The 58960-nt window shown below is 37.4% G+C and overlaps 3 protein-coding genes and 1 pseudogene across 3 annotated transcripts; all 4 read left to right on the forward strand.

The window, feature by feature from the left end:
- Window positions 1–9617: 9617 nt before the first annotated feature.
- On the forward strand, window positions 9618–10556 carry LOC114034056 (olfactory receptor 480-like). Its single transcript, XM_027849672.1, has one exon. The coding sequence runs from the start codon at window positions 9618–9620 to the stop codon at window positions 10554–10556; it is 939 nt and encodes a 312-aa protein (XP_027705473.1).
- A 7183-nt stretch (window positions 10557–17739) lies between these two features.
- On the forward strand, window positions 17740–18678 carry LOC114034045 (annotated as a pseudogene).
- Window positions 18679–29631: 10953 nt separating this feature from the next.
- On the forward strand, window positions 29632–30560 carry LOC114034052 (olfactory receptor 508-like). The gene has a single exon (XM_027849667.1). The coding sequence runs from the start codon at window positions 29796–29798 to the stop codon at window positions 30558–30560; it is 765 nt and encodes a 254-aa protein (XP_027705468.1). The 5' UTR covers window positions 29632–29795.
- A 15533-nt stretch (window positions 30561–46093) lies between these two features.
- On the forward strand, window positions 46094–47062 carry LOC114034046 (olfactory receptor 480-like). The gene has a single exon (XM_027849664.1). It carries the CDS (start codon window positions 46100–46102, stop codon window positions 47060–47062), a length of 963 nt encoding a protein of 320 aa, XP_027705465.1. The 5' UTR covers window positions 46094–46099.
- Window positions 47063–58960: the final 11898 nt, after the last annotated feature.

Below are 58960 nucleotides of genomic sequence, written 5' to 3' on the forward strand. Positions count from 1 at the left end.
TATTTTCTTCCAGTTTTCATTTTTATTTTGCTTTATTATTTCTTAATGTCTAATGAAGTCATTAGCTTCCATTTGCCCAATTCTGATTTTTAAAGAATGATTTTCTTCAGGAAGCTTTTGTACCTCCTTTTTCATTTAGCCGGTTCTACTTTTTTAAGAGTTTTTCTCTTCATTGAATTTTTGTGCATCTTTTTCCATTTCTTCAATTGTACCTTTTAAGGAATTCTCTTCAGTGGATTTTTGTGCCTCTTTTTACCATTTCGCCTATTCTATTTTTAAAGTGTTACTTTCTTTGGTAATTTTTTTGTACTTACTTTTCCAAGCTGATGACTCTCTTTTTCATAATTTTCTTATATCACTCTCATTTCTTTTCCCTATTTTTCCTTTACTTCTCTTATTTGGTTTTTCAAATCCCTTTTGAGCTCTTCCAGTATAACTGGATCTGGCTTGGCCTGATATGGTGGAACAAGTGAGGCCCGTATTATTATATATTGAAAGGAAAACTTCCTAAGTAGCAGAAATATTATATTGAGTAGAGTTTAATGCAATCATTTTAACTGAAATATTGAGTTCAGTTGTCTTTGAAACCTTTGTAATCACATATGTTGCATGCTAAAAGTTCAACAACTTTTTCTCTTTATAACTTGTGATAAAAACCTGAATGAGCTATGTTCCTACCCCTGAACTCAAACTGTAACAAGTATAAGATAATAGAAACTTCTTCCCAGGTCACCCTCAAAACAATTTATTAGCAATTGCACTGGGGATGCTGCCCACCAGGAGATAACAGTTATATCCAATGGTCAGTAAATATATTTCATTTATATGTTAATTATGGGAAAATACTCATTGTAGATCTTCCCTCCAATTAATACTAAAATGTTTCCACTGATGCAGAGATAGATGAATGTATGTCATGACTCAGTTGTCAGTCTTGGTCAATACTGAATTCATACAGACTGTTCACAAACTCAGCCATACTCACATTTTACCTAAGGGAAAAACTAGATTCATGCTTTTGTCCCACTTTGGGAAGTTACAGAATAAAAATCAATATGATCCTCTTTAATTGAGTTCAGAGTTCCTAGGAAGAAGATCCTGCAATTTTTCTGAAATTTTTTTGTGTAACCTGCCACTGTCCCTCTCTTTCATCCAATTCCCAATAATGAAAAATATACAAACCAGAAATTTCTGATTAGTCTCACTTTTAGCTGATGTCATATTGCAATGTTAAGTGAATGTAAATGCAAACAAGGTGGATAAAACAAGAAAGCTTTGAGTTAATATAGATTTTCTATAGACTGGGAGAGAGAATTTTTTTTTCATTTTGTATTAAAGAGCTTATTAAAATAATTGCAAAAAGACCACTGTAAAATAATTACAGTTCATGTGTCAACATATATTATGAAGAAATGATTGGCATTTCTATATGCTATCAACAAAGTCTAGCAGGAAGAGATAGAAAGAGAAATTCCATAAAATAACTGCAGACAATATAAAATACTTTGAAGTCTACCTGCCAAGACAAACCTAGAAACTATATGAACACAATTACAAAACACTTTTCACACTAATTAAGTTAGATCTCAACAAGTGAAGAAATATTAATTGCCCATGGATAGGTTGAGGCAATATAGCAAAAATGATGATTCCACCTAAATTAATAGACTCATCCAGTGGAATACCTATAAAAATATCAAAAATGTTTAAAACTAGAAAAGAATAATAACAAAATTCATCTAGAAGAACAAAAGGTCAAGAATATTAAGGGAATCAATGAAAAAAATGTCAAAATAACTTAGCAGTACCATATCTCAAACTGTATTACTAGGTGGTAATCATCCAAAGAATATGGTACTGGCTAAGAAGTAGAGTGGTGGATCAGTAGAATAGATTAGGTACCCTATATATCATAGTAAATAACCATAGTAACTGAGTTTTTTGAAAAACCCAAAGATCCAAGATTTTGGGACCAAACCCAGTATTTGACAAAAAAATTGCTTGGAAAACTGGAAAGCAATTGGCTAATATGATAGAAGAGAAAAATGACAAATGTTGGAGGGGATGTGGAAAAATAGGGACAATAATGAACTATTGGTGATGCAACCATTCTGGAAAACAATTTGGAACTATGCCCAAGGGGCTATCAAATTGTGCATACCCTTTGACCCAGCAATGCAACTACTAGCTCTGTATCCCAAAAAGGTCAAAGGAAAAGGAAAAGGGTTTATATATACAAAAATATTTCTAGCAACTTTTTTATGATGGCCAAGATTGGAAACTGAAGGGATGCCCATTAATTGAGAAATGACTAAACAAGCTGGGGTATATAATTAAGATGTTATATTATTGTGCTCTAAGAAATAAAGAACAGGATGCTTTCAGGAAAACATGGGAAGACTTATATGAAGTGATCCAAAGTGAAATGAGCAGAACCAGGAGAACAGTGTACGCAGTAATAGCAATATTCTACAATGATCAATTTTGAATGACTTGCTATTCTCAGCAATACAATGATCCAAGACAATTCTGAAGGACTTATGATGAAAAAAAATGCTATACACCTCTAGAAAAAGAACGGATAAAATCTGAATGCAAATTAAAGTGTAGTTTTTTTTTGGTTTGCATTTTCTTTTGCAACATGGCTAATATGGAAATGTTCTGCAGGATTGCAAATGTATAATCTATAACAAATTGCTTGCATTCTCAATGAGATTGGAGGGAAAGGAGGGAGGGGGAAATGTGGAACTCAGAAGAAAAAAAAGTTAAAATTTTTGTTTACATGAAATTGAGAAAAAATTAAATCTAAAAAATCTTTTACAAAGAACTAGGCAGTAAAGAAATATAAATAACTCAAAAAGACCATCTAATTTAAAATTAGATTATTTCCATGTAAAAATGAGCATGGGTAAGAAGAATGAAAAATACGTTCTGAAGGCAGGTAGGTGGTGCAGCAGATAGAGTATCAGCTCTGGAGTCAGGAGGAACTGAGTTCAAATCTGGCCTCAAACCAGATGCTTCACATTTACTAGTTGTGTGATCCTGGGTAAGTCACTTAACCCCAATTGCCTTAAAAAAAGAAAGAAAGGTGACCCTGAGCACGTCACTTAACCCCAATTACCTTAAAAAAAAGGAAAGAAAGAAAGAAAAACATGTTCTGAAGTATGATTCAGGTGTAAGAAATGAAAAATTCCAAAGGCTTGTGATATAATTGCTCAGTTAATAGAACAGTGTTTCATATAACAGAAAAGTTGCCATATCTGGAGAATCGCTTTTGGATATTATATCTATGTAAGCCACTAGGTGACAATCTAAGCCTCAGATGCATTACATCAACAAACTGAACAAGAGTAAAAATTTCTGGAGATCTATAACCCAAGAATATACCTTATTTTCTCTGAAAATGTGCAGATTGTCCTCCCATCTCCTAGACCTTCCTGACCTTTGTATTTCCCTAGTGTCTTCCTGGATTCCTATCTGGTTTGGATAGTTCATATAACTTGCCTGGCTCATGAGTCTCCACCTATTGGATTCTCCTTCTTGATTTCCTCCTTAACTTGACCCTGCCTCCAAAACATCCATTTAACCAAATTCTATTTAATATACTAAAGAAATGTGTGTGTGTGTGTGTGTGTGTGTGTGTGTGTATCTGTATAACAGTGAGATCTAAAGTTGTTGATTAGAGAAGTTCCAATTGGTCCTATGGTGTTCTGTGACATGATTAGTTAACATACCTGAAGGTCTTTTTAAAGAAAGTCCTTTCGAGCTTCTCTGTTTCCAAGGCACAGGGGACAAGACCAAAGCATCTCACCAAGCTCCAGAATTTCTTTTCCCTTTGAATGACCAGGGAGTGAGGGATGCTTATCTCCTGGTCCTCAGCTTTCTCACAGCATCTGTCAAAAGTCCTGTGGAAAATCTCTGTGTCATATATTATAAATGCTTTTATATCCCAGGGAAAATTTTAATCAGGAGCCTTAAAAAGATTGTCAATGTTGCCTTCACCTATAGACAATTGGCTTCACTGTAAAGAGTACCTCTGTGCCAGAATCTACAGTTTCTACTAAGCTAAGTTTCATATACGGTCTTTTCAGCCTCAGTTGTATGTATGTGTAATCAGTATGGGTTGTGACCTAACCAGAATGGATCTGTTGAGATAATGAGGACCAATTTTCATAGCTAGTGAACATCATCACAATCACAATTGCTGCATATTGATCCCAGAACAATAATTAAGAGCTTCCAAGGCAGATAATACTTATTAGCTTGGCTATGTTGCTATCCAATCTTGTTTTTTACCTTTTAAAAATCCTGCATAAATGTAGACAAAGAAAAAAATGAATGAAAGCCCCTGAGAATTTAAAGAACTTCTCAGACAACATACCTCTATGTTAGTAATTTTCTCCATCCCAGTGGATTTCAAATGGCATTCTAATGATGTAGGTTCTATTTGTTGCTAGGGTGCTCAAGGGGATATATCCCAAATACTAAGTAAACCAACATAAATAAGATGCTGCCATGCAAAGATAATAACATGGAGTATATAGTTATCATCTTCTTGCAACAATAGGTATCATTGATGTTCTTGATTTTGATATAAAAATACTTAGATCTAATTTTTTATTTATCACTCAATAGCTATGTCTATTCCTTTTGTCGTGACAAGCTTTATGTTGATTTTGATTTTACATGCATCTCTCTCTCTCTCTCTCTCAATCAGTAAGATTTCATTCCTGATTTGGGATCTTCATGTTTCTGGTTCCTTGGGGTGCCTCATAAAGACAAAGTTTTGGAAGTGAGCTATATTTATGGGGCATTATTATACCACGTTAGTAAAGTCTGATCTACCATGGGTCACAGCAAATCCTGAAACATCACTACAAACAGTAAGTACCTGATAGTACATGGTTAGGTAAGGACACCTTAGGTAAAGATCCATGCATATACATTGGCATGTTTCTTTAATGTATTTTCTTTCCCACTTCTCAGATTGAGACTTTGAGGAGATGAATTTCAGTGATATATTTGTTGGTTGATGTAGTGGAAAGAAAAGCGGACTTGAAGTAAGGAGAGCTGGATTTAAATCCCAAATGTGACTTGCTAGCTCTATCTGTGATTGTAGGTAAGTGACTGAACTTTTGTGATCCTCACTTTCCTCATCTGTAAAATGAGAATAACATTACTTTCCTTTAAAAATTATTGGAGGAATGTAACCTATAGAATTTAAATTGCTGTAGTTATTAGTATTCTTGTTATATGATTACTATGATTTTATCACCAATATAAATAAATAGGACTTGAGGGTTTCAAAAATGAGCTAGTGCCTTCCATTCAACTAATATTTTTCTCTGCCCAGTATGCATGGAGCCTTGTCCAAGGCACTGGGGGTAGAAATAAAAAATGCAAAACTGTTATCAATCATAGGGAGCTTATGTTCTATTGGAGAGAAAGAGGTAAAATATGTACACAGATAAGTAAATTCAAGGTAAGTTGAGAAGGGACAGAGTTTTAGAAGCTAGTCTTCCTACAAGTGGTGACCCACTAGCTGAGCCACAAAGGAAGCTTGAGATTCTAAGAAGCAGAGATGAGGTAGGCCATTTGGAGCATGGAGGATGGCCTGAGCAGAGGAACATAGATGGGGATAGAATTCTGAGTTTAGGGGGCTAGTTTGGCTGGAATATAGAGTATATACCTGATAGTAAAGTGAAATAAATCTGAAGAGGGAGGCTGGATTCAAAATGAGCATGACTCTAAATATCAAGGTGAAAAATTGTTATTTTGTCTTCAAGTCTTGATTGGACAATTGACATGGTTATCTATGTGCTTTAGGAAGATAGTATTTATAGATTTTTTTAGAGGATAGTTTAGAGGAAGAAGAGACGGGACTTCTGATTAAGAGGCTTTTGTAATAATACAATTGAGAGGAGATGAGTTAGGGTGGTGGCTATGTGAGTGAGTATGAGATGTGATACATGTTCTGGATATAGAAGTGGCAATATTTGGCAGTTAACTGGTTGGGAAAGGGAAGATAGAGAGAAGAATAGAGATTTATTCCAGGATTGTAACCCAGGGTACCTAGAAAGATGGGCCCTGAACAGAAACAGGAAATTATGGAAATAAATGGTTTTAGGTTGAAGAATTGAGGATGAGTTCTCTTTTGGACTTGTTGAGTTTGAAATGCCTTTGGGACATCTAGATAAAAATGTTCAACTATTGGTGATGTGTAGATAGGAGTTCAGGGCTAGATATAAAAAATTTGGGATTTACATGACTGGAAAAAATTAATAGCAGGGGAAGTTAATGAGATCATTGAGAATGTATAGAAAAAGAGTAGAAGGACTAAGGCAGAGATTGGGTCACATTTACAATTAGGAGGATTTAAGGGATCCTGATCTGGCAAAGGAGTTTGAAAAGGAAAGGTTATACAGGTAGGAAGAATAACAGTACCAGGAGAGCCAGTGTCATGAAAATTCATGAGGATAAAGTATCCATGAAGAGTAGGTTTTCCATCTTGTCCTGTGCTGGGCAGAGGCCAAGAATCAATCAACTAACAAATATTTATTATGTACCTATTATTTTTCAGTCACTTTACTAGATGTTAATGTTATTCATTATTCATTTTCAAAGAGGACCAGTGAAATCACAGGGTGATGTCTTGACTAGTGAATTGGATTTAAGTGAGGTGGAGTTGCACAAAGTCATCAGCCTCACTCTGTCTTCCAGAGTCATCAAAGTTCAGTGGCAAGAAAAAAGTCAGGACAACTGTTGATGGTCCTGGATTCAGTGGATGACCTTGGCACCTTCAAAGTCTGACCAACTTGTAAGCACTTCACAGCACTTGCTTCAGCTGCCTACATAGCCATTGGAAGAAATTGTTCTCATCCACCCATTCTGCCAGGGCAAGTCTTCATATGCTTGGGTTAGACACCCCCCCAAACCCCTATACTTTTGAAATTTAAATGAATAATATGAAAATATTATGATTTGGAAATTAGGAAATTATTGATAACTTTGTAGAGAATAGGTACAGTGGAGTGATGGGCCCAGAAACCATATGATACAATAATAGATTAAAAAGTGAGTAGAAGCAGAAGTATACACAGCAAGGGTAGAGGTTTTTTCCCCCTGAGAGCTGATTGGGAAAGAGAAGAGATATAGTATGATAACTTAAAAGGAGGGCAGCATCAAATGAATGGTTTTAAAGGATTAGACAGATCTGAGCCCATTTGTAGGAAGAAGAGAAGAAGCCCACAGATAAAATTAAAGAGGTGTTTTTCAATGGGTAAAGCGTAGGTTTGAAATGTAATCAACGGAGAAAAGAAGGACTATTTCTTTTTCAGAGACTGTTGCAGAGACAGTGGAGATGATATTGAGGCATATTGAATTGTAAAAGAGGAAATAAAAGAAGTCCCACAGGGACCTTTTGTCATAAAAGTAGGATGCAAAGTCCTTTCATGAGAGGGAAGGGTGAAATGGGAGGCGTTGAAAAATTGACTCAGCACTCTACAATTTTTTTAGAGTAGGTATTCTTTTTTCTTGTGGTCACAAAAAGCTGGACCATAGACTCACAAATGAGTATTATAGTCAGGTATTTTCTCAGCTGAACAGCATCTCAACATTTTATATTTTTCTTATTGGACTTAGGAAAGAGGAAATATGAATTTTCTGTTGGGAGTAATAAGATAATTCCAGGAAAAAGTAATATTTAAGATAATTTCTTTTATTTAAAACTTAACAAGAATGCAAATATTATCAAGGTAGTTTGGCCTTTAAAAGCAATATTATGTGTGTGTGTACATATATATATATATATAAATATATGTATACACATATGTATATAAACTTTCCTTTGTGAGAGATATTTATAGTAAAGGAACACAAATCAATAGATCAGCCATATTTGAAAATGCTTGTCTCCTTCAATATTTCTAGTCTTTTGAATTTTAAATTGAACCAAAAAGTAAACTGAGGAAACTCTCTGAGCAAGACAACATTTATTAACCAAGGCTTGATTACCTCCACTAATGTCAAAGACCCCAAGCAAGAAGATAGATCTCCTTTTATAGATTTTGGGGAGTACAGAACAAAGAACAGAGCAAGTAGATGACAGCATGGGATTAAGAGCAACCTGGTTAGTTACAGAGTTGAGGTACAGGGAACAACATGATTGATTGGAAGAGTCATAATAGGGGCTAGCAATGACTCTCCTCTCATGAGAATAAGAAATGCTCATTATAAGAAATACAGGTGTGAGGTAGCGGCCCAGACTTATAGACAGGAAACCAGACATCCTTGAAGTATAGGTTGGTGATACAAAGCCATTATACCAGACTCCTTTGCTTTCCTACACATTCCCAAAGGGCAGTTAAATTCCTTGAGGCAAAAATAGATAAGGATTAGCTGGCTTTGTAAAATTAACCCATTACAGGCTAGTTGAATTCTGAAATAATTTCAGAGACAAAGACCCATGACTTAAGTAATTATGGGACAAAAGCAGTTACAGGGCAAAAATCAATTAATTATAAATAAGATCAATAAATAAATGATACAGGATGAATCTTAATCTTCTCAGGTCCATCAGCTCTCTGCCAATAGTGGCAGGTAATATTTCCTAATCATTCGTTTGAAGCCATGATTTGTCATGATTTTGGTCTAAGTTCTCAAGTCTTTCAAAGGTGTTTCCCCTCTCATGGTTATTGTGATCATCATATATATTGTTCTTTTGGTTCTACTGAGTTCACTCTGCATCAGTTAGTGAAAGTGTTTTCTTTTGAACTACTCCTAAACAGTCAAATTCATCACTGCTTATAGCACAATAATTTGCCACTACTTTTCTATACCAGAATTTGCTCAGTTATTCTGCAATTGAAGGAAGCAATAAGTAAACAGGGTATAGTTACAGCAGGTTGAGCAAGTGCTTTCCATGATTCTATGTAAAAACAGGAGATGTTCCCATGAGAAATTTCCCAGAGTCCTTCAAACTGGCAATATCTAGTATAATGTTAGCCCTTCATAGTAATACCAAGTTCTAGGAGCAAAGGAAAATGAGAATACTTAGAATTCAGATTTTCCCATTCTTTTTTTGTGATTTTAAAGCACAAGGGTCATCTTATAAACTAGGACTTTCCTGATAGTCAATCAGCATGAAGTGGATAACATCGTTGGATGTGGAAAGTTGTCTTGTGAGAGGTGAGGGGTCACAAAGCAGACTTTGTTTCTTTGGAATGGATTAACAATGCTGGTTAGTTGGCAGAACAGCATTTACACATTTGGATAAAGTCTCTGCATATAGTTAAAAAAATTACTGTGTTGTAAATTCAACTATTCTCTTCACTCTTACAGAATTTTTCACACAGTCAAAATGATAAAATTCCCAAATCACATAGTATGGTTGAACCATGGGGAAAAATTTGGAGGAAGTAAATTTGTTTATCTCTGCTTTAATTATGGGCACACTGCCATGATGCACAGGTCCCAAGAACAGGAGTAAGGCAGTAGGAGTGGCATGTAGGAGGTGGTCAGTGAATGTTTCCTGAAGACATAAATAGACATATCCAAATCTTAGTCCTCTAATTTTAATCTCCTTTTCTTCTGCTTAATAGGTACTCTTACCAAGATAGATGTCTGGCAATAACTGCTCTGCTGTGACTGAATTCATTCTTTTGGGGTTGGCAGATGATCCAACCCTGTGTGTCATCCTCTTTGTGATATTTCTGGGTGTCTATGCTGTCACCTTAGTTGGTAACCTTAGCATAATCACATTGATCAGAAATAGCTCCCAACTTGGCACCCCAATGTACCTTTTCCTTAGTCACTTGGCTTTTGTAGACACTGCATATTCCTCATCTGTCACACCTGTTATGCTCAAGAACTTCCTTGTGGACAAAACAACAATCTCCCTTGGAGGCTGTGTGGCCCAGATGTTCTGTGGAGCCACCTTTGGGACAGCTGAGTGCTTTCTGCTGGCTGTGATGGCCTATGATCGGTATGTGGCCATCTGTAGCCCTCTGTTCTACTCCACTAACATGTCTGCTAGGGTCTGCACTGTGTTACTCATCACATCCTACCTGGGTAGTTGCATGAATGCTTGGATCTTCACTGGTTGCTTATTGAATCGGTCTTTCTGTGGATCCAACAAAATCAACCATTTTTTCTGTGATTATTCACCACTTTTGAAGCTTTCCTATTCCCAAGATGATGTTGCTGAAATTCTTCCTTCTGCATCTGGTGGGTCAGTAATTATGATCACAGTGTTAATTATCATAGTCTCTTATGTATACATCCTCTTCTCTGTCCTGAAGATAAGGTCCACTGAGGGGAGATCCAAAGCTTTCTCAACTTGCACCTCCCACCTCACAGCAGTCACTCTCTTCTATGGCACCCTTACATTCATTTATGTGATGCCTAAGTCCAGCTATTCCACTGATGTGAATAAAGTTGTGTCTGTTTTCTACATTGTAATGATCCCCATGTTGAACCCATTGATCTACAGTCTAAGGAACAATGAAGTAAAAGGGGCACTGAGAAAACTAATGAGTAAAAACCACTTTTTTTCATGAATTTAACTCCATACAAAAAGTATTTATTCAGTATACTCTATGTCCCAGGCACTTCATAAAGTTTGGGGGATGCAAAAAAAAATGCAACTGTTTTTTTCTGAAGAGGATCTAATATTTTACCAATATAGTGGTTAGGATTATGTGATACCATTAAATGGGTTTTAGGAAAGGTATATTTTCATTTTGATGGATTAAATTTGTGAATTTAAATATTGATTGCAAAGCTCTGAAAATCAATGTGTTCCATAAACATGAACTTCCAAACTTTGTAAATGAGTAGGGAGAAGTCTCTCATTGCTCTTCTTTGGGTCCATGATTGTTCTCTGGAATCTTGCAACACTCATTTTCTATTGATTTGTTGGGGCTGTTCTTTCCATTTACATTTTTATGTTCATTGCATGTGTTGTGTTGTTGGCTCTGCTATCATCACTCTGTAATAGATAATTTAAATAATCCCTATGTCTCTGTATCAATCATATTTATTGTTTCTTACAGCAAATTATATTCCATTATATTCATGTGTCACAAGTTGTTTAGCTATTCCCCAATCACTGGTCATCTGCTGTGATAAATGAAAAGTCTGAGAGACATAGTTTCTGGATATTTAATAATCAGTTTATTATGCCTAGTAAATAATAAATAAAATGATATAAGTGGCACTCTTGGAAATCAAAGGTGCCTCTTGGAGAACATTGAATGCTTAAAAATCCTTTGGAAAAGGGGATGTACCTGAGGGTGGACATCAACTCTGATTGGTTAACATTCAATGAGAGGGTTAATATTCAACATATTAATGGGGAGGGGCAAAAAGTCTTCAGCTCTTTCTGCTGAGAACATGACCTGATCATGAGACTCAACCACCTCTAGCAGTCTGGATAAAAGAAATCATCTCTACCCAGATCACTCTGGCTGGTTTTCGCCTTCATAAGCTGGCTTACCCTAAATTCTAATGGAAGGTTGCAAGGACAGGTGTTTGTATACTAAGGGCAAGTTCTCACCTAAACTGGATTCTTTTTGTAAGGACTTCTACTTGGGTGGGGTTCCATCCAAGATCAAAAGCATGTACCGAAGGATTTGGGCAATCTCGTCCATCAGCAATGTCCTTTAGAGACTGGCTGAATAACCTGCAGGGGTTGGTATGTGAATGAGGAAATAGAAAGAGAAAACCTTAATTTTAAGTAATAATAGGTTAGTAATGTAAGAGAAAAATAATCATTTCTCTCCCTGATTTGTTCCCAGTTCTTTGCTACCACAAAAGTGGTGCTATAAATATTTTGGCATATGCAGGGTATTTCCTTTTATCAAGGACTACCTTTGCGGCATAACACACCTGGAAAAATATGTTCTTTTTTCTACATAATAACTCTTTGTGAGGGGTGAAGAGGGAGACAGACCAGAAGAAATTTAGATCATGTAAAAACAAAGGATGTCAATAAAGAATCATTTAAAAAATAAAAATCTTCACAAGCTGACTGTTGCCTACCTTTTGTGTCTTACACTACTTCCATCCATGCAATGTACAATCTAGCTGCACTGGACTATTTGCCTTTCCCCACATCTGACACTTCATTTTCTCATCCTTAATCTATCCCTATTTGGCCCTCATCTTTCTAATGTGGACACTGACAGTCTTCTCCAGCTACTCCCCTCCACCAAATGAGACTTTCACTTTAGTCGTCACCCTTGGCTCCATCATTTTAGAAGGCTCTTACAAAGCATGAGCAGAATAGAGAAGGCCATGTGCTGTGCTATGTAAGCTTGTCAAATCCTTCACCAGACAGAAATTATTGTTGGGCTCATGTTTGTCTAAGGATAAATCTGGATTCATGCTTTTTTACTGTACTTTGGGAAGTTATAGAATAACAATCAACAGGAGCCTTTTAATTAAATTCAGAGTTCCCAGGCAGGGAGATCCTGCTATTTTCCAACACTATATTTTTTGTAACATTTTTTATGTAGCTTCCTACTGCCTCTCCCTATCACATCCTATTCCCAATAATGAAACATATATGAACTGGAAATTGCTATGGTCAACCATACTTTTAGCTGATGCTATATTGCAATGCTAATTAAACAAAAATATAAATAAACTAGAGAAAAGAAAGAAACTTTTGAGTTAATATAGGCTTTCCCAAACTGGGAGAGACAATTGAAGAAGTGGTTAATCACCATTATCAATTGTGCTTCATGGAAGAGAAACAATGACTGGTGTTTCCAGACAGGATTCTCAGGCTGCTCCTTGGACCAAAATGGATGGAGCTCTAGTTGCTGTTCAAATGCTGCCCCCCTCCACCACCAGACCTGTTCCAGTCACTCTTGAAATGCTTGTGCACTGTGGCCAAACCCACCCTCTCACCTGAGCACATCTTGCTTCTCACAAAATTTTCCTATGGGAAGAAGAAAGGGAAAAGTGAAGAGGACCCAGTCTCTTTCAAGCATAGTCCCTCTGTAGTCAGTGGATAAAACCAAACTGAGGATCCTTTCGTAAGGTGGCTGCTGCAAATGCAAAATATCTGAGGTCTGTTTGGTCCTTTCTGGTTCTGCAGTGATGATGGGAAGGGAACATGAAAGGGAGAAAAGGGTTATAAGACTCATAATGTTTTAGATTTTAATAAATGTAGTGGGGTGAGGATACAATCCCCCACATTGAAGAGGCTGCTTCCTGAATGGCATGCTGACATGTAGTGAAAATGCCTTGAAGACATTTAGAGCAAGTAGAGATATTCTATGAATGGTTTTGATATCCACATGGTAAAGAGGAGCCTCTTTGGCCATGGAATTGGAAGTGAGGTGTATTTGAAAAGGACATTAATCTACTAGAAATAATTGAACTGGATAGGTTATTAATTAAAGTGGAAAGTAAGAGTAAAAATTTTGAGAAAGCAACAAAATCAGATGATAATGTAATTGATACTGTGATACTTTAAAAATATAGTTTAGGATTTCTCAGGTGCTCTTGGAATTTCTTAATTATGTCAACAATATAATTGCTAACCTACATTGCAGAAACTTGAATGATTATAGAACCAAAATGAATCAGGTGATGTGATGAGGACCAATTTTCGTACCTGGTCATCATTGTCACAATGCCAATTACTACATATTGATCCCAGAACAATTTTTGAGAGTTTCCATAGCAGATCATACTTACTAGTTTGATTATATTGCTACCCAATGTTTTTGGATTTTTTCCATTTAAAAAAAATCCTGGGGGCAGCTAGGTGGTGTAGTGGACAGAGCACTGGCCCTGGAGTCAGGAGGACCCAAGTTCAAATCCAGCCTCAGACAAGACACTTGACGCTTACTAGCTGTGTGACCCTGGACAAGCCACTTAACCCCAGTTGCCTCACCAAAAAAATCCTGGATAAACACAGACAAAGAAAAAATTAATGAAGGCCCCTGAGAATTTAGAGAACTTCTCAAACAACTCACCTCTGTGGTAGCAATTTTCTCAATCCCAGTGGATTTCAAATGGCATTTTGATGATGTCAGCTACATTTGACGTCAAGGTGCTCAAGGGTTTAAATCCCAAATGCTGTAAAACCAAACATAAACATTTCCTCACTGTGGAAAGATAGTTCCTTGGAGTCTAAAGTCATCATCTTCTTCTATCAATAGATACCACTGCTGTTCTTGGTTTTGCTGTAAAAATACTTAGATCTGATTTTTGATTTATAGTTCAGTTCAGGAGGGCCTGTCTATTCCTCTTCCTCTTGATATGTCAAGCTTTATACTGATTTCAGTTTTGCATAGGGCTTCAAACTCCCTATTCTCCTGTTTTAATGAGTAGGATTCATTCTTGATTTGGGTCTTCATGTATCTGGTCCCTTATAGGTCATATAAAGTCAAAAATTTCTAAGAGAAGTATATGCATGAAACATTATTACAACATATTAGTAAGTAAATGTTTTCTTCCATAGGCAGTATCATACATCCTGAAACATCACTACAAACAGTAAGTACATGATAGACCATGATTAGATAAGAATACCTTTGGTAAAGATCTCTGTGTATTTAAAGGTACATTTGTTTCATTTATTATTTCCTCCCCCTCCCCACTTCTCAGACTGAGGCTTCAGCTGGGGGAATTTTACTGATATATTCATTGGTTGATACAGAGGAAAGAGAATTGGACTTGAAGTTAGGAAAGCTGGATTTGAGTCTTACTGGCTCTGCCTCTGATTGTGAGTAAGTGACTACACCTCTGTAATCCTCAGTTATCTCATCTGTAAAATGAGAATAATAATATTTTCCCCTAAAAATTGTGGGAGGAAAGTAATTTATGAAATTTAAATTGTGTCATTGAGTTTTTCTGGTATCTGTTTATTATGATTATTTTACCAATATAAATGAGACTTAAAGTTTTTGAAAGTGAGTTGATGCCTTCCATTCAATGGATATTTTTCTCTGCCCAGTATGCACAGAGCTTTGTCCAAGGAATTGGGGATAGAAAGGGAAAAAATGCAAAATATTCCTTACATTCATGGAGCTTACATTCTATTGAAGACAAAGGGATAAAATATTTACACAGATAAGTAAATATATGATTAGTTGAGGAGGAACAGTTTTAGAAACTAGGCTTTCCATAAAGGTGACCCACTTGCAGGACCACAAAGGAAGCTTGAGATTCTAAGAAGCAGAGATAAGGTAGGGCATTTGGAATGTGGAGGATGTTCTATGAAGAGAGACAGAGATAGGGATAGAATTCTGAATCTGGGGTAATAGTAGTAGGCCTGTTGGGCTGGAATATAGAGTGCATGTCTGAGGACAAGGTGAAATAAATCTGAAGAGGTAGGCTGGATTCAAATTGTTCATGACTCTAAATATCAAGGTTAAGAATTGTTATTTTCTCCCCAAACAATAAGGAATCTCTTCAAGGCTTGAGTAAGCAAGTGACATGATTAGTCATGTGCTTTACATTTTTGTAGGTTTTTAAAGGATAGTTTAGAGGAAGGAGAGACTGAACTTCCAATTGAGAGGTTTTTGCAATAATACAAGTGAAAGGAGATGAAAGCCTGATTTAGGGTGATGGCTATTTAAGTGACCTTGAGAGGATATGAGATATATGTTGTAGATGAGGAGTTGGAAAGACTTGGCAGCTGAGTGGCTAGGAAATGGAAGATGGAGAGAAGAATAGAGACTAATTTCAGAATCACAAACTAGGCTTCTTGGAAGGATGATGAGACCCTCAACAGAAATAAGAAATTATATAGATAAGTGCTTTTAGGTTGAAGGTTGGGGATAAGATGACTTCTCTTTTGAATTTGTTGAGTTTCAAATGCTTTTGGTACATATAGCTACAAATGTCCAATTATTGGCAATGTGTGGATTGGAGGTCAGGTCTGGATGTCCTGACATAGGATTCATATGGATGGAGTTGTTAATGGCAGTGGAAGCTAATGAGGTCATTGAGAAAGTATAACAAAAGAGGAGAGGTTCTAGGACAGGGATGGGGAACCTGCAATCTTGATATCACATGTGGCCTTCTAAGTCCTTAGGTACAACCTTTTGACTGGGGACAGCCTTTCTTTTGTCATTAAAGTAGGTTGCAAAGTCCTCTCTTGAAAGGCAAGTGTGAAGCAGAAGGTGTTGAAAAATTGCCTCATCACTCTACAGAGTTTTACTAAGTTAAGGCTTTCTCTTTTCTTGTGGTCACAAAGAAAGAATTGAACCATAGAGCCATAAACAAATGTTATAGTCAGAGTCTTCTCTGAGATAAATGTTATTTCAGTACTTTGTATCATTTTTATTGGACTGAGAAGAGAAGAAAAATGAGTTTAGAGTTGGGAGTAATAAGAATGTTTCAGGAAAAAAGTAATATTTAAGATAATTTCTTTCATTTGGAAATTAACAAACATTAACAAATGCAAACATTTCAAGATAGTTTGGTCTTAAAAGAAATGTTACATGTATAATAAACACAAACACATACACACATATATATTTGTGTGGGTGTAAAGTTGTACTTTTTTCTCCTGTGTATTTTGAAACTGATTTGTTCTTGTTCCTTTTATCCACTCCTGTCTACCATTACCCTGTTAGCTACTTCTCTTGCCACTAGCAGAGGAAGTCCTTCCATGTAAGTGATATGTATAGTCAAGAAAACTGAATCAACAGATTCAGCATGTCTGAGAATCCCCATCTCATTCTGTACTTCTAGTCCTTGACTTTTCTGCCAAGAAGTGGTAGATAATATTTCCTCATTAGTCTTTTCATGACAAGATTTGTCACTATTTTGTTCCAAGTTCTGAGATATTTCAAAGTGGTTTCTCCTGTCATGATTATTATGGTCGTCATATAAATGAATATTTTAGTTCTGTTGAATTCAGTCTTCATCACTTAATGAAAGTGTTTCCATATTACTCCAAAGTAGTGTTATTTATCACTTCTTATAGCACATAAAATTGCCACTACTTTCTTATACCACAATTTGCTCAGCTATTCTGCAATTGTAGGATGCAATAGGTAAATAGGATATAATTATGGCACATTGAGCGAGTGTTTTCCATTGTTTTACCTAGAAAGAGCAGCATTTCCATGGGAAATTTTCCATAGTCCTTCAGGCTAGCAATATCTAGCTTAATAATTCTGCTTTGCAGAAATGCCAGGTTCTAGGAGCAAAATACAATGAGAAGACTCAGAATTGGATTTTCCATTCCTTTTCTCTTGTTATTTTAGAAAACAAGGATGATCTTGGAAACCAGGACTTTCCTCATAGTCAATTCATATGTGGAAAGTGGTCCCATGAGAGGTGAAGGAATATAGAGCAGACACCATTTCTTTGGAAGGGATTAACAGTGGTGCTTAGTTGGTAGAATAGCATTTACACATTTGAATATAGTCTCTGCATATACTTAAGAAAGCTTCCAATGGTGTGATTAAACAATTCTCTTCACCCTTATGGCTTTTATCAAAATCTCATAGTGACTAAATTGGCCAATCATACAGTGTGGTTATTCAGTGGAAAAAAATTGGAGGCAACAAACATATACATATTTGCTTTACTTATGGGCAACCTGCCATGATGCATGAGAACAAACCATGTGAGTATAAAATAGTAAGATGGGCATATAAGAGTTGGCCAGTGAATGTTTCCTGAATACATAAATAGACATATCCAAATCTTAGTCCTCTGATTTTAATCTCCTTTTCTTCTGCTTAATTGGTACTCTTACCAAGACAGATGTCTGGCAATAACTGCCCTGCTGTGACAGAATTCATTATTTTGGGGCTAATAGATGATCCAACCCTTTCTGTCATCCTCTTTGTGATATTTCTATGTGTCTATGCTGTCACCTTACTTGGTAAACTTACTATAATCACATTGATCAGAAATAGCTCCCAACTTCACAACCCAATGTACCTTGTCCTCAGCCACTTGGCATTTGTGGATATTGAATATTCCTCATCTGTCACACCCGTTATGCTGAAAAACTTCCTTGTGGACAAAACCATAATCTCTTTTGGAGGCTGTGTGGCCTAGTTGCTCTTTGGAGCCATCTTTGGGGCCACTGAGTGCTTTCTGCTGGCAGTGATGGCCTATGATCGGTATATGGCCATCTGTAACCCTCTATTCTACTCCACCAACATGTCTACTAGGGTCTCCACTGTGTTACTCATCACATCCTACCTGGGTGGTTGTGTGAATGCTTGGGTCTTCATTGGTTGCTTATTGAATCTGTCCTTCTGTGGACCCAATAAGATCAATCACTTTTTCTGTGATTATTCACCACTTTTGAAACTTTTTGACTACCAAGACGATCTTGCTGAAATTCTTCCTACTGTCTCTTCTGGGTCAATAACTATGATCACAGTGTTAATTATCATAATCTCTTATGTATACATCCTCTTCTCTGTCCTGAAGATAAGGTCCACTGAAGGGAGATCCAAAGCTTTCTCAACTTGTACCTCCCACCTCACAGCAGTCACTCTCTTCTATGGCACCCTTACATTCCTTTATGTGATGCCTAAATCAAGTTACTCGACGGAGGAGAATAAAGTGGTGTCTGTTTTCTACATTGTAATGATTCCCATGTTGAATCCCCTGATCTACAGCCTGAGGAACAATGAAGTAAAAGGAGCCTTGCAGAAACTGTTGAGTAGGAAATATCCTTTTTTATAAATTCAACTCAATAGAACAAGTATGTATTAAGTACATACTATGTCCCAGGTATTGTGATATGTTTCAAGGATACAAAGAAAAAATGAAACATTCCCTTCCTTTAAGATTCCTTTAATATTCTGCTGATATAATCATTAGGATTAGGTGATACTAACATCGAGGCTTTAGAAAAAATATATTTTCATTTTGATGGGTTAAATTTGAGAATTCAAATGAAGATTTCAAAGATCTGAAAATACATGCAATGTTCCACAAACATGGATCTCCTGCCTCTGCAAAGGGGGATGGAGAAGTGCTTTATTTCTCTTCTTTGGATCCATTATTATTTTTGTTTGGAATCTTGCACTCATTTTCTATTGATTTGTTGGGGCTGTTTTTTCCATTTACATGGTTGTGTATCGTGTGTGTGTGTGTGTGTGTGTGTGTGTGTGTGTTGTATTCTTGGTTCTACTATCATGACTCTGTAACAGATCATATAAATCTTTTCTTTGTTACTGTATTTATCATATTTGTTGTTTTATACAGCACAATCATATTCTATTATGTTCATGTGCCACAATTTTTTTTTTGCCACTCCTCAGTCACTGGCCATCTGCTGTGACAAATGAAAAGTCTGAGGTACATAATTTCTGGGTATTTAATAATCAATTTATTTAGTATGCCTCATAAATAATTAATAAAATGAGGTCAGCAATACTCCTGGAAACCTAAGGTGCCCCTTGGAAAACACTGAATGCTTAAAAATCCACTGGAAAAGGTGATGTACCTGAGGGTGGACATCAACTCTGATTGATTAACATTCAATGAGAGGGAGGTCATATTAATGAGGAGGTGGGCAAAAGTCTTCAGCTCCTCCTGCTGAGAATGTGACCTGATCATGAGACTTAGCCACCCCTAGCAATCTGGATAAAAGAAATCATCTCTACCTAGACCACTCTGGCTGGTATTCCCCTTCATAATCTGGTTCACTCTAAATTCTAATGGAATATTACATGGACAGGGGCTTATTTTCTAAGGGCAAGATCTCACAGAAGCTGGATTCTGTTTGTAAGGTCTTCCAGTTGGGTGGGTTCCACTCAAGATCAAAAAGCATGTCCCCTGAGCATTGGGCAGTCCTATCAATCAGCAATGTCCTTCAGAGACTTGCTGAATAATCTACAGGCATTGGTTTCTGAATGAGGAAACAGGAAGGGAAAACCTTAAACTTAATAATAGGCTAACAATATAAGAGAAAAATAAACAGTTCTCTCCCTGCTTTGTTTCCTGTTCTTTGCTACCACAAAAGCGGTGCCATAAATATTTTGGTATTAATGGAAATTTCCTTTTATCAAGGACTACCTTTGTGGTATAATACACTTGTAGAAATGTATTCTTTTTTCCTACATGATAGCTCTTTGTGAAGGGTGAAGGAGAGATACTAGAAGAAATTTAGATCACGTAAAAACAAAAGATATCAATAAAGAATCATTTAAAAATAAAAATCTTCATGACCTGGCCACTTCCTACCTTTACAATCTTATATTTTCCTCTCATCCATGCAGTGTGCAATCTAGCTGTACTAGACTATTTGACTTTTCCCACACACAACACTCCATTTTCAGGGTGTTTACACTGGCTGTCTCATAGGCCTGAAATGCTTTGCTCTCTTACCTCTGGTGCTTAGTTTCCTGTGCTTTCCTTATGACAACTCAAATCCTATGCTCTCTAAGAAGCCTTTTCTGGCCCATCAAGGTAATACCAGCTTCCTTCCTAAGATGATCTTCCATCTATTCTGTCTATAATTTGTATGTAGCTGGTCATTTACATGGTGTCTCTCCCAATAGAACGTGAACTCCTGGAAGGCAAAGACTTTTTTTGTTTTCCTTTGTATTCTAAGTTATAGCAAAGAGCCTGGCATACAGTAAGGACAGAAAATCCTTGTTGAGTGGTCACCATCTTGGTTATCCACCTCTAGATGCTTTTTTATGTTTTTAATATTTTCCTAAAATGAGGAGGCCTAATCTGAACATGGTATTCCATATCTGGTCTTATCAAGGCAGAATCTGGTTGAGTTATCAGCTTCCTAACTTTTGTTCCTCTTCTTCTATTAGTCCTTCTGGGTGACATCATCCACCATTCAAAAATAAGCACCTTCCCATTGCTTTGTATTTTGGGAGCTTTTTCCCCAAGCACTAACTTTGATTATAATTCTGTCTTTCCCATTCTATGCTATTCTACCTTTCCACCAAAATAACATCATTTATCAAGTAATCACTATATAGTTTAATCTGATCATGATCACTTCATAGAATAATTTAAAATCTGGAAGTGCTAGTCCTACTTTCTATTTTTTTTTACCTCATAATTTCCCTTTTTATTGTGAAGTTCACATAGGCTCTTGGGGGATTTATCCAAATCACACACAAAAAAACACACAAACACACTAATGAGTTGGGACCCATGGAGGGGGGCTCACTATATCTGTCCTCAATGCTGTAGGAGTAATCTCAATGGATTACAATGTTTTTCTAATAGTATTGGCTTGAACCCCTCTTTGCATTCTGGAATGCTCTCCCCATTATCAATCTCCAGTCCCAATTAATATCTATCCAATATCAACACTTGAAATAGTTTTTGTTTACCCTATATAATTTAACAAATTATCATCAATTAGCTTTACTAAGGGATATTTGCTGAAAAGATATAGCACAGCAAGTTGGTATAAACTCATCCCTGTGGATCATTAGCATAGTCTCCCCTACACTACCTCAGACCCTGGGAGAGTGAGCTCAAACTTAAACAGTTGCTACACAACAATGGCTTTACCAAGTTCACTTTCAAATGCAGCATAGCCAATGAATATTCTTTCCCTTGCTTGTAGGGCCATGGCATCTTGCCTGTGAAATCAATACCTTGTTTTTTATATTTCCAAGCACTGTTCAAAGCAGATCTTTAAGACTTTACAAATGGCTAAGTAACATCACACTGTTATTGTGTCCATTTTGCAGATGAAGAATCTGAGGCAGAAAGAAGTTAAGTAATTTGCCCAAGGGCACTTAACTGAGCAATGTCTGAGACTAGAATTAAACTGAAGTCTTCCTGACCTCAAACCCAGCACTCTCTCCACTGTATCTGCCAGCTGTCTAGACTATAAATATAAAGTCATAACATTTACCATAAAACTATTAGTTTAGAGGGTACTTCTTCTAAATGTTTGGAAATGGGCAGGAAAGACTCATTGCTGATCCAGTGCTATACCATGGAACCAAGGACCCCTTGTCAGGACACCCAACAAATTGAAAGCATAGAGGAACAAGGGTAAGTACTCTAATTACTATTAGTTTTCTTAAAGCTTGGAGTGTTAAAAACAATAATTTTTGAGAAATGAAGAATGGCAGATACAACAAAGCTCTATGTAATTGTTTTACAAATTCATATACAATCTTCATTTATGACCTTTTTGTTTATACAACAGTAATATTTGATAATGATTTTGTAATTTATAATTAATTTTTTTTCTTAAAAGGACTAATATAAAAATATTTACTCCTGCTGAAGTCTTCCAGTGATGGGAAAATCACGACCTCTCAAAGAAAATTATTCCTCTTTTGGAGAGATCTGATTATTAGGATGTTTTTCCTCAGGTCAAGGTAAAATCTGTTTCTGAAATTTCTACTTACTGTTCCTGGTTCTGTTTTCGGGAGCCAAGCAGAAGATGTCCTCCACATGAAAGCTCTTCAGCTACTTGAAGAAAGTAATCATTGCCCTTCTACATAATATCTTTTCCAGGGTACACATTCCCAATTACTTATACCCATCATCTTATGAAATGATTTTCATTCTTCTCACCTGCCTGGCCAGTCTCTCTGGACATAATTTAGCATGTCAATAACCTTTCTAATGTGTGGTGTCCAAGAGCTGAACATAGCACCCCAATGTGTCTTGGTCAGAGCAGACAATCCCTCTCTCTTTCCTGGCTCCATGCCTACTGCATGGAATCCAGCTCCAATTCCTCATTCTAGGATGGAGGGATTCCTGGGTGCTCAAAGGATGAACCACTTGAACACATGCTTTCCAAAGCTCTCCTACACTGTAAAGTCTTCAAATATGGTGCCAGCAAGAGATCATATTTGTATTTTGAGAACCTGCCTATCTAAGTACAAAGAAGTTCATCATTAACAGACTGGCCTCCTGGGATGGAAACTCTGGCTGTCACAACTTATGAAAAAAAGAAAACTGTGAAGCAGCGGGTCTGGGAAGGGTGGTATATAGGTGAAATGATTCAGCTATGCTGCAGCAGGAGAGAAAGGATTAGGATTCTTAATCGATCCCTGCTTGGCCCTCACCTTCCTAATCTTTTCCAGCTACTCCTCTTCTCCTACCACCAAATAAGACTTTCCCTTCAGTCCCCACCCTTGGTTCCATCATTTTAGAAGGCTTTTACTGAGCATGGACAGAATAGAGAAGGCCATGTGACCTACTCCGTAAGCTTTTCAAATCCTTCACCAGACAGAAATTATTATTGTCTAAAGATAAAACTGGATTCATGCTTTTATCCCATTTGGGAAGTTATAGGATAAAAATTAACATGACCTTTTAAATTAAGCTCAGAGTTCCTAGGCAGTAAGACCATGTCATTTTCCAATAGTCTACATTTTCTTTAATATTTTTGTGTAACTTGTCACTGCCTTTCCCCATTGCATCCTATTCCCAATAATGAAACATATATGAACTGGAAATTGCTATGATCAACCATACTTTTAGCTGATTCCATATTGCCATGCTAATTAAACCAAAATTATAAATAAACTAGAGAAAAGAAAGAAACTTTTGAGTTAATATAGGCTTTCCCAAACTGGGAGAGACAATTGAAGAAGTGGTTCATCACCATTATCAATCATGCTTCATGGAAGAGAAACAACGACTGGTGTTTCCAGACAGGAATCTCAGGCTGCTACCTGGACCAAAACGGATGGAGCTCTAGTTGCTATTCAAATGCTGCCCCATCCACCACCAGACCTGCTCCAGTCTTCCTTGAAATTATTACACACTGTAGCCAAACTCACCCTATCACCTGAGCACATCTTGCTTCTCACAAACTTCTCCTAGGGGAAGAAGAAAGGTAAAAGAGAAGAGGGCCCAGCCTCTTTCAAGCATAGTCCCTCTTTGGTCAGGGGCTCAAACCAAACTGAGGATCCTTTGGTAAGATGGCTGCTGCAAATGCAAAATATGTCTGAGTTCTATTTGGTCCTTTCTGATTTTGTAGTGAAATTGGAAGGGGAACCTGAAAGTGAGAGTATGGTTACAAAACTCGTAGAGTTTTAGATTGTAATGTATGTAGTAGGGTGAGGATACAATGCCCCATATTGAAGAGGCTGCTTCCTGAATGGTGTGCTGACATGTAATGAAAATGCCTTGAAGAAATTTAGAGCAAGTAGAGATATTCTATAAATAATTCTGATATCCACATGGTAAACAGGAGCCTTTTTGATTGGCCATGGAATTACAACGGGATGCATTTTAAAAGGGTGTTAATCAGCTAGAAATAATTGAACTGGATAAGTTATTAATTAAAGTGTAAAGTTAATTGAAAGAAAGAATTTTGAGAAAGCAACAACATCAGATGATTATTTATGTAATTGAAAAGATTTTCAGAGTTCTGTGATACTTTAAAGAAGTTTAATTTGGGATTTCTGAGGTGTTCTTGGAATTTCTTAAGTATATCAACAACATAACTGCTAATTTCCATTGCAAAAAGTTAAATGATAATAGAACCAAAATGAATCAGGTGATGTGATGAGAATAAATTTTCATCTAGCGAACATTGTCACAATGATAATTGCCACATGTTGATCCCAGAGCAATTTTTTATGGACTAGGTAATGGGGTTAAATGACTTGCCCAGGGTCACACCACTAGTAACTGTTATGTATCTGAGGCCAGATTTGAACTCAGGTCTTCCCGAATGCAGGGCCAGTGCTCTATCCACTGCACCACCTAGATACCCCAATTCCAGAACAATTTTTGAGAGATTCCATAGCAGATCATACTTACTAGATTGCCTATATTGTTATCCAATCTTGTTTGTCCATTCATAGAAATCCTAGATAAGTAGAGACAAAGAAAAATAAAAGAAGGCCCCTGAGAATTTGGAGAACTTCTTAAACACCTCATCCCTGTTTTAGTAATTTTCTCAATCCCAAAGGATTTCAAGTGGCATTTTGATGATGTCAACTATATTTGATATTATGGTGCTCAAGGGTCTAAATCCCAAATGTTACAAAACAAAATATATTTTCTCACTCTCCAAGATAGATCCTTGGAGTCTAAAGCTGCCATCTTCTTCTATCAATAGGTGCCACTGCAGTTCTGGATTCAGCTGTAAAAATATTTAGATCTGATTTTTGATTTGTAGCTCAGTTCAAGGGGGCCTATCTATTCTTCTTGATATGCCAAACTTTATATTGATTTCAGTTTTCCATAGAGATTTAAACTCCCTCCACACCATCTCTCTGTCTTAATGAGTAGGATTCATTCCTGATTTGGGTCTTCATGTAGATGGTCCCTTGTAGGGCCATATAAAGTCAAAGATTTGCAAATGAGGTGTATGCTTGGAACACTATTACAGCATGTAAGAAGTAAATTGTGATCTACCCTAACTCACATCATACAACCTGAAACATCACCACAAACAGTAAGTACATGATAGAACATGGTTAGATAAGCAAACCTTAGGTAAAGATTTCTGTGTATGCATAAGTACATTTGTTTCCTGTATTACTTACCCCCTGCTTCTCAGACTGAGGTTTTAACTGGAGGATTTTCACTGATAATATCTGTTTGTCGATGTAGTGGAAGGAGAATAGAACTTGAAGTCAGGAGAGCTGGGTTTGAACCTCACATTTGAGTCTTACTGGCTCTGCCTCTGAATGTGAGTGACTACCCTCTGTGATGCCCAGTTACCTTATCTGTAAATTGACAATAACAATATTTTCCCCTTACACTTGTGGGAGAAAAGTAATTTATGAAATTTAAATTGTGGTACTGAGTTGTTAGAATTCCCGTTATCCACTTACTATGACTATGATACCAATATAAATGAGACTTAAGGTTTTCAGATGAGAGTTGGTACCTTCCATTCAATGAATATTTTTCTCTGCCCACTATGCACAGAGCCTTGTCCAAGGCACTGGGGATAGAAAAGGAAAAAATGCAAAACAGTCCTTAAACTCAGAGAGCTTACATTCTATTGGAGACAAAAGGATGAAATATTTACACAAATAAATAAATACGAGATAAGTTGAGGAGGAATAGTTTTAGGCACAAGGCTTCTCATAAGTGGTGACCCACTAGCTGAGACACAAAAGAAGCAGAGATAAGGTAGGGCATTTAGAGCATGGAGGATGGCCTGAGCAGAGGGAAAGAGATGAAGGTAGAATTCTGAGTCTGGGGAACAGAAAGCAGGCTAGTTCGGCTGGAATGCAGAGTATATGGCTGGGGACAAAGTCAAATAAATTTGAAGGGGACTGGATTTAGGTTGTGCAGTATTCTAAATATCAAGCTGAAGAATTGTTCTTTTGTTCTCTAGGCAGTAAGGGATGTGTTCAAGGCTTGAGTGACATGTTTACTCTTGTATTTTTGGAAGATCATTTTTGTAGGTTTTTAAAGGATAGTTTAGAAGAAGGAGAAAATACACATCTAATTAAGAGGCTTTTGCAATAATCCAAGTGAGAGGAGATGCACACCTGAGTTAGGATGATGGCTATTCAAGAGGACATGAGAGGATATGAGATACATGTTGTAGATGAAGAAGTGTCAAGACTGGGCAGCTGACTGGTTAGGAAATGGAAGATGGAGAGAATAGAGATTGATTTCAGGATCACAGATGAAGTTTCCTGGAAAGATGATGAGACCTCCAACAGAAAAACAATTATTATAGTTAAGTGGTTTTAGGTTGAATGTTGGGGATAAGATGATTTTCCTTTTGAACTTGTTAAGTTTCAAATGCTTTGGGGGCATCTAGCTACAAATGTCCAACTATCAGTGATTTGCGGATTCAGTTCAGGGCTGGATTTATTGACATAAGGATCATTTGGATGGAGATGCTAATGGCAGTGGAAGCTAATGGATTCATTGAGAAGGTATAGAAAAAGAGGAGAGGGTCTAGGACAGAGCCTGGGACAACATTTATGACTAGGAGACAGCACAGGGTTAATAATCTGCCAAAGGAGACTGAGAAGGAAAGGTCAGACAGGTAGGGAGAATACTAGTACCAGGAGGATCAGTGTCCTGAAAATCATGAGGAAAAAGTATCCAGCAAGAGTAGATGGTCCACTGTGTCACCTGCTGCAAAAAGTGCAAGAATCAATCAATCAACAAATGTTTAATAAGTACTTACTATTTTTCAGCCACATTCTGAGTGCTAATGATACAAATACAATGTTTGTAAAAGTCACTACCATCTATGAATTTAAATGAATATTACAAAAACATTATGATTTATAAATTATTGATAACTTTGCAGAGAATGGTTGTATTGGAGTGATGAGGTCAGAAAGCAGATTAGAATGTTTTAACAAGTGAGTAGAGGAAGTGGAGTCAAAAAAGTAGATTTTCCCACCTGAGAGCTGACAAGGAAAGAGATGTAGTACAATGACTTGAAAGACTATCAGGATCAAATGAAAGGTTTTAAAGGATTGGACAGATCTCAGCAAATTTATAGGAAGAAGGGAAAAGGCCTATAGATAAAACAATTAAAACTTATAGGGTAGTTTTAAATGGGAGAAGCTTAAGGTTGAGATAAGATGGATAGAATCAATAGAACAAATTGAAGAACTGGCCCTGGAGAAAAGAAGGACTCTCTCTTTCAGAGATTGCTGCAAAGACAATAGGGGGATAGTATTGATGAATATTGAATTGTAGAAGAGGAAAGAAAAGGGATCCCACAGGGACAGTATTTCTTTTGTTGTAAAAGTAAATTCCAAAGTCCTCTCTTGAGAGGAAAGTGGGAAGCAAAAGATGTTGAAAAATTGCCTCATCACTCTACACATTTTTATTTAGCTAAGGCATTCTTTCTTTTTCTTGTGGTCAAAAGAAAGAGTGGAACCATAGAGCCAGAAATGACTGTTTTAGACAGAATCTTCTCTGAAATGAACAGTATCTCAATATTTTGTATTATTTTTTACTAGCTTGAGAAGAGAAGAAACATGAGTTCAGAGTTGTGAGTAATAAGAATATTTCAGGAAAGAGTAATATTTAAGACAATTTCTTGCATTTGGAATTTAACAAGAATTTACTGATGTAAACATTTCATGATAATTTGGTCTTTAAAAGAAATGTCACATACATATGTACATGTATATGTATGTGTATATATATGCATATATACATACATACATACATGTATATGCAGATGTAAAATTGTACTTCCTTTTTTCTCTTGGGCGTTTTGAAAATGTTTTATTCTTGTTCCTTTCATCCACTCATGTCTATCACTACCCAGTCAGCTACTTGTCTTTCCACTCACAGTGGAAGCCCTCCTTTGTAAGAAGTCTACATAGTCAAGGAAACTAAATCAACGAATTCACCATGTCTGAGGATACAGGTCTCACTCTGCACCTCTAGTCCATCATGCCAAGAAGTGGTGGATGATATTTCCTCATCACTCTTATGATGATGTGATTTGTTGCTATTTTGTTGCAAGTTCTGAGATCTTTCAAGTGGTTTCCCCTCTCGTGATTATTGTGGTCATCATATAATTTGTTATTCTAGTTCTACTTAGTTCATTCTGCATTAGTTAATTAAAGTGTTTCCATATTACTCCAAAGCAGTGTTATTCATCACTTCTTATGACATATAAATTGCCACTGCTTTTCTATACTAGAACTTGCTCAGCTATTCTGCAATTGAAAGACCTGACAGGAAAACAGGATATGGTGACAGCAGTTGAGCAAGTGTTTTCCATTGTTTTACCTAGAACCAACAGCATTTTGATGGAAAATTTTCAGTAGTCCTTCAGGCTAGCAATATCTAGTTTAATGATTCCTCTTTGCAGAAAAATACACAGGAGTGGGGAAGCAAGTCAGTGCAGTGGATAGAGCACTGGCCCTGGATTCAGTAGGACCTGAGTTCAAATCCATCCTTAGTCACTTGATGCTAACTGTATGACTTTGGGCAAGTCACAATCCCAATTAGCTGATGAAAAAAATAGATTGAGGGGCAGCTAGGTGGCGCAGTGGATAGAGCATCGGCCTTGAAGTCAGGCCGACCTGAGGTCAAATCCGGCCTCTCACCAAACATTGACACTTACTAACTGTGTGACCCTGGGCAAGTCACTTAACCCCAATTGCGTAACCAAAAAAAAAAATAGATTGAGAAGACTCAGGCTTGAGATTCTTCTTTTCTTGAGATTATAGAACAAAATGTTTATATTGGCAACCAGAATTTTCTTCACAGTCAAGTAGTCTGATGTGGATAACATCTTCTGGTGTGGAAAGTGGTCCTGTGAGAGATGAAGGAGCATAGAGCAGACTCTATTTCATTGGAAGGGATTAACAATGCTGGTTAGTTGGCAGAACAGCATTTACACATTTGGATATAGTCTCTGCATATGTTTAAGAAAGGCACAATAGGATCAAATATCATATGATTATGATGTAATTAAATAATCCTCCTCTCTCTTACAGTCTTTTCACACATTCTCACAATGGCAAAGTTGGCCAATCACACAGTATTGTTGGTCCAGAGAAAAAATTTGGAAGCAACAAAAATATATTCATCCCTCCTTTTCTTATGGACACATTGCCATGATGAACAGGAACAAAGTAGGAGAGCATAATAGTAGGATGGGCATGTAGAAGGTGACCAGTGAATGTTTCCTCAATACATCAGTAGACCTATACAAATCTTAATCCTGCATTCTATTTTAATCTCCTTTTCTTCTAACAGACTCTCTTTCCAGGACAGACATCTGGCAATAACTGCACTACTGTGACTGAATTCATTCTTTTGGGCTTAACAGAGGATCCAACCCTTCATGTCATCCTCTTTGTGATATTTCTAGGTGTCTATGCTGTCACCTTAATAGTAACCTTAGCATAATCACATTGATCAGAAATAACTCTTAGCTTCACACTCCAATGTACCTTTTCCTCAGCCATTTGGCATTTGTGGATATTGGATATTCCTCATCTGTCACATCTGTTATGCTCAAAAACTTCCTTGTGGACAAAACTATAATCCCTCCTGAAGGCTGTGTGGCCCAGCTATTCTTTGCAGTCAGCTTTGGGAGTGCTGAGTGCTTCCTGCTGGCTGTGATGGCCTATGATCAGTATATGGCCATCTGTAACCCTCTACTCTACTCCACTAACATGTCTACTAGGGTCTGCACTCTGTTCCTCAACACTTCCTTCCTGGGTGGTTGTGTAAATGCTTCGGTCGCCATTGGTTGCTTATTGAATCTGTCCTTCTGTGGACCCAATAAGATCAATCACTTTTTTTGTGATTATTCACCACTTTTGAAGCTTTCCTACTCCCAAGATGATGCTGCTGAAATTCTTCCTTCTGCCTCTGCTGGGTCAATAATTATGATCACAGTGTTAATTATCATAATCTCTTATGTATACATCCTCTTCTCTGTCCTGAAGATAACGTCCACTGAGGGGAGATCCAAAGCTTTCTCAACTTGCAGCTCCCACCTCACAGCAGTCCTTCTCTTCTATGGCACCATTACATTCATTTATGTGATGCCTAAGTCCAGCTACTCAACAGATGAAAATAAAGTGGTGTCTGTTTTCTACATGGTAATGATCCCCATGTTGAACCCCCTGATTTACAGTCTAAGGAACAATGAAGTAAAAGGGGCCTTGCGAAAAGTATTGCTTAGGAAATATCCTTTTTCATGAGTTCAACTCAATACAACACGTATTTATCAAGTACATACTTTGTCTCAGGCACTGTGATATGTTTCAGTGAAACAAAAAAATGAAACATTCCCTTCCTTTAGATTCCTTTATTATTTTACTGATATAATGGTTAAGATTAAGTGATACTAACAAATCTGTTTTAGAAAAGATACATTTTCTTTTTGATGGGTTACATTTGTGAATTAAATGTTAATTGCAAAGGTCTAAAAATACATGCAATGTTCCACAAACATGGATCTCCTACTTCTGGAAAGGTGTATGGAGAAGTGCCTTATTCCTCTTCTTTGGGCCCATGATTATTTTTTTGGAATCTTGCAACACTCATCTTCTATTGATTGATTGGGGCAGTTCCTTCCATTTACGTTGTTATGTTCATTGTGTGTGTGTTGTGTTCTTTGCTCTACTATCATGACTCTGTAACAGAACAAGTTAATCATTGCTATGTTCCTATATTAATCATAGCTGTTATATCTTACAGAATAATCATATTCTATTGTGTTCCTGTGCCACAATTTGTTTTGCCAGTTCTCAGTCACTGGTCATCTGCTGTGATAAATGAAAAGTCTGAGAGACATAGTTTCTGGGTATTTAATAATCAATCGATTTATTATGCCTAGTAAATAATTAATAAGATGAGGTCAATGATACTCTTGAAAACCAAAGGTGCCCCTTGGAGAACATCGATTGCTTAAAAATCCTTTCGAAAAGGGGATGGACCTGAGGGTGGACATCCACTCTGATTGGTTAGCATTCAATGAGAGGTTGGCCATATTAATGAGGAGGTGGGCAATAGTCTTCAGATCCTGCTGAGAATGTTACCTGATTATGAAACTCAGTCTCCTCTAGCAAACTGGACAAAAGTATTCCTCTCTATCCAGAACACACTGGCTAGTTTTCCCCTTCATAAGTTGGCTCACCCTAAATTCTAATGGAAAGTTTCAAAGACAAGGGCTTGTTTTCCAAGGGCAAGTTCTCACCTAAATGGGATTCTGTTTATAAGGTCTTCTAGTTGGTTGGGATTCCACCCAAGATCAAAAAGTATGTATCCCAAGAATTTGGGCAATCTTATCTGTCAGCAATGTCCTACAGAGACTTGCTGAATAACCTACAGGTCTTGTTTTCTGAATGAGGAAAGAGAAAGGGAAAACCTTAATCTTAAGTAACACTTGGTTATTAACTTCAGAGAAAAATAATTATTCTTTTCCCTGCTTTCCTTCCAGTTCTTTGCTACCACAAAAGTGGTCTAGAAATATTTTGGTGTGTGCAAGAAATTTCCTTTTATCAAGGACTACCTTTGTGGCATAATACACCTGTAAAAATGTATTCCTTTTTCTACATAATAACCCTTTTTTGAGGGATGAAGAGGGAGAGAGACTAGAAGAAATTTAGATCACGTATGAACAAAAGATATCAATAAAGAATAATTTAAAAAATAAAAATCTTCACAATTTGGCTACTTCCTACCTTTTCATCCTTACACTTCACTCACATTGAAACAGTGTACACTCTAGCTACACTGAATTATTTGCCTTTCCACACACATGACATTATTTTCTCCACAGATGTTTACACTGCCTGTCTCACAGGCTTGAAATGCTTTATTCCGCCCCCTCTTTGCTGCTTATTTTCCTGTGCTTTCCTTAAGACAACTCAAATCCCACATTCTGCGAGAAGCCTTTTCAGTGCAGTGGCTAGGGTTCCAGCCCTGGAGTAAGCAGGATCTGAGTTCAAATCCTGCTTCAGACACTTATTACCTAAGTGATCCTGGGGAAGTCACTTAACCCCAATTGCCTCAAAAAAAAAAAAAAGAAAGAAAAGAAAAAGAAAAAAAAGAAACCTTTTCTGGCCTGTCAAGCTAATAGTACCTTCCTCTCTAAGATGATTTTCCATTTACTCTGCCTATAATTTATATATAGCTGTTTATTTACATGGTGTCTCTCCCAATAGAATGTGAACTCCTGGAAGGCAAGTACTTTTGTTTTCCTTTGTATTCCAAGTTATAGCACAGAGACTGGCATAGAGTAATCCCAGAAAATCTTTGTTGACTGACCACCACCTTGGACTTGATTACTCTTTTCCAGATATTTCTATGTTTTTGAGATTTTCCTAAAATGAGGAGAGTAGGTCTGAACATGGTATTCCATATCTGGTCTTGTCAAGGCAGAATCCAGTTAAGTTATCTGCTTCCTAATCTTTGTTCCTCTGCTTCTATTAGTCCTTCTGGCTGACATCATCCACCATTCAAAAATGAGCACCTTCCCATTGCTTTGTAATTTGGATTTTTTTTCCCCAAGCAGTAGTTTAGCATTTAACTTTGATTATAATTCTGTCTTTCACATTCTGTGCTATTGTTCTACCTTTCCCTAAAATGACATCATTTATGATATAATCACTGTATAGTATAATCTGATCATGATCACTGCATAGAATAATTTGAAATCTTACAGTGCTAGTCCTACTTTCTTTTTTTAACCTCATAATTTCCCTTTTTGTTGTGAGAATCACATAGGCTCTCAGGGTATTTATCCAACTCACACACAAACATACACACAGACACACTAATGAGTTGGGCCCATGGAGTGGGGCCCGCTATACCTGCCTTCAATGCTGTGGGAGTAATCTCAATGGATTATAATGTTTTTCTAATAGTATTGGCTTGAACCCCTCTTTTCATTCTGGCATTCTCTCCCCATTATCAATCTCCATTCCCAGTTAATATCTATCCAATATCAACAATTGAAATAGTTTTTTGTTACCCAATATAATTTAACAAATTATCATCAGTTAGCTTTATTAACAAATATTTCTTGAACAGATGTAGCACAGCAAGTAGGTATAAACTTATCCCTGTGGATCATTAGCATACTCTCCCCTATACTACCTGAGACCCTGAGAGAGTGAGCTGAAACTTAAAACAGTTCCTACACAGCGTTGGCTCTACCAAGTTCACTTGCAAATGCAGCATAGTCAATGAATAGTCTTTCCCTTCCTTGCAAGGGCATGGCATCTTGCCTGTGATATCAATACCTTGTTTTTTTTTTTATTTCCAAGCACTGTTCAAAGCAGATCTTTAAGTCTTTGCAAATGGCTAAGTAACATCACACTGTTATTGTGTCTATTTTGCAGATGAAGAAACTGAGGCAGAAAGAAGTTAAGTAACTTGCCCAAAGGTACATAGCTAAGATATGTCTGAGACTAGATTTGAACTCAGGTCTTCCTGACCTCAGATCCAGTTCTCAATCCACTATACCACCCAACTACCCAGATTGTAAATGTACAGCTGTAACATTTACCATAGCACTAACTGGAGGGCACATGCTTCTAAATGTTTGGAAACAGGCCGGAAAGACTCATTGCTGATCCAGTGCTGTACCATGGAACCAAGGACCCCTTGTCAGGACACCCAACAAATCCAAAGCACAGAGGAGCAATGGTAAGGACTTTGATTATGATTAGTTTTCTGAAAGTTTGGAGTTTTGTTTTGTTTTGTTTTTGTTTTTAGTGGGGCAATCGTTGTTAAGTGACTTGCCCAAGGTCACACAGCTAGTTAGTGTCAAGTGTTTGGTCTGAGTCCAGATCTGAACTCAAGTCCTCCTGATTTCAGGGCTGGTGATCTATCCACTGTGCCACCTAGCTGCTCCAGCTTGGGGTTTTAAAAACACTAACTTTTGAGAAATGAAGAATGGCAGATATGAAAAAGCTACATGTATTTGTTTTACAATTTCATATACAAAATTCCTTTGTGATTTTTTGTTCATAAAAATAGTAATAACTGATAATGATTTTATAGTTTATAATTAATTTTTTTCTGAAAGAAGAAGTATAAATAATATTTGCCCCTACTGAAGCCTTCCCAGTGATGGGAAAATCACTACCTCTGAAGGAAAATCATTCATCTTTTGGAGAGATCTGATTATTAGGATGTTTTTCCTCAGGTCAAGGTAAAATCTGTTTCTGAAATTTCTGCTTACTCTCATGATTCTGTTTTATGGAGCCAAGCAGAAGATCTCCTCCACATGAAAGCTCTTCAACTACTTGAAGAAAGTGATCATTGCACTTCTACATGATATCTTTTCCAGGATACACATCCCCAGTTACTCATACCCATCATCTTATGAAATGATTTTCATTCTTCTCACCAGCCTGACCAGTCTCTCTGTACATACTTCAGCATGTCAATATCATTCCTAATGCGTGGTGTCCAAGAGCTGAACATAGCACCCCAATGTGTCTTGGTCAGAGCAGACAATCAACATGACTATCACCTCCCTCTTTCCTAACTCCATGGCTACTGCATGGAATCCAACTCCAATTCCTCATTCTAGCATGGAGGGATTCCTGGGTGCTCAAATGATGAACCACTGCAACACATGCTTTCCAAAGCTCTCCTACACTGTAAAGTCTTCAAATATGGTGCCGGCAAGAGATCATATTTGTATTTTCAGAACCTGCCTATCTAAGTACAAAGAAGTTCATCACTAATAGACTGGCCTCCTGGGATGAAAACTCTGGCAGTAACAACTCCTTAAGCAAAGAAAAATGTGAAGCAGCGGGCCTGGGAAGAGTTGTATGTAGAAGGTGAAATGATTCAGCTATGCTGCAGCAGGAGAGAAAAAATTAGGATTCTTAATCTATCCCTGTTTGGCCCTCACCTCACCTGTCTTTTTTTATTTTATTTTATTTATTTATTTTTGTAATTGTATTTAAATATCATTGGTCTCCTTTCTAATCCTATGTATTTAGTTTTGTTCATTTAAAAACATGATTCTGAGAATGAATCTCTGCAGGATTCACCACATTATTCAAATGGACCAGGACACACACAAAAAGGTTAAGAATCCCTGGCTTGGAGAGAAAATACTCAGATAAGTAAAAGGTGTCCAGCCTTATGAAGCCCTAGCCTGTAATAGGTAATTACTTAGGTGAGACTTGATAGTTGTCTTGAAATATTTGAAAGACCATTATGTGGAAGAGGGATTAAACTTGTTCTATTTGGTCCCTGAGGGCAGAATGATAAACCCTATAAGCCCTGGGCAGAAGTTGCTAAGAGGCAAATGTTAGGCTTCATGAAAAGAAAAGCTTGCTAACAATTCTAGTGACCCTGGAGGGGGATGGGCTTCCTCAAGAGTTAGTGGGCTCCTTTCCTGTGATGCTGGTTCATTCAAATATCATCCAAGAAGAAAACATGACTCTCCCAGCTTCTTCCAAAGTGTTCCAAACATTAGCCAACCATGCCACCCTTAAAGTAGGCAAATTCATAACTGTGAGACCAAAGCAATTGACTGAAAAAGGAAAAAAAAATGAAACTGAATTGGTCTTTAGGTAGACAGAAGTCAAAATATTTATTTGGGTGAATCTAAAGTTGTTGGTTGTTGGGTGTTGATGAGAATGGGATCTAGACCCCAAAAAGGAAAAACTCTGGACTTTCCCACATGAACAAATCTCTGGTGGTCGCCTGAGGCTGTAATCTCATCAACTGGACTTTCATTGTGGCTACCCCCAATCTCTGTTACCCTTAACCTAGCCTGGCCCTCCATTGTCTTACTCCCTAGGGCCCACAGCCATTTCCCACCCTTAATCCTAGCTAGGCCCCATTGCCCCTTGGCTATGTGATCCAGGTCCCAGGAGTTCTGTTCATCCCAGCTTACTGGCCACTCCCATCCAGATCCCCCTCCAGTCACCCCAAACTACTTGGCCACTTCTAGATCCCTCCCACAGTCTTTCTGTATGTAAGGTCCATCTTGTCTCCATTTCAGGTGCTCAGATTCTTATAATCTAGCCAATAGCTCAGTAATGTTCATGCTCCTTAAGATTCTGCCCAATGTGACATATGTTGTAATAAACCTTATCTTTGACTGAAAAAAGACTTGGGTCAAATTCTTTTGGGCATGACCGGCGTATTGTGATCTTGGGGTCCCAGCTCCCTTGAACCTCTAGACCTCATCAGTGTTACTCAAGTCAATCAATCAACAAGCCTTTATTAAGTGACTACTATGTACCAGGCATGAGCTAGCCTCAAGCCAGTATATGGACACAGGCTTATTGGCATGCCCACTCTTTGCATAGGGTCCATGACAGCTGAAACACTAATTACCTACAGAGGATGTTGGCCTTGGCTGGTGATGAGGTTGGGATCTAGACCCCAAAAAGGAAAAACCCAGGACTTTCCCACATGGCCAAATCTCTCGGCCCTCACCTTTCTAATGGGGACAGTGACAATCTTTTCTAGCTACTCCTCTCCTCCTACCACCAAATGAGACTTTCCCTTCAGTCCCCACTCTTGACTCCATCATTTTAGAAGGCTCTTACTAAGCATGGGTAGAATGGAGAAGGGCATGTGCCTTATTGAGTAAGCTTGTCAAATCCTTCACCAGACAGAAATTATTGTTTGACTTGTATTTGTCTAAGGATAAAACTAGATTCATGTTTTTATGCCACTTTGGGAAGTTACGGAATAAAAATCAATATGAGCTTTTTAATTTAACTCAGAGATCCCAGGCAAGAAGATCTTGCCATTTTTCTAACAGTCTATATTTTCTGTAATATTTTTGTGTAATTTGGCACTGCCCTTCTCTGCTGCATCCTATTCCAAATAATGAAGCATATATGATCCAGAAATTGCTGTGATCAACCACACTTTTAGCTGATTCCGTATTGCCATGCTAATTCAACAGAAACATAGATAAACTAGAGAAAAGAAAGAAGCTTTTGAGTTAATATAGGCTTTCCCAAACTGGGAGAGATAATTGAGGAAGTGACTAATCACTGATATCAATTGTGCTTCATGGAAGAGAAACAATGACTGGTGTTTCCAGACAGGATTCTCAGGCTGCTCCCTGGACCAAAATGGGTGTTGTTCTAGTTGCTGTTCAAATGCTGCCCCCTCCACCACCAGACTTGCTCTGGTCTCTCTTGAAATGCTTGTGCATGATGGACAAACTCACCCTCTCACCTGAGCACATCTTGCTTCTCACAAAATTCTCCTAGGGGAACAAGAAAGGTAAAAGAGAAGAGGGCCCAGTCTCTTTCAAGCATAGTCCCTCTTTGGTCAGGGGCTCAAACCAAACTGAGGATCCTTTGGTAAGATGGCTGCTGCAAATGCAAAATATGTCTGAGTTCTATTTGGTCCTTTCTGATTCTGCAGTGATGATGGCAAGGGAACATGAAAGGAAGATAATGGTTACAAAACTCATAGAGTTTTAGATTATAATATATGTAGTGGGGTAAGGATACAATCCCCCATATTGAAGAGGCTGCTTCCTGAATGGCATGCTGACATGCAGTGAAAATGCTTTGAAGAAATGTGGAGCAAGTAGAGATATTCTATAAGTAGTTCTGATATCCACATGATAAAGAGGAGCCTCTTTGATTGGCCATGAAATTAGAACTGGGGTACATTTTGAAAGGGCATTAATCAGCTAGAAATAATTGAACTGGATAGGTTAATAATTAAAGTGGAAAATTAATTGGAATAAATAATTTTGAGAAAGCAACAAAATCAGATGATTATGTAATTGAAAAGATTTTCAAAGTTCTGTGATACTTTAAAAAAATACAGTTTGGGATTTCTGAGGTGTTCTTGAAATTTTTTAAGTATATCAACAAAGTAACTGCTAATTTCCATTGCAGAAAGTTAAATGATAATGGAACCAAAATGAATCAGTGATGTGATGAGAATCAATTTTCATCTAGTGAACATTGTCACAATGATAATTGCCACAAATTGATTCCAGAATAATTTTTGAGAGATTCCATAGCAGATCATACTTACTAGATTGGCTATATTGCTGTCCAATCTTGTTTTTCCATTTTTAACAATCCTAGATAAATATAGACAAAAGAAAATAAAAGAAGGCCCCTGAGAATTTTGGAGAACTTCTTAAACAAATCATCTCTGTGTTAGTAATTTTCTCAATCCCAGTGGATTTCAAATGGCATTTTGATGATGTCGACTATATTTGTTGTTATGGTGCTCAAGAGTCTAAATCCCAAATGTTTCAAAGCAAAATATATTTCCTCACTGTGCAAAGATAGTTCCTTGGAGTCTAAAGTTGCCATCTTCTTCTATCAATAGTTGCCACTGCAGTTCTAGGTTTAGCTGTAAAAATACTTAGATCTGATTTTTGATTTTTAGCTCAGTTCAAGGGGGCCTATTTATTCTTCTTGATATGCCAAACTTCATATTGATTTCAGTTGTGCATAGGATTTTAATCTCTACCTGCCCCTATCTTAATGTGTAAGATTCATTCCTGATTTGGGTCTTCTTGTAGATGGTCCCTTGTAGGGCCACATAAAATCAAAGATTTGCAAATGAGTTGTATGCATGAAATATTATTGCAACATGTTAGTAAGTAAATAGTGATCTATCCTAAGTCATGTCATATAATCTGAAACATCACCATGCACAGTAAGGACATCATATAACGTGGTTAGATAAGAACATCTTAAGTAAAAGTCTCTGCATATGTATAAGTATATTTGTTTCCTGCATTACTATCCCCTGCTTCTCAGACTGAGGTTTTAGCTGGAGGAATTTCAGTGATATTATCTGTTGGTTGACGCAGTGAAAGGAGAATTGGACTTGAAGTCAGAAGAGCTGAGTTTGAACCTCACATTTGAGTCTTACTGGCTCTGCCTCTGATTATGGGTAAGTGACTGCACCTCTGTGATCTCCAGTTACCTTATCTGTAAAATGACAATAACAATATTTTCCCCTAAAACTTGTGAGAGAAAAGTAATATGAAATTTAAATTGTGGTATTGAGTCATTAGAATTCCTGTCATGCATTTATTATTATTATATTACTAATATAAATGAGACTTAAAGTTTGAAGATATAAGTCGGTCCCTTCCATTCAATGAATATTTTCCTCTGCCCACTATGCACAAAGCCTTGTCAAAGGAACTGGGGACAGAAAAGGAAAAAATGCAAAACAGTCCTTAAACTCTGAGAGCTTACATTCCTTTTTTTATTTTTTTAATTTTTTTTTTGATGAGAGCTTACATTCTATTGGAGACAAAGGGATAACATATTTCAGCAAAGAAGGAAATACAAGATAATTTGAGGAGGGATAGTTTTAGATACCAGGCTTCTCATAAATGGTGACGCACTAGCTGAGCCATGAAGGAAGCTTGAGATTCTAAGAAGCAGAGATGAGGTAGGGCATTTAGAGCATGGAGGATGGCCTGAGCAGAGGGACAGAGATGAAGGTAGAATTCTGAGTCTGGGGAACAGAAAGCAGGCCAGATGGGATGGAATGGAGAGTATATGGCTGAGAATAAAGTCAAATAAATTTAAAGGAGACTGGATTCAGGTTGTGCAGGACTCTAATTATCAAGCTGAAGAGTTGTTATTTGTTCTCTAGACAGTAAGGGATGTGTTCAAGGCTTGAGTGACATGGTTACTCATGTGCTTCAGGAAGATCATTTTTGTAGATTTTTAAAGGATAATTTAGAGGAAGGAGAGAATGGACTTCTAATTAAGAGGCTTTTGCAATAATCCAAATAAGAGGAGATGCAAACTTCAGTTAGGGCAATGGCTATTGAAGAGGACATGAGAGGATATGAGATACATGTTGTAGATGAAGAGGTGGCAAGACTTGACAGCTGACTAGTTAGGAAATGGAAGATGAAGAGAAGAAGAGAGACTGATTTCAGGATCACAGACAAGGTTTCTTGGAAGGATGGTGCATCCTTCAACAGAAAAAAGAGAAAACTATTATAGTTAAGTGGTTTTAGGTTGAATGTTGGGGATAAGATGATTTTTCTTTTGAACTTGTTGAGTTTCAAATGCTTTGGGGACATCTAGTTACAAATGTCCAATTATCAGTGATTTGTGGATTCAGTTCAGGGCTGGATTTATTTACTTAAGATTCATTTTGATGGAGATGTGGAAGTGGAAACTAAAGGATTCGTTGAGAAGGCATAGAAAAAGAGGAGAGGGTCTAGGACACAGCCTGGGAGAACATTTATGATTAGGAGACAGTACAGGGTTAATAATCTGCCAAAGGAGACTGAGAAGGAAAGGTCAGACAGGTAGGGAGAATACTAGTACCAGGAGGATCAATGTCCTGAAAATCATGAGGAAGAAGTATCCAGCAAGAGTAGGTAGTCCAGTGTCTCACCTGCTGCAAAAAGTGCAAGAATCAATCAATCAACAAGTGTTTAATAAGGGTTTACTATTTTTCAACCACTTTCCTAGTGCTGATGATACAAATACAACATTTGTAAAAGTCCCTATGATCTATGAATTTAAATGAATATTACAGAAACATGATTTAGAAATTATTGGTAACTTTGCAGATTATGGTTGTAGTGGAGTGATGATGTCAGAAAGCAGATTAGAATGTTTTACCAAGTGAGTAGAAGAAAAAGAAGTGGACTCAAAAAAGTAGATTTTCTACCCTGAAAGCTGACAAGAAAAGAGGAGATGTCGTACAATAGCCTGAAAGACTATCAGGATCAAGTGAAAGGTTGTAAAGGATTGGACAGATCTCAGCAAATCTATAGGAAGAAGGGGAAAAGCCTGTAGATAAAACGATTAAAGCTTATAAGGTTGTTTTCAATGGGAGAGGTTTAAGGTTGAGATAGTAAGGATGGGGTCAATGTAACAAGTTGAAGAATTGGCCCTGGAGAAAAGAAGGACTCTCTCTCTTTCAGAGATTGCTGCAAAGACAATAGGGTGATAGTATTGACGAATATTGAATTGTAGAAGAGGAAAGAAAAGGGATCCCACAGGGACAGTATTTCTTTTGTTGTAAAAGTAAATTCCAAAGTCCTCTCTTGAGAGGAAAGTGGGAAGCAGAAGGTGTTGAAAAATTGCCTCATCACTCTACACATTTTTATTTAGCTAAGGCATTCTTTTTTTTCTTGTGGTCAAAAGAAAGAGTGGAACCATAGAGCCATAATTGAGTGTTATAGTCAAAGCGTTCTCTGAGATGAACAGTATCTCAATATTTTATATTATTTTTTACTAGCCTGAGAAGAGAAGAAAAATGAATTTAGAGTTGGGAGTAATAAGAATATTTCAGGAAAAAGTAATATTTAAGACAATTTCTTGCATTTGGAATTTAACAAGTATTTACTAATGTAAACATTTCATGATAATTTGGTCTTTAAAAGAAATGTCACATATATATGTATATTTATGTGTATATATAAGCATATATGCATATATATGTATACATATATACATGTATATGCAGATATAATATTGTACTTCTTTTTTCCTCTTGGGCATTTTGAAAATGTTTTATTCTTGCTCCTTTCATCTACTCATGTCTATCACTACCCAGTCAGCTACTTCTCTTGCCACTCACATTGGAAGCCCTCCCGTGTAAGAGATCTGTATGGTCAAGGAAACTAAATCAATGAATTCACCGCATCTGAGAAAACATGCCTCATTCTGTACCTCTCATCCATCACGTTTCTGCCAAGAAGTGATAGATGTTATTTCCTCATAGGTCTTATGATGATGTGATTTGTTGTTATTTTGAGATCTTTGAAGTGGTTTCCCCTTTCCTGATTATTGTGGTCATCATATAATTTGTTATTCTAGTTCTACTTAGTTCACTCTGCATTAGTTAATGACAGTGTTTCCATATTACTCCAAAGCAGTGTTATTCATCACTTCTTATGGCACATCAATTGCCACTACTTTTCTATACTAGAATTTGCTCAACTATTCTGCAATTGAAGGACCTGACAGGTAAACAGGAAATGATGACAGCAGTTGAGCAAGTGTTTTCCATTGTTTTACCTAGAAACAGTAGTATTTCCATGGGAAATTTTCAGTAATCAGTCAGGGCTAGCAATATCTAGCTTAATGATTCCTCTTTGCAGAAATGCCAGCTTCTAGGAGAAAAATACACAGAAGTGGGGCAGTAAGGTAGTGCAGTGGATAGAACACTGGCCCTGGAATCAATAGGACCTGAGTTCAAATCCATCCTTAGACACTTAACACTAACTGTGTGACTTTGGGCAAGTCACAACCCCAATTGGCTCATGAAAAAAATATATATATTGAGAAGACTCAGACTTGAAATTCTTCATTCTTCTTCTCTTGTGATTATAGAACATAAGGTTTATATTGGCAATGAGAATTTTCCTCACAGTCAAGCATTCTGATGTGCATAACATCTTCAGATGTGGAAAGTGGTCCTGTGAGAGGTGCAGGAGCATAGAGCAGATTCTATTTCTTTGGAAGGGATTAACAATGATGGTTAGTTGGCAGAACAGCATTTATACATTTGAATATAGTCTCTGTATATAGTTAAGAAAAGTATGGGAGCAGGGGTAGAGCCAATATGACTGAGGGAAAGCAGAGACTTTCTAGAGCTCTCCCCCAAATCCCTCCAAATACCTACAAAAATGTCTCTAAACAAATTCTAAAACAGCAGAACCCACAAAAAAAACCAGTAAAACAAATCTCCAGCCCAAGACAACCTGGATGGATGATCAGAAAAGTATGTCGCACTGGGCTGGGAGAGGAGTGCAGTTTGGTGTGGGCTTACAGGCCACAGCTACCCTGCAGCAGGCCTCAGAGGACTGAATCATGGGCAGCTGTGGCGGTTTCCAGACTTCTCAACCCACGAATGCCAAAGACAACTTAGAAGGTCAGTGGGAAAAGTCTGTTACTGCGGTGAGAGAAGAAGCTAGGTCTCAGCTACACCCAAGGCAGTGGCTGCCTCCTGAGCTTCTGGCCCACAGACTGAGGGGGAATCTAGTGGCTGACCAGAGGGGGGTTGCAAGGATCTCTTTGCCAGGGCTGAGGCAAGAATCTCTTGCTTTGCCCATGCTTAGATCTGGGTCACAGTTCTGAGGGGCGGTCCTGTGGCGAGGAGGAGTGCTGGTGTGGTGGAGCTTGTTGTGGTTGTGGAGAGGAAACACCCGCCCCTTATCATAGCACCTTGGAAGAACTGACACTTTTCAGGTCCCTAGAAGTATCTCTGAAACCAGCTGTACAAACCCCCAAAGCTTGGAACAGTACATTCTCCACATTGGAAACAGACTCTTATCTTAATGAAGAGTTTAAAACTCAAGTAATTGGTTGGGATCTTGAGCAAGCAGTGCAAAAAGAGTCAGACTATATTATCTTACTTTGATGACAAAGAAGATCAAAACATACAACCAGAAGAAGACAACAAAGCCAAAGCTCCTACATCCAAAGCCTCCAAGAAAAATATGAATTGGTCCCAGGCCTTGGAAGAGCTCAAAAGGGATTTTGAGAAGCAAGTAAGAGAAGCAGAGGAAAAACTGAGAGTTTTGCAGGAAAATCATGAAAAGCAAGTTAATAGCTTGCTAAAGGAGACCCAGAAAAACACTGAAGAAAATAACACCTTAAAAAATAGCCTAACCCAAATGGCAAAAGAGGTCCAAAAAGCCAATGAAGAAAAGGATGCCCTAAACAGCAAAATTGGACAAATGGAAAAGGAAGTCCAAAAGATTACTGAAGAAAATACTTCCTTAAAAATTAGAATAGAGCAATTGGAAGCTACTGACTTCATGAGAATTCAAGACCCTGTAAAACAAATTCAAAAGAATGAAAAATTAGAAAACATTGTGAAATAACTCATTGGAAAAACAACTGACCTGGAAAATAGATCCAGGAGACAGAATTTAAAAATTATTGGACTATCTGAAAGCCATGATCAAAAAAAAGAGCCTAGACATCATCTTTCAAGAAATGATCAAAGAAAACTGCCTTGATATTTTAGAACCAGAGGGCAAAACAGAAATTGAAAGAATCCACTGATCTCTTCCTGAAAGAGATCCCCAAAGGAAAACTCCTAGGAATATTGTAGCCAAATTCCAGAGTTCCCAGGTGAAGGAGAAAATATTACAAGCAGCCAGAAAGAAACAATTCAAGTACTGTGGAAACACAATCAGGATAACACAAGATTTAGCTGCTTCTACATTAAGGGACCGCAGGGCATGGAATATAATATTCCAGAAAGCAAAGGATTACAACCGAGAATCACCTACCCAGCAAAACTGAGTATAATTCTTCAGGGGAAAAAATGGTCATTCAGTGAAATAGAGGACTTTCAAACATTCTTGATGAAAAGACCAGAGCTGAATAGAAACTTTGACTTTCAAATACAAGACTCAAGTAGAACATGAAGAGGTAAACAGGAAAGAGAAATCATAAGAGACTTATTAAGGTTGAACTGTTTATATTCCTGCATGGAAAGATGATATTTGTAACTCATGAGACCTTTGGCAGTATTAGGGTAGTTGGAGGGGAAAAAACTATATGTATGTATATATAGATATAGATAGATAGATAGATAGATAGATAGATAGATAGATAGATAGATAGATAGATAGACAGATAGATAGAGGGCACAGGGTGAGTTGAAGATGAAGGGGTCATATATGGAGAATAAAATTAAGGGGTGAGAGAGGATTATACTAGGAGAAGGAGAAAGGGAAAGGTAGAACAGGGTAAATTATCTCACAAAAAAAAAACAGAAAAGAAAAGGCTCTTACAGTGGAGGGGAATCAGGGGAAGGTGAGAGGAAATGAGTGAATCTTATTCTCATAGGATTTGACTTAAGGAGGGAATAACATACACACTCAATTGGGTATGGAAATTTGTCTTACCCTACAGGAAAATAGGAGGGGAAGGGGACAAGAGAGTAGGGGGATGATAGAGAGGAGGGGAGATTGGGAAAGGGGGTAATCAGAAGCAAATGCTTCTGAGGAGGGACAGGGTCAAAAGAAAGAATAGAATAAATGGGGGGGGGTGGGATAGGATTAAGGGAAATAGAATTAGTTTTTCACAGCATGTCTACTATGGAAGTATTTTGCATAACTGCACATGTAGAGACTATATTGAGTTGCTTCCCTTTTTAATGAGGGTGGGTGGGGAGAGAGGAAGGGAGAAAATTTGGAACCCAAAGTTTAAAAAACACGTTTTAAAAAAATGTTTTCACATGCAACTGGGAAATAAGAAATACAGGAAATGGGGTACAGAAATCTATCCTGTCATACAGGAAAATAGAAGGGGAAGAGGGGAAGAGATAGCAGGGAAAGCAGACTAGGAGAAGGGGTATTCAGAATGCATGCCATTTTGGGGTGGGTGGAGGGGCAAGATGGGGTGAAAATTTGGAACTCAAAATCTTGTGGAAGTAAATGTTGAAAACTAAAAATAAAAACATATATATTTAAAAAAGAAAAGTATGATATGATCAAATATCATATGAGTATGATGTGATAAATAATCCTCTTCACTATTACAGCCTTTTCACACATTCTCACAATGGCAAAGTTGGCCAATCACACAGTATCGTTTGTCCAGGAAAAAAATTTGGAAGCAACAAAAATATATTCATCTCTCCTTTCCTTATGGGCACATTGGCATGATGAACAGGAGCAAAGTGGGACAGTAAGACAGTAGGAGCATGTAGGAGGTGGTCAGTGAATGTTTCCTCAATACATCAATGAACCTATCCAAATCTTAGGCCCACATTCTATTTTAATCTCCTTTTCTTCTAACAGGCTCTCTTTCCAGGACAGATGTCTGGCAATAACTGCACTGCTGTGACTGAATTCATTATTTTGGGGCTAACAGATGATACAGCCCTTTGCGTCATCCTCTTTCTGATATTTCTAGGTGTCTACACTGTCACCTTAATTAGTAACCTTAGCATAATCACATTGATCAGAAATAGCTCCCAACTTCACACTCCAATGTACCTTTTCCTCAGCCACTTGGCATTTGTGGATATTGGATATTCCTCATCTGTCACACCTGTTATGCTCAAAAACTTCCTTGTGGACAAAACCACACTACCTCTTGGAGGCTGTGTGGCCCAGCTCTTCTTTGGAGTCAGTTTTGGGACCACTGAGTTCTTCCTGCTGGCTGTGATGGCCTATGATCGGTATGTGGCCATCTGTAACCCCCTACTCTACTCCACCAACATGTCTTCTAGGGTCTGCACTCTGTTCCTCATCACGTCCTACCTGGGTGGTTGTGTAAATGCTTGGATATTTACTGGTTGCTTATTGAATCGTTCCTTCTGTGGACCCAGTAAGATCAATCACTTTTTCTGTGATTATTCACCACTTTTGAAGCTTTCCTACTCTGAAGATGATGTTGCTGAAATTCTTCCTTCTGCCTCTGCTGGGTCAATAATTATGATCACAGTGTCAATTATCATAATCTCTTATGTATACATCCTCTTCTCTGTCCTGAAGATAAGGTCCACTGAGGGGAGATCCAAAGCTTTCTCAACTTGCACCTCCCACCTCACAGCAGTCACTCTCTTCTATGGCACCATTACATTCATTTATGTGATGCCTAAGTCCAGCTATTCCACTGATGTGAATAAAGTGGTGTCTGTTTTCTACATCGTAATGATCCCCATGTTGAACCCCCTGATTTACAGTCTAAGGAACAACGAAGTAAAAGGGGCCCTGCAAAAGATGTTGAGTAGGAAATACCCTTTTTTCATGAATTCAACTCAACACAACAAGTAATTATTAAGTACATACTATGTCCCAGGCACTGTGCTATGTTTCAGGGATCCAAGGAAAAGATGAAACATTCCATTCCTTTAAGATTCCTTTAATATTCTGCTGATATAATGGTTAGGATTTAGTGATACCAACAACTCCACTTTAGAAAAGATGCATTTTCTTTTTGATGGGTTACATTTGTGAATTTCAATGTTAATTAAAAAGGTCTAAAAATACATGCAATGTTCCGCACACATGGATCTCCCACCTTTGCAAAGGTGTAAGGAGAAGTGCCTCACTCCTCTTCTTTGGGTCCATGATTATTTCTTTTTGAATCTTGCAACATTCATTTTCTATTGATTATTTGGGTTTGTTCCTCCCATTTACATTGTTACGTTCACTGTGTGTGTTGTGTTCTTTGCTCTATTATCATGACTGTGTAACAGATCATGTAAATCTTTTCTATGTTCCTGTATTAATCACAGTTGCTGTTTCTTATAGAACAATCACGTTCTATTATGTTCATGTTCCACAATTTGTTTTGTCATTCCTCAGTCACTGGCCATCTGCTGTAATAAATGAAAAGTCTGAGAGACATAGTTTCTGGGTATTTAATAATTTATTTATTATGTCTAGTAAATAATTAATAAGATGAGGTCCATGACACTGTTGGAAACCAAAGTTTCCCCTTAAAGAATATTAAATGCTTACAAAACCTTTGGAAAAGGTGATGTACATGACAGTGGACATCAACTCTGATTGGTTAACATTCAACGCCAGGGTGGACTTATTAATGAGGAGGTAGACAAAAGTCTTGAGCTCCTTCTGCTGAGAATGTGACCTTGTCTTGAGACTCAGTTAACTTTATTAATCTGGATAAAAGAATTCATATCTACCCAGACCACACTGGCTAGTTTTCCCCTTCAGAAATTGACTTACCCTAAATTCTAATGTAAAGTTTCAAAAACAGGGGCTTATTTTCTAAGGGTAAGTTCTCACCAAAACGGGATTCTATTTTTAAGGGCTTCTAGTTGGATGGGGTTCCACCCAAGATCAAAAAGTAGGTACCCCAAGGATTTGGGCAATCTTATCTATCACCAATATCCTACAGAGACTTGCTGAACAACCTATAGGCATTGTTTTCTGAATGAGTAAACAGAAAGGGAAAACCTTAATCTTAAGTAACACTTGGTTATTAACCTAAGAGAAAAACAATCATTCTTTACCCTGCTTTGTTTCCAGTTTTCTGCTACCACAAAAGTGGCCTAGACATATTTTGGTATATGCAGGTAATTTCCTTTTTATCAAGGACTGCCTTTGTGGCATAATACTTCTGTAAAAATTTATACTTTGTTCTACATAATAACTTTGTGAGAGGTGAAGAGGGAGAGAGACTAGAAGAAATTGAGATCATGTAAAAACAGAAGATATCAATAAAGAATCACTTAAAAAATAAAAATCTCCACAGCTTGGCTACTTCCTACCTTTTCAACCTTACACTTTACTCACATTCACACAGTGTACAGTTTAGCTACATTGAATTATTTGCCTTTCCTTACACATGACACTCTATTTTCTGCATATTTACACTGGCTGTCTTACTGGCGTGAAGTGATTTATTCCCCTCCCCTGCCTTTGCTGCTTATTTTCCCGTGCTTTCCTTAAGACAATTCAAATCCCACATTCTGTAAGCCTTTTCTGTGCAGTGGCTAGGGTACCAGCCCTGGAGTAAGCAGGATCTGAGTTCAAATCCTGTCTCAGACACTTATTACCTCGTGATCCTGGGGAAATCACTTAACCCTAATTGCCTCAAAAAAAAAAAAGGAAGAAAGAAAGAAAAGAAAAAGAAAAAGAAAGAAGCCTTTTCTGGGCTGTCAAGCTAATAGTACCTTCCTCTTTAAGATGATTTTCCATTTACTCTGCTTAAAACTTATATATGGCTGATTATTTACATGGTGTCTCTCCCAATAGAATGTGAGCTCCTAGAAGGCAAGTACCTTTGTTTTCCTTTGTATTCCAAGTTTTAGCATAGCGACTGGCATAGAGTAAGCACAGAAAATCTTTGTTGACTGACCACCACCTTGCTTACTCTTTTCCAGATGTTTCTATGTTTTTAAGACTTTCCTAAAATGAGGAGAGTAGGTCTGAACATGGTATTCATTATCTGGTCTTATCAAGGCAGAATCCAGTTAAGTTATCTGCTTCCTAATTTTTGTTCCTCTGCTTCTATTAGTCCTTCTGGCTGACATCATCCACCATTCAAAAATGAGCACTTTCCCATTGCTTTCTAATTTGGGTTTTTTTCCCCAAGCACTAGTTTAGCATTTAACTTTGATCATAATTCTGTCTTTCCCATTCTGTGCTATTGTTCTATCTTTTCTACAAAATGACATCATTTATGAAATAATCACTGTATAGTATAATCTGATCATAGTCACTTCACAGAATAATTTGAAATCTGAAAGCACTATTCCCTCTCTTTCTCATTTTCCCTTATAATTTCCATTTCTCTTTTTCCCTTATAATTTCCCTTTTTATTGTGAAGTTCATATAGTCAATTTATCCCAACACACACACACACACACACACACACACACACACGCACACACACACACACACAGTAGTAAGTCAGGACCTACAGAGTGAGAATGGCTATATCTGCCCTCAAGGTTGTAGGGATAACCTCAAGGGATTATGATGTTTTTAATAGTACTTGCTTGAACCTCTCTCCTCATTCTGGTATGTTCTCCCCAATATCAATCTCTTGTGCTAATTAAAACTATCCAGTATCATCACTTGAAATAGTTTTTAGTGACCCAACGTAATTTAATAAATTGTCATCAATTAACTTTACTAAGGGATATTTCCTGAAAAGTTAAAGCACAACAAGCGGGTATAAACTCATCCTTATGGATCATTAGCAAACTCTCCCCTATACTACCTTAGATCCTGGGAGAGTGGGCTCAAACTTAAAGCATTTGCTCCACAGCATTGGCTCTACCAAGTTCACTTCCAAATGCAGCATAGCCAATGAATAGTCTCTCCCTTGCTGGTAGGGGTGTGGCATCTTGCCTGTGAACTCAATATCTTGTTGGGATGGATTCTCATCTCCTGTTAGTGCTCTGCTGGTGGTAAGGAGTTGGTTACCTGCAGAATCGAGTACAGACTCATGTCCAAACCTCTGGCATTTTGCTCTTCTGATCTTTTGAGACTCACATGGTCTCAGCCTTCTCTAACAGTCCTTTACCTAAGAATAGGTCATAATAGACACAACAAAGACAGAAGCAAGCACAAGGCCATGTGTGCATGGATTCATGTCAACCTGGCTAGAAATATGAAGCTGCTGAAGCTGTGTTTCATATGGGAGGAATTTTCCTAACTGGTCTCTTGAAAAACAGTGGCTGAATTTAAAACTTTTCATCTCCAAAACTCCCTAAAGATGAAAAAGAGGGAACTACATGGACCTTTGGGGACACCAAATCTCACCATAAGCTTATGGTAAGCTGAATTTTGTTGCAGGTGTTACATAGGGATACTGCATGGACCTTTAAGAGAGTTAATTGACATGTTTTTCAGGAGCAAGAGTGATATAGTTTGGTTTATGGCTTCAGATCAGACAAGTGAGGAGATAGAATAGGGCACAATGGAAGTATATATGGTGCAAGCTGTCTGTTTGGGAGATGACCAGGCAGCAATGTGAGGCATGGCTGGAGCTGGCATGGCCTGATTTAGTGGAATAAGGCACTTATTTTTGAGTGCTGAAATGGAAATTTCCAAAGCAGAAGAAACATTGTAATGTATAGAGTTGATTGTGATCACTTTTAACTGAATATTGAGTTGTTTTTTCTTTGAAAACTTTTCTAACTATGTATGTTGCATGATAAAACTTGAACAACTTTTTCTCTTTATAACTTGTGAAAAAGCCTAAATGGGCTGGGTTCCTACCCCTGAACTCAAACTGTATGAACTATAAGACAGTAGAAGCTTCTTTCCAGGTGACACTCAACATAATTATTACCAACCCTTTTGTGGATGCTGCCCACCAGGAGATAAGTTATATCCAATGGTCACTAAATATATTACATCCTTGTACTAATTTTGAGAAAATGCTCACTGGAGGCCTTCCCTCCTGTTAACAGCAACATGTTTCAACAGCTACAGAGGTAGTTGAATGTATGCCAAGGAAGAGTTGCCAAGAAGACCAATCATAAATTCATATAGACCGTTCACAACCTCAGCTGTGCATTCTCTGGCCCTTTAGCACTCCTAACCCTAGCAAGGCCTGTTGTGAAGCAAGATTTTGATGATACATAATGTAATAAGATAATATTTTCTCTACTTAAAAGAGCTCCAAACTGCACTGAAGGTAAAGATTTGTCCTGTGGTCAATTCTTGTTCTTTTATTAACATGCTAATAAGAGGTATAAGACTATAAACCCTTGAGACCTGAAGAAGTGTATGCTTCACCAGGAATCACTTTGAGGAGGTATTGGCTGCTTTCTCACTATAGTCTATACTCACTATACCCCTTAGGCTAACTATACCACATCTTTCAATAAACCCCTTTAGTGCAAATGCACATTGGGTGTATGGTTTTGCTTTTACCTTTAAGTGGTATGTATATTTTCAAGCACTGTGCAAAGCAGATCATGAGGTCTTTACAAATGGCTAAATAATATCACTACTGTTATTGTGTCCATTTTGCAGATGAAGAAACTGAAGCAGAAACAAGTTAAGTAACTTGCCCAAGGGCACATAGCTAAGAAATGTCTGAGACTAGATTTGAACTCAACGTCTTCCTGACCTCAAACCCAGCACTCTATCCAGTCAGCTACCTGGACTATAAATGTACAGCCATAACATTTACCATAGAACTATTTATTTAGAGGGCACATACTGCTGAATATTTAGAAATGGGCAGGAAAGACACATTGTTGATCCAATGCTTATAGTTAAACCCTGAAACCGAGGCCCCTTTGTCAGGATACCCAACAAAACCAAAGCATAGAGGAACAATGGTAAGCACTCTGGTTACTATTAATTTTCTGAAAGCTTGGAGTGTTAAAAACACTAATTTTTGAGAAATGAAGAATGGCAGATACAACAAAGCTCCACGTAATTGTTTTACAATTTCATATACAATCTTCATTTGTGACTCTTTTGTTTATAAAATAGTAATATTTGGTACTGATTTTGTAGTTTATAATTAAATTTTTTCTTAAAAGCACTAGTATAAAATTATTTACTCCTATGGAAGTCCTCCAGTGATGGAAAAATAACCACCTCTCAAGGAAAATCAATCCTCTTTTGGAGAGATATGATTATTAAGATGTTTTTCCTCATGTTGAGCTAAAATCTATCTCTCTGAAATTTCAACTTAGTGCTTCTGGTTCTGTTCTCTGGAGCCAAGCAGAAGAAGCCTTCCACATGAAAGTTCTTCAAATAATTGAAGAAAGTTACCAGGTCCCTTCTAAATCATCTTTTCTAAGGTGCATATCCCCAATGAATTGAACCCATCATCTTATGGAATGTTTTTCATTCTTCTCACCAGCCTGGCTAGTTTCTCTGGATATGCTTCAGCATGTCAGTCTCTTTCCCAATGTGTGGTGTCCAGAGGTGAACATAGCACTCCAGATATGTCTTGGTCAGAGCAGACAATCAACATGACTATCACTTTGATCTTTCCTAACTCCATGGCTACTGCATGAAATACAACTCCAATTCCTCATTCTAGCATGGAGGGATTCCTGAGTGCTCAAAGGATGAGCCAGTGCAACACATGCTTTCCAAAGCTCTCCTACACTGTGAAGACTTAAAATACATTGCCAGCAAGAAACCATATCTTCATTTTGAGAACCTGCCTATCTAAGTACAAAGAAGTTCATCATTAATAGACTGGCCTCCTGGAATGGAAACTCTGGCTATCACAACTCATGAAACAAAGAAAAATGTGAAGCAGTGGGTCTGGGAAGGGTTGTATATAGAAGGTGAAATGATTCAGCTATGCTGCAACAGGAGAGGAAGGCTTAGGATTCTTAATCTATCCCTGTTTGGCCCTCACCTTTCTAATGGGGACACTGACATTCTTCTGCAGCTACTCCCCTCCTCCAAATGAGACTTTCCCTTCAGTCCCCACTCTTGACTCCATTATTTTAGAAGGCTCTTACTAAGCTTGGGCAGAATGGAGGCCATGTGCCCTACTGTGTAAGCTTGTCAAATCCTTCACCACACATAAATTATTGTTTGGCTTGTGTTGATATAAGGATAAAACTAGATTCATGCTTTTACCCCACTTTGGGAAGTTATAGAATAAAAATCAACATGAGCTTTTTAATTTAGCTCAGAGTTCCCAGGCAAGGGAACTGCCTTTTTCCTGCCATTTTCCAACAGCCTATATTTTCTTTAATATTTTTGTGTAACTTGCCACTGCCCGTCCCTGTTGCATCCTATTCCCAATAATGAAACATATATGAACTGGAAATTGCTATGATCAATCACACTTTTAGCTGATGCTATATTGCAATCTTAATTAAACAAAAATAGAAATAAATTTGATAAAAGAAAGAAATTTTTGAGTTAATATAGGCTTTACCAAACCCAGAGAGACAAGTGAAGAAGAGGCAAATCACTGATATCTGTTGTGCTTCATGGAAGAGAAACAATGACTGATGTTCCCAGGCAGGATTCTCAGGCTGCTCCCTTGATCAAAATGGATGGACCTCTAGTTGCTGCCCCATTCACCACCAGATCTGCTCCAGTCTTCCTTGACATTCTTGTGCACTGTGGCCAGACCCTCTCACCTGTGCATATCCTACTTCTCACAAAATTCTCCTAGGGGAAAAAAGAAAGGGAAAAGAGAAGAGGACCCCAGTCTCTTTAAAGCATAGTCCCTCTTTAGTCTATGGATCAAACCAAACTGAGGATACTTTGGTTAGATGGCTTCTGCAAATGCAAAATATGTTTAAGTTCTATTTGGTCCTTTCTGATTTTGCAGTGGTGATGTCAGGGGAACATGAATGGGAGTGAAGGGTTACAAGACTCATAGAGTTTTAGATTGTAATATATGTAATGGGATGAGGATACAATCCCCTGTATTGAAGAGGCTGCTTCCTGAATGACATGCTAACATGTAATAAAAATGCCTTGAAGACATTTAGAGCAAGTAGAGATATTCTATAAATGGTTTTGATAGCCATATGGTAAAGAAGAGCCTCTTTGATTGGCTATGGAATTAGAAATGGGATACATCTTATTTTATTTTTTAAGTTAAATAGTATTTTATTTTTTCCCAATTATATATTAAGAAATTTGGGGGGATTCATTTTTACAAAATTTTGAGTTCCAAATTTTTCTCCTTCTTTGTTTCCCCTCCACTTTTCTGAAAATGGTAGACAGTTGATATACTTTTTACATGAGCTATCATGTAAAACGTATTTTCATATTAGTCACAGTTCTGGAAGAAGAAACACATCAAAAGGAAACAAATCCATGAGAAAGAATAAAGTGAGTGAAAAAACCTGCTTCAATCTGCATTGTGAATTCACCAGTTCTTTATCTGAATATGGATAGCATTTTCCTTCATGAGCTGTTTATTCTTATCTTTGGTCATTGTGTTGCTGAGAAGAGCTGAGTCATTTATAGTTGGTCATCACATGATGTTGCTGATACTGTGTACAATATTTTCCTGGTTCTGCTCATTTAACTTTGCATCAGTTTGTACCAATCTTTTCCAGGTTTTTTCTTAAAACTGCCTGTTCATCATTTCTTATTGCACAATAGTATATTATTACATTCATCTTCCACAGCTTGTTCAGTCATTCCCCAATTTACAGGCATCCCCTCAATTTCTAATATTTCATCACCACTAAAACGGCTGCTATAAGTATCTTTGCACATGTAGGTCCTTTTCCTTTTTCATGATCTCTTTGGGATACCTACATAGTAGTGGTATTGTTGGATCAAAACATATGAACGGTTTGGTTGCCCTTTGAACATAGTTCCAAATTGCCCTCCAGAATGGTTGAATCGCTTTACAATTCCATCAACAATGAATTAGTGTCCTAATTTTCCCATATCCATTCTAACATTTATCATTTTCCAATATAATTGGTGTGAGATGGTATTTCAGAGTTTTAATCTGCATTTCTCTAAACAAAAGTGATTTAGAGCCTTTCTTCATATGCCTATAGATAGCTTTGATTTCTCCACCTGAAAACTCCCTGTTCATATTCTTTGATGATTTATCAAGTGGAGAATGGCTTGGATTCTCATAAATTTGACCTAGTCCTGTATATACTTGAGAAACAAGTCTTTATTAGAGACACTTGCTGTAAAGATTGCTTCCCAGCTTTCTGCTCTCATTCTAATCTTGCATTGGTTTTGTTTGTACAAAAGCTTTTCACTTTAATATGATCAAAATTATTTATTCTATATTTTGTAATGCTCTCTACCTCTTGTTTGATCATGAATTCTTCCCCTCCCCATAGATCTGACAAGAAGACTATTCCTTGCTTTTCTAATTTTATTGCTTCATTGTCTACAGTACCTTTTTAGCAAGATGTAGTCTCCTTCCTTATCTCTTTTAATTAGTTATATTTTTACTTTTATTTTGTCTAAGATAAGGATTGCTACCCCAGCTTTTTTTTTTACTTCAGCTGAAGCATAATAGATTCTGCTTCAGTCCCTTACCTTTGCTCTGTGTGTGTCTCTCTGCTTTAAGTATGTTTCTTGTAAGCAACATGTTGTAGGAGTTCTGTTTTTTATCTACTCTGCTATCTACTACTGTTTTATAGGAACTCATCCCATTCACGTACACAGTTATGATTACTATTTGTGTATTTCCCTCCATCCTATTCTTCCTCCTTTTTGTCCTTTTTCTCCTTTCACCCTTTCCTACCTCACCAGGGTTTTTGCTTCTGTCTACCACTTTCCTTATCTGCCCTCCCTTATGTCACTCCCTCCCTTTATTTAATCTCTTCCCCTGCTACTTCCCTATTGAGTAAGATAGATGTCTATGTTCAACTGATTGTGTCCATTATTCCCTCTTTGAACCAGTACTGATGAGAGTAAGGTTCAAGTGATGCCCATAGTCCACCTTCCCATCTTTTCCTCCACTATAATAGGTTTTTCTTGCCTCTTCATGTGAGATAATTTATCCCATTCTACCTCTCCATTCCTTTTGTACCCTTTGTGCTCCTCTTTCTCATCCTTTAATTTTTAAAATATCATTCCCTCAAATTCACCTTATACTCCTATTCTCTATGTAGATTCCCTTTTTCTGTATTGTTAGTGATACAATTTTTAAGAGTTACAAGTATCATCTTCCCATGTTGGGATGTAAACAATTTAGCTCTATTAAATCCATTATGTTTTCTTTACCCTTTTTACTTGTTTATACTTATGTTTTGGAGGTCAAATTTTTGGTTTAGTTCTGGTCTTCTCCTTATGAAGACTTGAAATCCTTCTATTTCATTGAATGACCATTTTTCCCTTGATGTATTATACTTAATATTGCCAGGTAAGTGATTCTTGGCTGTAGTCCTGGCTCCTTTGCCCTCCAGAATATCATGTTCCATGACCTCTGATCCTTTGATGCTGCAGTTGCCAGGTCCCGCATGATGCTGATAGTGATTCCCCAATATTTGGATTGTTTCTTTCTAGCCACTTATAGTATTTTTTCCTTGATCTGATAGTTCTGAAATTTGGCTATATTATTACTTGGAGTTTTTATATTGGGATCTCTTTTTTAAGGTGATCAGTGGATTCTTTCAATGCCTATTTTGCCCTCTGGTTCCAGGACATCAGGGCTTTTCTTGAAAGATGCTGTCCAGGTGTTCTTTTTGATTATGGCTTTCAGGTATTCCAATGATTCTGCTATTGTATCTCCTGGCTAGGTCAATTGTTTTTTTTTCCTATGAGGTATTTTGCATTTTCTTCCATTTTTTCATTGTTTTGAATTTGTTTGATTGATTCATGATGTCTTGTAGAGTCAGTCATTGGCTTCCACTTGCTCAATTCTAACTTTTAAGGTATTTTTTCCTTGAATAACTTTTGTATTTTCTTTCCCATTTGACCAATTCTTTAAGGAGTTTTTTTTAGTGGATTTTTTAAATTTCCTTTTCTATTTGGCCAATTCTATTTTAAAGAAGTTTTCCAGGCTGTTGACTCTTTTTTCTTAATTCTCTTGCATCACTCTCATTTCTTTTCACCATTTTTCTTCTATATCTCTTATATGATTTGTAAGCTCCTTTTTAGGCTCTTCCATGAGATCTTTATGGGCTTGATGCTACTTCCAATTTTTCTTTGAGATTTCTCCCATAGGTGTTTTGACATTGTTGTCCCTTCTGAGTTTGTGTCTTGGTCTTCCCTGTTACCATAATAACTTTCTACGGTCAGATTCTTTTTTTGTTGTTTTCTACTCACTTCCCCTCACACACACTTTTGGCCTTTTTCCTTTCTTTTAAATTTGATCACTCCTTCCAGGATGTAAGGGGCACTGCCTCTGGCTTTTTTGTTCTAGTAGCTGCAGGACCTGGCTGTTTACCTGGTGCTGCACTCATGTTGCCCTGAAACCCACAAGGGACTCTTGCGTCTGGTGCTGTACTGTGGGAGGTGGGGTAGGAGTTGTCTGGCACTGCTGGAGGCCATAGGGGTCCGGTACTTCATGTAGTACTGAGCTGAGGTCCTAGTGGTGGTATCTGGTGTGTGTTGAGGGGTGTTTCTGTGTTTCCCAGTGGATACACTAAAGCACTTGTGATCAGGCCTCCGGAGGCTGCCTCTTTTTCAATGGCTATGCTGAAGTACAAAGGCCTGGCCACTGAAGGCTGTTTGCCTAGAGCTATGCTGTTGCATAGAGGGCTGGTGCTGGTTCATTTTTTTTAAATCCTAAGTAAATATAAAAAAAAGAAAAAAATAAATGAAGTCTCTTGAGAACTTAGAGAATTTCTTGAACAACTCACCTCTATGGTAGTAATTTTTTTAATCCTATTGGATTTCAAATGGCATTTTGGTGTTGTCAGTGTTAAGGTGCTCAAGGGTCTAAATCCCAAAGGCTACAAAACCAAACATAAATATTTCCTCACTGTGCAAACATAGTTCCTTGGAGTCTAAAGTTGTCATCTTTTTGTATCAATAGGTACCACTGCTGTTCTTGGTTTTGCTGTAAAAACATTTAGTTCTGATTTTTTTTATTTGTAGTTCAGTTCAAGGGGGCCTATCTATTCTTCTTGATATGTCAGACTTTATATTGATTTCAGCTTTGCATACTATTTTAGTCTCCCCCTGCCCCTATCTTAATGTGTAAGATTCATTCCTGATTTAGATCATCATGTATCTAGTCCCTTGTAGGGCCATATAAAATCAAAGATTTGCAAGTGAAGTGTATGCTTGAAACATTATTACAGCATGTTAGTAAGTAAATAATGATCTACCTTAGGTCATATTATACATCATGAAACATCACCACAAACAGTAAGTACATGATGGAACACGGTTAGATGAGAACTCCTTAGGTTAAGTTCTCCATGCATGTATAGGTATATTTGTTTCCTGTATTACTTTTCCCCTGCTTCTCAGACTGAGGCTTTAGCTGGGGGAATTTCACTGATATATTTGTTGGTTGATGGAGTGGAAAGAGAATTGGATTTGAAGTCAGGAGAGCTGGGCTTGAACCTCATATTTGAGTCTTACTGGCTCTGCCTCTGATTGTGGGTAAGTGACTGCACCTCCATGATCCTCAGTTACCTCATCTACAAAATGAGAATAGCAATATTTTCCACTGAAATTGTGGGAGAAAAGTCATTTATGAAATTTAAACTGTGGTGATGAGTTTTTAGAATTCTTGTTATCTGCTCATTATGATAATGTTACCAATATAAATGAGACTTAAGGTTTTCAAATGTGAGTTGGTACTTTCCATTC

This window comes from Vombatus ursinus, unplaced genomic scaffold (genome assembly GCF_900497805.2).
Source record: "Vombatus ursinus unplaced genomic scaffold, bare-nosed wombat genome assembly UNPS02007855.1, whole genome shotgun sequence".
Classification (NCBI taxonomy): Eukaryota; Metazoa; Chordata; class Mammalia; order Diprotodontia; family Vombatidae; genus Vombatus; species Vombatus ursinus.

Bases quoted from the DNA above. Each gene is read 5' to 3' on its own strand.
- LOC114034056 (XM_027849672.1), top strand. From the start codon at position 9,618: ATGTCTGGCAATAACTGCTCTGCTGTGACTGAATTCATTCTTTTGGGG.
- LOC114034052 (XM_027849667.1), top strand. From the start codon at position 29,796: ATGTACCTTTTCCTCAGCCATTTGGCATTTGTGGATATTGGATATTCC.
- LOC114034046 (XM_027849664.1), top strand. From the start codon at position 46,100: ATGTCTGGCAATAACTGCACTGCTGTGACTGAATTCATTATTTTGGGG.